Source organism: Diplotaxodon limnothrissa, linkage group LG23, assembly GCF_057381915.1.
Source record: "Diplotaxodon limnothrissa isolate DT_005_m linkage group LG23, D_limnothrissa_male_GT1.1, whole genome shotgun sequence".
NCBI lineage: Eukaryota > Metazoa > Chordata > Actinopteri > Cichliformes > Cichlidae > Diplotaxodon > Diplotaxodon limnothrissa.
Window position 1 is genome coordinate 18,854,990 of NC_140617.1, and position 72,089 is coordinate 18,927,078.

At 41.8% G+C, this 72,089-nt stretch overlaps 2 protein-coding genes and 1 pseudogene across 3 annotated transcripts; all 3 read right to left on the bottom strand.

The window, feature by feature from the left end:
• Positions 1-22,687: 22,687 nt before the first annotated feature.
• On the bottom strand, positions 22,688-29,608 carry LOC146607816 (uncharacterized). 2 transcript variants are annotated; one of them, XM_085348280.1, is made up of 10 exons: positions 28,701-29,608; positions 28,471-28,622; positions 27,683-27,797; positions 26,949-27,031; positions 26,704-26,865; positions 25,786-25,877; positions 25,564-25,709; positions 24,948-25,269; positions 22,956-23,049; positions 22,688-22,770 (listed from the first exon to the last, which is right to left on the bottom strand). In XM_085348280.1, the coding sequence occupies exons 3-10, from the start codon at positions 27,794-27,796 to the stop codon at positions 22,698-22,700; spliced, it is 1,086 nt and encodes a 361-aa protein (XP_085204406.1). In that variant the 5' UTR covers position 27,797; positions 28,471-28,622; positions 28,701-29,608; the 3' UTR covers positions 22,688-22,697. The 2 variants fall into 2 exon arrangements, with proteins under 2 accessions (XP_085204406.1, XP_085204407.1); XM_085348281.1 differs by lacking the exon at positions 28,471-28,622 and having other exon boundaries at positions 29,395-29,608.
• Positions 29,609-30,683: 1,075 nt separating this feature from the next.
• On the bottom strand, positions 30,684-32,685 carry LOC146607817 (uncharacterized; annotated as a pseudogene).
• Positions 32,686-37,460: 4,775 nt separating this feature from the next.
• LOC146607818 (uncharacterized) lies at positions 37,461-39,035 on the bottom strand. The gene is made up of 2 exons (XM_085348003.1): positions 37,705-39,035; positions 37,461-37,590 (listed from the first exon to the last, which is right to left on the bottom strand). The coding sequence occupies exons 1-2, from the start codon at positions 39,033-39,035 to the stop codon at positions 37,461-37,463; spliced, it is 1,461 nt and encodes a 486-aa protein (XP_085204129.1).
• Between the last annotated feature and the right edge of the window lie 33,054 nt (positions 39,036-72,089).

Below are 72,089 nucleotides of genomic sequence, written 5' to 3' on the forward strand. Positions count from 1 at the left end.
ATTTGAAATTTAAAATGAGCCGGTGCCAACTGCCAAAGGTTAAGTATCTTCATGCAACATATGACTTTTTTGGTCAGTTTATTTAAATGGATATTGTTCAAATTTCATCTTAAATGACCGATCTTATTCAAGTTCAAGTTTATGTTGTTTTCTGACTGGTGGTGCTGCAGCTAAACTGGATCAACATGAAATTTCTCTTTGGATAAATTCTTAAAGTCTGTATTTTATTCACTGACTAAAAATAATCTCACACGTTTCTTTTTAAACAGTTTTTTAATGTTTTCCTGTCCTGTCTGGCAGGTTTGCAATCAGAATTATCATCTGAATACACAGTGGTGTATAACACATTTAGCTTTTCCTATAAATTCTTTATACGATCCTCTTGTTCAGGTGTTTCTTTCATCTTTTTATTGATTTCTATTCATGTTACTTAAGTTCTTATTTTACATGTGGTAAACAGTATGACAGTGTGTGAGGCTGGGAGGGAGGCCCCAGGTGGGGTGCCCACAGCCAAGTCCTGAGAGTCCCAGAGGAACCAGGCAGCTGTTAAAGTGTTTTAAAAGTGGATTCGTTCTGACTGAAAACATGCTGCATTGTCATTGTGCCATCTGAAATAGCCTGCAGGCTGCCATCTCTATAACGGCTGCAGAAGTTACACAGAGTTATAAAAAGAAAAAAAGCATAAAGTCTTTTCAAACTTATACCATAACCTGATAAAAATGAAACACTGACAAAATTCAAATACAGCACTGAGCCGTGAAAGCATCTGAAGTATTGAGATTATTTTCATATCACTAAGTCAAGCAAAGAAAAAGCTTCTAGTGTGCCTAGTGGAGTGGTTTGGTTTAAACTAGATTAAAACAACAATGGCCTTAAAAATGATATATTTTAAAATAAAATAATTAAACATACTAAGCAAAAATGCATTTACATACATTCTGGATTGTGTTTCCGGAATGCAGTAGCTAGCAAGCTGATTAGAGACAGTAACAGCCAAGCAGAATATTTGTATCCAAGTCTGTGATTGGTTGGTTTTGTGGCACACTTATAATGGTGTACAGAGAGTTGAGAGTGCATGAAGCAGAGATATTGTGAGTGCGAACAACACACTGAGAGCAGGTCCGCAGATGTCTGTGAGCACACAGAGCAGAGATCTGATCAAGAGCAAATGCCAACAACTGAGCGAGAGGGGCTGTTACTGTGTGTGCTTATGGTTAATAGCAAACACTGAAATACATTTCTTGCACACAACAATGAGTTTTGTTTGCTCAAATTAAACTTTGCTTCGCTCAAAATCATTTTCTCCTCAAAATGCAATATTTGTGCTTGCAAATTGTTTTTTATATGCGCTCAGAATAGAGGCACAAAAATAACATCATACTGAGTGTGACAGAAACATCTCAGAATACACAGTACATTGCAGTTTGTTGTGAGTGGAGCTGCATGGCAGCAGACCAGTCAGGGTGCCCATGCTGACCCCTATCAACTGTTATATTTTGGACAAAACAGGAAAAAGTAGATAAAAAGTCAAAAAAAAAAAGTTTCAAAAGAATGAAAGAGAAGAGCACAAAACAAACACAAGAAATTGTTTCTATGGGTAATATAAGCCACTGGTGCAGGCACATTTCCTACTGATGGACATTTATTCTGTTTATGTGTTAACTTATGTTCAATCAGTGATTTTAAAAAAAGCTAATTGTGTTTGTGTTCAGATATCCCATCTTTAACTGTGAGCGTTGCTGCAAAGCCTATCACAGTGTAAACAGAGCAAGAGCAACCTCTGTGTGATAGTTTGTTTTTATTTGATTATTAATGAAAATAAAGAGCAGAGCTGGATTCAAGTTCAAGGTGAGACTGTTTTGCCTTAGATAATTTAGCTCGGTCCAGCAGGTGGCAGCATTGCAACACAGATGCACATATTCATGCGCACAAGACAGAAAATTATTTTTCAAATTTTAATGCGGTGCACAAAACTGACAACCTTTGAAACTTGGAGACATTTGAATTGAGTCTTGGGCTCTGTGAGTTCACGCTAGTAGGTAAAAATATGGTAACTTAACCTGATTAAAATCTAAAAATCTAAAACTAACCTTATATTAAGTTCATTTTTAGGACATGACAAAATGCGGATCAAACTGCTGACATGAATTCTGGTCTATCAAATCCTGTCTCTAAAAGCAGACATGATTTGATGCTTTCTCTTTAAACAACAGATCTTTGTCTGATGTTAAACTGTGAAAATTGTATATAGTTTCTTACAGTTCAATAAAAATGTGTGAATTACATAATGCAGAATGCAAACAGCATTTCTAAATGCTGAATGTAAAAACTAAATAAGAACACATTCAAACAGACTGAGAGAGATACTCCCATACGGTTTATGACAAAATTTGATCCGATTTGATTGATGGCCCTAATCATGACCTTTTGACCTCCCCCCTCCCCCCCGGAAGTGTGTAATTTGATCCCCTAAGCGTGACGAATTGCATCCGGAGAAGGGAGGGGGAACCCCCCGGTGCATCCGGAGAAGGGAGGGGGGAAACCTCCGGAAGCGCGGCACCTGTTGTTGGGAAAAAAAGAAAAACGTTTTTAGAGGGAGGGAGGGTCTGCGGTATGGGAGGAGAATAAAAAAGCAGAGAGGAGGAGTCCGTCACAATTTCTAAGGCACAGACGCAAGATGGATTTCCTTCTGCAGCCCAGCAGCGCTCCTGTGTACTTGGACGGCGAAGAAATCTGCTCTCCCAAAGAAGGCTTTGAATATGACATATTCAAATACAGCATATTTACTATGGAAGGCCTCGATCCGGAGCTTATGACCCTACCGGAAATACTCCGGAAGTGTCTAGTCATTTTCAGACCTGATGCGTCATGTTCCCTAAGCATGAGGGGAGGGGTATGGTTGCTGGGGGGAGATCAGAGAGGGTTCCTGAAGAACAGCGGTGATGCAGCAGATGACTCTGTGCTGTATAGAGAGACAGAGCGGCAGTTAGTTTTCCGCAAACTCATAGTTTGAATTCTGTTTCGATATTATGACAATTTTCTCTGTATTTCTTTTTTTTACAATAGCGGATGTAATTTTACTGTCTTAAGCTGCACCGGCGCTTGTAATGGGAATAAAGAGTGAATTCCTGTAGAGAACCGTTTCTTTCAATAGTATTTTATTTTCCTATAATACAGACGCAGTAAAAAAAACCTTTAAGATACACCATAGCTTGTGATGAAAAGAAGAACTTTCTATCCACTTGTAACCTACAGGCTGCCTATGTGTAAAAATGAATAAATATCCCTTAGTGAATACTACTTTTCCCTTTGAGAGTCCTTTTTACAAGAGACTGAAAAACAAACCATAATTGCCGTGACAGGCGATCTTGTTTCACACACACACACACACACACACACACACACCCCGCGGGTCAAGGAGGAGTGAGACAGCAGATATCAGTTTTTTCTCAATGCTTATAACCTATAACGCGCCCCCCAAAAAATATTATTATTATTAAAACATCTATATGAGGTAGCTTTTGCACAGCCTGCTCCTTGGTAGAGTTTTTTTCTTCATTACTTTTACAATGGGTTTTCTCAATAGACAGAAAATTATGACGCTGAGGAGTCAACAGCCGATATTATCATTGCTTGTAACCCGGTAAATAATTTCGTACATCTCCCCATAAAATAAGCCTTAGTGGAAAAAAGCTCATATTCGAATAAGTTTATTCCCCTCTGTGGGAAAGAGTTTTTTTCCTCAGAGTCAACCATGAGACGAGTTTTGTCAACAGGAGACGAGCAAGAACAAGGGCAGACAACTGTTGCCCATAAAGTAAAACAAATATCCACCTCTAAGTCGTATTTTACCGTTGCAGAATGTGGAAAACAGACAGCCCTCACGAGAAGGCGCCCAAAAAAAAAAAAAGGAAATTGGACACCCCAACTTTCCCCCCTCCCGACTGCGCACACACACACACACACACACACACACACACACACACACACACACACACACACACACACACACACACACAAAACAGAGACCCGAAGGATGAGAAAAAACAAAAAACCCTCTCTAACTGACAAAAGTACACCACTGGTAGTAAACAACATCACCCACTTAGGCAGAAATGACTTATACGCATAACACAAACTGAAAACCGGTCCATGAAAATTGTCTCTGTGCCAGAGTGTTTAAGGGTTTTCGCTCAAAGTTTTAATGGGATTTTTGAAAAGGATTTCCTTTGATCTTTTTTGATACTATTTATTTGTAAATTTTCATCGTCCTGTTGAAAGGTCCAGATCATCTTCATCTTTTAGTCAAGTTATCCTGAGCTCTCTGAATAGATTAATTGAATCGTTTAGTCATTGACTGCACACTGACCATTTCCTCATCATGCTTTACAGTTAATATATGAGACCCATTTTATTGAAAGTTACCTATGGTCTGGTGAATATATCTCCTTTTCACTCATCTGCACAGATAATTTGACTAAACTGGATTTTAATTTAGGGACGTCATGAGCTTTCCTCTATCACTTCTCATAAACAACATCCGGTGAACTAGTAAAACTGACTGTTCTGCATGAATACTTTTATTTTAGGTAAACTCATAAAGCGGCCTTTTAATATTTAGCCTACATGCACTTGAAATTCACTTCACATATCTCCATGCATACTGTACATTAATATAATACTGTGTACAGTGCAATCTACGTGAAAAATCGTGCTCATTGTTTTTTTACACCCATCATCACTCTAATGCTGCTTGTGCTCGGTCACGGTCAGCACGTGCCAGTGTTGTGCCACAAACTCCCGCCTGTCTCCTCTCGTCTTTGTACCTTCAAGACATTTCGCTGTGAAGGACTGTTTACGTCTCAGCGCTATTGTGAATGCCGACGAGACATTTCCGGCGTTTCTTACTTCAAGTTAAAAGCTTTGAAATGGTGATTCAGCTTGATGCTTTTATTGTGAAGGAACTATCGGAGATGCACATAGGTGTGTTTACAGAACTTCTTTTTTTTTTTTTTTCTTTTGTCCTCAGCGCGGGTGAAAAAACTCGGGCTGCACGTAACCGAAGCTGCTCACTGCAAAGGTCGGTGCTGGTAACCAGAACACGGAGGGCCCCCTCCACCGACTCATACAACTTTTTTTTTTGTCGTGTAGTCGTCGCCACAAACCCCAAAAAAAACATCTACAGCTTATACAAATTTAAATTACATACATACATTTAAATCCTACACTCCTCTTGCAGGATTGAGTAAATAGTTCGTACGTGCATGCGTGCATGGATGTTTTATGGTATTTGTGTTCTTGTGTGTGAGGCTGCGTGTGCATGTGTGTGATGTGGACTCAGTAGGATTTCTTTTGTGGTTTTTTGTATGTCTGGCTGGAGTCGTGCAGGGAACAGACAGGGTTGAAGAAGAGGTGGAGCAAGAAATGTTCTAGACAGTATTGCTAAGAGCAACGTGTTCTTTCTTCTGAAAATCTTTTTAGGATCTCAGGATGGCCTGTGCACACGGACAGCTGTTTTCAACTGTGATGAACCCTGTCACTCCATTATCCCACTGTGCAAGACTAGTTTCTTGCACGTTAACTGCTGTAAACATGCACGTTTCAGTCAGCACAGGAGAACTACATTTAAAGCACGATGTCAGCATCATCGGGAACATTATGAATCTCACAATCTTCAGAGACTAAAGATTGCTCAGTATCCCTGGTACCAAGTACCAAATATGTACCAAGTTCTGTCACTCTGATGGTTGATTGAGCAGAAGGGCTGGAAGATGCCATTTTCATGGAGAATTTCAAGCCCAACAGATGGGAATTACCGTTCTTTTCCAAAGTTACAGCTGCTAGAGACGCAGTGGCCAACTCTACGGTTTTTGAAAATAGCTGCCACACCTACCCGCACCCTTTAAGATCAACCCACTTCCAGACCACGCCCTCTTCTGTTATTTAAAAAGAAGACCGCCGTCTCATTCCTTCAAACCTTTTTTTTTTTTTTTTTTTTTAGCTCAAAAACAGAGAGAAGTATGGCCTCTACAGCCCTGCGCCACCCTGCGGAGGAGGAGGAAAGTTCTGCGGACGAGGGCACAATATTACCTGACACGTCCGGTTACTATCGACCCTTGGAAAAGCAGCAGCAAGCGGACGAGCTTGACGGTTGGGCATCTTCTTTGTTCATCGATACCGTGAAAACTGCTGTGTATCATCTTGTCAACCTCGTAATCAACAAGTACCTCACTGACACATGCAACGGTTGTATGTCCGATCAACCCCACCAGAAACAGCATGAGTGTTCGCGAGTGTTGGAGGATGACTTTTACGCTGAAAATTATTACAGCATCAGAAAAAGACTCCTCACCCCTCGTTTCATTCCATCCATTCAACGGCTGCTGATTGCTCGCCACGTCAAAATGGACGACGTCAAAGTCTGCATGGTGGCGGAAACTCTCTTGCACGAACTGAAATCGGAAAGGAAAGTCTTTGACGCCATCGCCGAGGCATACCACAATCTGGTAGGGTTGGACATGGTGAAAATCAGACAGCTACGGTTGGTCGCAGAGTTTTACAAAGGGGGCTGCTAATTTTTTCTCTGAAAGACTGATTTTTTCATTCTTAGAACGTGTAACCAGCATTTTACCAAACCATGTATTCTACATATAGTGCATTTTTTAAAAAAAAATGTACCCACGTAATCGGTGATGAATTGTGAAGTTACAATTCTTTTCTGAAAAAGCATTTTTATTTTTGTATATAAATAAATGTTGATGTTGTGCTATGGGATTGTATGTTTCAATTTTAATTATAATGTGCCAAATCACTACAACAGGCGGCTCAAGGCGATGCCATCCAGAGTAAGGATCTTGTTAGCCACAGTGTTTCTAAGATTTTTACGCCCCGTTACAATAACCTCAGTTCTATCTGAACTTAGAAGCAGAAAATTAAAGCTCATTATGTGTCTAAGACATCCCGGCAGTTTAACCAATAAAAGTGGGTATCATATGCATAGCAGTGAAAATGTATGCTATGCCTTCTAAAGCGCGTATAACGTAAACAAAACTGGTCTTTGCACAGAAGCCTGTGGAGCTTCATAATTAACCTCAGTGTGTGAAGAGGACTCTCCATTTAATAATAGCTGTAATAAAATGTTATGGCCAACGGTGTTAAACGCTGCACTTGGGTCTAGCAGGGAAGATTTCAACTTTTCAATATGAATGAAGGCTGAAAACTGATTAGATTAATGTCTGATGATCTTTTCTGTGCTTCTTCAAGTTTGTAACACCAAACATATTAAAGGATGATATAAGGTTCACAGGAAGAGTTTAATTAGACACACATTTACTATTTTCTTTATACTCTTTCTTTCTTGACATGTTTAATATGCTTACTATCAGAGGAGAAAATGACCCTTGTGTAGTTTAAAAACTTTTTATTTAATCAAACTGTAATGTTGTTGAACTCTGACGGACGTGTCTTTTAATCTTGTCAACAAATCCTTAATCATCTAAATCTGCCATTTATCATCTTGTAAAATGTTCCCTCTGCTTCTGTTGCACATCTCCCCCCGACACTCTCTGCTTCACCTGTCCTGTGCAGGTGGTCCAACCCCTGCCTGCCTCTTTAAACCGGGGTGTTTAAATCTCTTTACCTCTGTTGTGAACTTCACACAAAGTTTGTGGTAACAAAATCAAACTGACGAGGATCTCGTTTGAAAAAAAAACCAAAAACACACACAGTCACGAGACAAAGTAAAAACAGACTGCTCAAAGCAAAAGCAGAGCCCTCACAGCTGGTAGTACAAAACACAGCGACAACATGCGTATTAGATACCCTCAGTGCCAAAAGCATAAATATGAAAAAGGTGGGATCACCAAGAATATCCTAAAAATGGCGTTGAGGTGGGTGTTACAGTGAAAAAACAAAAAGCAGCCAAATTTTCATCTGAAAATGTTGAATTTTAGTAAAAACAATGCTCTGTAGTTTGATACTGTCGTTACAGACAAAGCAGATTCTCCTTATCAGCTGGAAACATTAAAGCCGTAAAATGACTTTTTCGAACGGATAAAAACTATTGAACAGCAGCAATGATGAGCCTGTACCAGAATTTGAATGTACATGTGTTGAAGGTGCGGGTCTTGTTGAATTATTAAACATACTTTCTTTAATTTTTCGAGCCACAAAAACAACAACTTTTAATTTCTTCTGCTCGAGTCTCGGCCTCGGGTAGCTCTACTTATCATTGCTCAGTCAGTTGTCTGTTTGCGCTACTTTTTCAAGGAGCAGCGGATTATTGGTAAGGGTGACTTTATGTGTTTAGCTACTTAAGTGGAAGTACTGTGGATAGTTTTACCTTACATACATAGGGCTGACAGTACAGCTTCTGAGGTAACTGTTTACAAAATGTTATAATCTATCCAGATTCTAAGTTGTAAGCAGAAATCTTATGCACAGCCAGAAACATGTTTCCCCCACTTTCACAATGCTGAGGTGACAAATCCACAACCCCCCCAACAAATGGTTTGTTACACGCGGGTGTGAAGGGCAAGCTTTACTTACACAGCCTCACACACAGTAGATTTTTAAAGTTTTTGGGTACAGGGGTTTAGCCACAGATGCAACATCCACTTTTGATAAAGATCACGCCACCTGTTTATTTCTTAAGAAATTAAGCATCTTTATTAAGCTCTTATTTATAAATGTCTACACAATAATAGACACCGTGTGCTCTGTGACATTATAGTCTTCTACTTCTGCTTCCATCGGTTTGCATTTTAAACTCCCGGCCTTTCAGTTTGTTATGAACGACTTTATATCACAAAATGTTAGAAATATAAAGTGAACCATGCGACTTTTTTTTTTTTTCTGTTTGATGGAAGGACTTCAGACACCAGTTATTTAAACAATTCTAAATGACAGTGTGGTGGCCATAGCACTTTATGTGGGCCAAATGTGTTAAGGATAATGTTTATCAATGTAAAATTGCAAAGAACTTGTGGATAGATTATAACATTTTGTAAACAGTTACCTCAGAAGCTGTACTGTCAGCCCTATGTATGTAAGGTAAAACTATCCACAGTACTTCCACTTAAGTAGCTAAACACATAAAGTCACCCTTACCAATAATCCGCTGCTCCTTGAAAAAGTAGCGCAAACAGACAACTGACTGAGCAATGATAAGTAGAGCTACCCGAGGCCGAGACTCGAGCAGAAGAAATTAAAAGTTGTTGTTTTTGTGGCTCGAAAAATTAAAGAAAGTATGTTTAATAATTCAACAAGACCCGCACCTTCAACACATGTACATTCAAATTCTGGTACAGGCTCATCATTGCTGCTGTTCAATAGTTTTTATCCGTTCGAAAAAGTCATTTTACGGCTTTAATGTTTCCAGCTGATAAGGAGAATCTGCTTTGTCTGTAACGACAGTATCAAACTACAGAGCATTGTTTTTACTAAAATTCAACATTTTCAGATGAAAATTTGGCTGCTTTTTGTTTTTTCACTGTAACACCCACCTCAACGCCATTTTTAGGATATTCTTGGTGATCCCACCTTTTTCATATTTATGCTTTTGGCACTGAGGGTATCTAATACGCATGTTGTCGCTGTGTTTTGTACTACCAGCTGTGAGGGCTCTGCTTTTGCTTTGAGCAGTCTGTTTTTACTTTGTCTCGTGACTGTGTGTGTTTTTGGTTTTTTTTTCAAACGAGATCCTCGTCAGTTTGATTTTGTTACCACAAACTTTGTGTGAAGTTCACAACAGAGGTAAAGAGATTTAAACACCCCGGTTTAAAGAGGCAGGCAGGGGTTGGACCACCTGCACAGGACAGGTGAAGCAGAGAGTGTCCGGGGAGATGTGCAACAGAAGCAGAGGGAACATTTTACTAGATGATAAATGGCAGATTTAGGTGATTAAGGATTTGTTGACAAGATTAAAAGACACGTCCGTCAGAGTTCAACAACATTACAGTTTGATTAAATAAAAAGTTTTTAAACTACACAAGGGTCATTTTCTCCTCTGATAGTAAGCATATTAAACATGTCAAGAAAGAAAGAGTATAAAGAAAATAGTAAATGTGTGTCTAATTAAACTCTTCCTGTGAACCTTATATCATCCTTTAATATGTTTGGTGTTACAAACTTGAAGAAGCACAGAAAAGATCATCAGACAATCTAATCAGTTTTCAGCCTTCATTCATATTGAAAAGTTGAAATCTTCCCTGCTAGACCCAAGTGCAGCGTTTAACACCGTTGGCCATAACATTTTATTACAGCTATTATTAAATGGAGAGTCCTCTTCACACACTGAGGTTAATTATGAAGCTCCACAGGCTTCTGTGCAAAGACCAGTTTTGTTTACGTTATACGCGCTTTAGAAGGCATAGCATACATTTTCACTGCTATGCATATGATACCCGCTTTTATTGGTTAAACTGCCGGGATGTCTTAGACACATAATGAGCTTTAATTTTCTGCTTCTAAGTTCAGATAGAACTGAGGTTATTGTAACGGGGCGTAAAAATCTTAGAAACACTGTGGCTAACAAGATCCTTACTCTGGATGGCATCGCCTTGAGCCGCCTGTTGTAGTGATTTGGCACATTATAATTAAAATTGAAACATACAATCCCATAGCACAACATCAACATTTATTTATATACAAAAATAAAAATGCTTTTTCAGAAAAGAATTGTAACTTCACAATTCATCACCGATTACGTGGGTACATTTTTTTTTAAAAATGCACTATATGTAGAATACATGGTTTGGTAAAATGCTGGTTACACGTTCTAAGAATGAAAAAATCAGTCTTTCAGAGAAAAAATTAGCAGCCCCCTTTGTAAAACTCTGCGACCAACCGTAGCTGTCTGATTTTCACCATGTCCAACCCTACCAGATTGTGGTATGCCTCGGCGATGGCGTCAAAGACTTTCCTTTCCGATTTCAGTTCGTGCAAGAGAGTTTCCGCCACCATGCAGACTTTGACGTCGTCCATTTTGACGTGGCGAGCAATCAGCAGCCGTTGAATGGATGGAATGAAACGAGGGGTGAGGAGTCTTTTTCTGATGCTGTAATAATTTTCAGCGTAAAAGTCATCCTCCAACACTCGCGAACACTCATGCTGTTTCTGGTGGGGTTGATCGGACATACAACCGTTGCATGTGTCAGTGAGGTACTTGTTGATTACGAGGTTGACAAGATGATACACAGCAGTTTTCACGGTATCGATGAACAAAGAAGATGCCCAACCGTCAAGCTCGTCCGCTTGCTGCTGCTTTTCCAAGGGTCGATAGTAACCGGACGTGTCAGGTAATATTGTGCCCTCGTCCGCAGAACTTTCCTCCTCCTCCGCAGGGTGGCGCAGGGCTGTAGAGGCCATACTTCTCTCTGTTTTTGAGCTAAAAAAAAAAAAAAAAAAAAAGGTTTGAAGGAATGAGACGGCGGTCTTCTTTTTAAATAACAGAAGAGGGCGTGGTCTGGAAGTGGGTTGATCTTAAAGGGTGCGGGTAGGTGTGGCAGCTATTTTCAAAAACCGTAGAGTTGGCCACTGCGTCTCTAGCAGCTGTAACTTTGGAAAAGAACGGTAATTCCCATCTGTTGGGCTTGAAATTCTCCATGAAAATGGCATCTTCCAGCCCTTCTGCTCAATCAACCATCAGAGTGACAGAACTTGGTACATATTTGGTACTTGGTACCAGGGATACTGAGCAATCTTTAGTCTCTGAAGATTGTGAGATTCATAATGTTCCCGATGATGCTGACATCGTGCTTTAAATGTAGTTCTCCTGTGCTGACTGAAACGTGCATGTTTACAGCAGTTAACGTGCAAGAAACTAGTCTTGCACAGTGGGATAATGGAGTGACAGGGTTCATCACAGTTGAAAACAGCTGTCCGTGTGCACAGGCCATCCTGAGATCCTAAAAAGATTTTCAGAAGAAAGAACACGTTGCTCTTAGCAATACTGTCTAGAACATTTCTTGCTCCACCTCTTCTTCAACCCTGTCTGTTCCCTGCACGACTCCAGCCAGACATACAAAAAACCACAAAAGAAATCCTACTGAGTCCACATCACACACATGCACACGCAGCCTCACACACAAGAACACAAATACCATAAAACATCCATGCACGCATGCACGTACGAACTATTTACTCAATCCTGCAAGAGGAGTGTAGGATTTAAATGTATGTATGTAATTTAAATTTGTATAAGCTGTAGATGTTTTTTTTGGGGTTTGTGGCGACGACTACACGACAAAAAAAAAAGTTGTATGAGTCGGTGGAGGGGGCCCTCCGTGTTCTGGTTACCAGCACCGACCTTTGCAGTGAGCAGCTTCGGTTACGTGCAGCCCGAGTTTTTTCACCCGCGCTGAGGACAAAAGAAAAAAAAAAAAAAAGAAGTTCTGTAAACACACCTATGTGCATCTCCGATAGTTCCTTCACAATAAAAGCATCAAGCTGAATCACCATTTCAAAGCTTTTAACTTGAAGTAAGAAACGCCGGAAATGTCTCGTCGGCATTCACAATAGCGCTGAGACGTAAACAGTCCTTCACAGCGAAATGTCTTGAAGGTACAAAGACGAGAGGAGACAGGCGGGAGTTTGTGGCACAACACTGGCACGTGCTGACCGTGACCGAGCACAAGCAGCATTAGAGTGATGATGGGTGTAAAAAAACAATGAGCACGATTTTTCACGTAGATTGCACTGTACACAGTATTATATTAATGTACAGTATGCATGGAGATATGTGAAGTGAATTTCAAGTGCATGTAGGCTAAATATTAAAAGGCCGCTTTATGAGTTTACCTAAAATAAAAGTATTCATGCAGAACAGTCAGTTTTACTAGTTCACCGGATGTTGTTTATGAGAAGTGATAGAGGAAAGCTCATGACGTCCCTAAATTAAAATCCAGTTTAGTCAAATTATCTGTGCAGATGAGTGAAAAGGAGATATATTCACCAGACCATAGGTAACTTTCAATAAAATGGGTCTCATATATTAACTGTAAAGCATGATGAGGAAATGGTCAGTGTGCAGTCAATGACTAAACGATTCAATTAATCTATTCAGAGAGCTCAGGATAACTTGACTAAAAGATGAAGATGATCTGGACCTTTCAACAGGACGATGAAAATTTACAAATAAATAGTATCAAAAAAGATCAAAGGAAATCCTTTTCAAAAATCCCATTAAAACTTTGAGCGAAAACCCTTAAACACTCTGGCACAGAGACAATTTTCATGGACCGGTTTTCAGTTTGTGTTATGCGTATAAGTCATTTCTGCCTAAGTGGGTGATGTTGTTTACTACCAGTGGTGTACTTTTGTCAGTTAGAGAGGGTTTTTTGTTTTTTCTCATCCTTCGGGTCTCTGTTTTGTGTGTGTGTGTGTGTGTGTGTGTGTGTGTGCGCAGTCGGGAGGGGGGAAAGTTGGGGTGTCCAATTTCCTTTTTTTTTTTGGGCGCCTTCTCGTGAGGGCTGTCTGTTTTCCACATTCTGCAACGGTAAAATACGACTTAGAGGTGGATATTTGTTTTACTTTATGGGCAACAGTTGTCTGCCCTTGTTCTTGCTCGTCTCCTGTTGACAAAACTCGTCTCATGGTTGACTCTGAGGAAAAAACCTCTTTCCCACAGAGGGGAATAAACTTATTCGAATATGAGCTTTTTTCCACTAAGGCTTATTTTATGGGGAGATGTACGAAATTATTTACCGGGTTACAAGCAATGATAATATCGGCTGTTGACTCCTCAGCGTCATAATTTTCTGTCTATTGAGAAAACCCATTGTAAAAGTAATGAAGAAAAAAACTCTACCAAGGAGCAGGCTGTGCAAAAGCTACCTCATATAGATGTTTTAATAATAATAATATTTTTTGGGGGGCGCGTTATAGGTTATAAGCATTGAGAAAAAACTGATATCTGCTGTCTCACTCCTCCTTGACCCGCGGTGTGTGTGTGTGTGTGTGTGTGTGTGTGTGTGTGAAACAAGATTGCCTGTCACGGCAATTATGGTTTGTTTTTCAGTCTCTTGTAAAAAGGACTCTCAAAGGGAAAAGTAGTATTCACTAAGGGATATTTATTCATTTTTACACATAGGCAGCCTGTAGGTTACAAGTGGATAGAAAGTTCTTCTTTTCATCACAAGCTATGGTGTATCTTAAAGGTTTTTTTTACTGCGTCTGTATTATAGGAAAATAAAATACTATTAGAAAGAAACGGTTCTCTACAGGAAGTCACTCTTTTTTCCCATTACAAGCGCCGGTGCAGCTTAAGACAGTAAAATTACATCCGCTATTGTAAAAAAAGAAAAAAAAAAAGAAAAAAAGAAATACAGAGAAAATTGTCATAATATCGAAACAGAATTCAAACTATGAGTTTGCGGAAAACTAACTGCCGCTCTGTCTCTCTATACAGCACAGAGTCAACTGCTGCTGCATCACCGCTGTGCTTCAGGAACCCTCTCTGATTTCCCCCCAGCAACCATACCCCTCCCCTCATGCTTAGGGAACATGACGCATCAGGTCTGAAAATGACTAGACACTTCCGGAGTATTTCCGGTAGGGTCATAAGGTCCGGATCGAGGCCTTCCATAGTAAATATGCTGTATTTGAATATGTCATATTCAAAGCCTTCTTTGGGAGAGCAGATTTCTTCGCCGTCCAAGTACACAGGAGCGCTGCTGGGCTGCAGAAGGAAATCCATCTTGCGTCTGTGCCTTAGAAATTGTGACGGACTCCTCCTCTCTGCTTTTTTATTCTCCTCCCATACCGCAGACCCTCCCTCCCTCTAAAAACGTTTTTCTTTTTTTCCCAACAACAGGTGCCGCGCTTCCGGAGGTTTCCCCCCTCCCTTCTCCGGATGCACCGGGGGGTTCCCCCTCCCTTCTCCGGATGCAATTCGACACGCTTAGGGACAGGTGGCGCGCTTCCGGGGTTTCCCCCTCCCTTCTCCGGATGCAATTCGTCACGCTTAGGGGATCAAATTACACACTTCCGGGGGGGAGGGGGGAGGTCAAAAGGTCATGATTAGGGCCATCAATCAAATCGGATCAAATTTTGTCATAAGCTGTATGGGAGTATCTCTCTAGACTGATCCCAGTATAGCACAAGGACCTTTACAAGACTGTTTCTACTAGCATGTGGATGTTGCCCAGAACATTTAATGCAACAACATAGTTGGTTGCGCCAACAAACACAAGTGTACATATTCTCTAGATAAAGTGATAAACATAAAAGGGCCTAATGAGAAAAGAAACTGATTACCACTCACAGAAGACTGCATCCGGTGTACAGGGAGTGCAGAATTATTAGGCAAATGAGTATTTTGTCCACATCATCCTCTGCATGCATGTTGTCTTACTCCAAGCTGTATAGGCTCGAAAGCCTACTACCAATTAAGCATATTAGGTGATGTGCATCTCTGTAATGAGAAGGGGTGTGGTCTAATGACATCAACACCCTATATCAGGTGTGCATAATTATTAGGCAACGTCCTTTCCTTTGGCAAAATGGGTCAAAAGAAGGACTTGACAGGCTCAGAAAAGTCAAAAATAGTGAGATATCTTGCAGAGGGATGCAGCAGTCTCAAAATTGCAAAGCTTCTGAAGCGTGATCATCGAACAATCAAGCGTTTCATTCAAAATAGTCAACAGGGTCGCAAGAAGCGTGTGGAAAAACCAAGGCGCAAAATAACTGCCCATGAACTGAGAAAAGTCAAGCGTGCAGCTGCCAAGATGCCACTTGCCACCAGTTTGGCCATATTTCAGAGCTGCAACATCACTGGAGTGCCCAAAAGCACAAGGTGTGCAATACTCAGAGACATGGCCAAGGTAAGAAAGGCTGAAAGACGACCACCACTGAACAAGACACACAAGCTGAAACGTCAAGACTGGGCCAAGAAATATTTCAAGACTGGTTTTTCTAAGGTTTTATGGACTGAAGAAATGAGAGTGAGTCTTGATGGGCCAGATGGATGGGCCCGTGGCTGGATTGGTAAAGGGCAGAGAGCTCTAGACGCCAGCAAGGTGGAGGTGGAGTACTGGTTTGGGCTGGTATCATCAAAGATGAGCTTGTGGGGCCTTTTCGGGTTGAGGATGGAGTCAAGCTCAACTCCCAGTCCTACTGCCAGTTTCTGGAAGACACCTTCTTCAAGCAGTGGTAGAGGAAGAAGTCTGCATCCTTCAAGAAAAACATGATTTTCATGCAGGACAATGCTCCATCACACGCGACCAAGTACTCCACAGCGTGGCTGGCAAGAAAGGGTATAAAAGAAGAAAAACTAATGACATGGCCTCCTTGTTCACCTGATCTGAACCCCATTGAGAACCTGTGGTCCATCATCAAGTGTGAGATTTACAAGGAGGGAAAACAGTACACCTCTCTGAACAGTGTCTGGGAGGCTGTGGTTGCTGCTGCACGCAATGCTGATGGTGAACAGATCAAAACACTGACAGAATCCATGGATGGCAGGCTTTTGAGTGTCCTTGCAAAGAAAGGTGGCTATATTGGTCGCTGATTTGTTTTTGAATGTCAGAAATGTATATTTGTGAATGTGGAGATGTTATATTGGTTTCACTGGTAAAAATAAATTATTGAAATGGGTATATATTTGTTTTTTGTTAAGTTGCCTAATAATTATGCACAGTAATAGTCACCTGCACACACAGATATCCCCCTAAAATAGCTAAAACTAAAAACAAACTAAAAACTACTTCCAAAAACATTCAGCTTTGATATTAATGAGGTTTTTGGGTTCATTGAGAACATGGTTGTTGTTCAATAATAAAATTATTCCTCAAAAATACAACTTGCCTAATAATTCTGCACTCCCTGTATGTTGAGCGTCCTTAACTTGCTTGTTGTGTCACGGCTGCCGAGGCGAGCCGTGTGGATTTAGAAGGAGGACCCAAGATGCAGGCAGTGGATGAGATACCGGTGGTTTTATTTACAGAGGTGTAGTGGCAAACAACCAGTGGGGCATAACAAACAACTAAAGACACCTAAACTGGGAGAACTAAAATAACAGACCTGGGAGCATATGACAACGGATGATGAATAGCAGAGAGACGCAGACGAGGAACAGGACTCCGTGGAACACAGGGTAACAGACTGACACAGAGTTACACAGACTGACACGGAGGAACACAGACGAACCGGCAACAGGCAGGAGAACACACAGGGCTTAAATACACACACCAGTAATCAGGGGATGAGAGACAGGAGGGCAACACAGCTGGGAGGAATCTGGGCTGACGGGACAGGGGAAACGTAAACTGATCACACTCACATACGACGCGGACCTTCACAATAAAACAGGAAACTCAGATACATGGAACCAGACAAGACATTGAACTAAACAGACAGATTCAGATGCAGACTCAGAGGCAGATCGAAAATATAACACACAGAACTCAAACAATAATAATCATCAACATCATAAAATAGAAAATGATAACTAAAAGCGCTGGGTCACCGACCCAGGACCATGACAGTACCCCCCCCCCCCCCCCCCCCACAAGGGCGGGCTCCAGACCGCCCAACAGAAGCACAAAAAACAGCCAAAAACAGAAAACAACCCAACCAGGGTGGGCGGCGGGGGACCAGGAAGGAGGGACAGAGCCCAGAAAGACCCAGAAGGTCAAGTTCAGGGGGCCGACCCGGAGGCCGACAGCGCAGGAGGCCAAAACAGTTCAGTTCCGGGGGCCGACCGTGTGGACGGCAACTGCGACGACGGGCAAACAGTTCCGGGGGCCGGCCACGCGGAAGGCAGTGGCGGCGACAGAGCAGATCCGGGGGCCGGCCACGCGGAAGGCAGTGGCGGCGTTCAGGAGGGTGTTCAGGAGGGCGTCCACGGTGGCGGAGATGCCCAACAAGCGGCCTGGCAGATGACCGACGATGTGGAGGCGGTAGTAGGGGACCTGAAGGCTGCGTGGCCCCTGCAGCCCCAGGCGAAGCGGAGGCTGGACCAGACGAGGCGGAAGCTGAAGCGGAGGCTGGACCAGACGAGGCGGACGCTGAAGCGGAGGCTGAAGCCGGGCCAGGCGAAGCAGCCGATGAGGAGGCTGAAGCCGGGCCAGGCGACGCTGCTGATGAGGAGGCTGGCCCAGACGAGGATGAAGACACAGGGGCTGGACCAGACGAGGAGGATGAAGCAGAGGCTGGACCAGACGAGGGGGATGAGGCAGAGGCTGGACCAGACGAGGGGGATGAGGCAGAGGCTGGACCAGACGAGGGGGATGAGGCAGAGGCTGGACCAGACGAGGGGGATGAGGCAGAGGCTGGACCAGACGAGGGGGATGAGGCAGAGGCTGGACCAGACGAGGGGGATGAGGCAGAGGCTGGACCAGACGAGGGGGATGAGGCAGAGGCTGGACCAGACGAGGGGGGTGAGGCAGAGGCTGGACCAGACGAGGGGGGTGAGGCAGAGGCTGGACCAGACGAGGGGGATGAGGCAGAGGCTGGACCAGACGAGGGGGATGAGGCAGAGGCTGGACCAGACGGGGATGCAGAGGCTGGACCAGACGGGGATGCAGAGGCTGGACCAGACGAGGCTGAAGCAGAAGCGGAGGCCGGACCAGGCAAAGCAGCTGATGAGGATGCTGAAGCCGGACCAGGCAAAGCAGCTGATGAGGATGCTGAAGCTGGACCAGGCAAAGCAGCTGATGAGGATGCTGAAGAGGAGGCCGCTGCAGGTGATGCGGAGGCTGGACCAGGCGAGGATGAAGACACGGAGGCTGGACCAGGCGAGGATGAAGCAGTGGCTGGACCAGGTGAAGCGGATGAAGCCGAAGCATGCGCTGGACCAGGCGACGCTGAGGATGCTGAATCCGGACCAGGCGACGGCGTGGAGGATGCAGCAGAGGCCGGGCCAGGCAACGGCGTGGAGGATGCAGACGGAGGCGCTGCAGCAGATGGCGGCATGGATGAAACTGCTGCTGCAAGCGTGGATGAGGCTGCTGGTGGAGCAGCTGGTGGCTGGATGGGCTCCTCGGGCCCCCCAGCTGACGAGAAAGGAGGCTGGACGGGCTCCTCGGGCCCCCCAGCTGACGAGGCAGATGGCTGGACGGGCTCCTCGGGCCCCCCAGCAAAAACAGTCTCAGAACCAGTGGGCACTGGAGCCCCTGGCACACACAGAACAGAACCAGCAGGTGCGGAGACTTCTGGCAGGAACGCAACAGAACCAGCAGGTGCGGAGACCTCTGGCAGGAACGCAACAGGACCAGCAGGCACACGGGCCTCTGGCAGGGACAGAACAGGACCAGCAGGCACACGGGCCTCTGGCAGGGACAGAACAGGACCAGCAGGCACACGGGCCTCTGGCAAACACATAGCGGCCTGCAGCTGCGCAGAGCATTGACCCTGCTCAGACAGCGACAGCTCTGTGCAGTCCTCAGCTGGCTTCTTAAACTCCAGGGGTCCAGAGTCTGATGGGGGCTGAAACCCAGCCTCTGGGGAGGCCCTGGAGTGCATCTCAGTCTCAGAACTGGCCAGCCTTTGAGGAATGTTGACATTGTTCTTGGGTTTGTCTCTCTGCTTAGAGTACGGAGTTGTTGAACTGTCCGTTATGGGTTGGACTGACATGGCTTGCTGTACAGGAGGAGTAGGTGAAGGTGATGGCTGAACAGGTGGTGGAGCAACTGACACAGGATGCAGGGCTGGTGACTGCTGAACAGGAGGCTGAACTGAGGATAAAGCTAATGATTCTTCTGCTAACCGGGCTACTGACTGGGCCATGGATTGTAACAGGGTTTGTAATAAGTCTGGCTGTGACTGTAATTGAGCTATGGATTGTGAGGCTGAATGTGGCGGAGGTGGCGACTGGGCTTCCGGCCGGGCGGCTAACTGAGCTTCCGGCCGGGCGGCTAACTGAGCTACCTGCTGGGCAGCTGGCTCAACAAACACAGCCCCGGAATAAACAGTCATTCGAGCTGGCGAAACAGACGGAGTGTCTTTTCCACTCACCACAGCCGGCAGTTCCGAAGTCCTACTCTCCGGCTGTGGGGCGACGCGCCGACGGCGCGATCGTCGCTTCCTCCCGGGCAAAACCTCGGGCGGGCCGGGCAAAACCTCGGGCGGGCCGGGCAAAACCTCCGGCGGGCCGGGCAAAACCTCCGGCGGGCCGGGCAAAATCTTCACCGCCAGGCCGGGCAAAATCTTCACCGCCAGGCCGGGCAAAATCTTCACCGCCAGGCTGGGTTGGGAAGCGGTAGCGGCTGGAGGGCGAAGGTGCAGCTCATGAAGGAGGAAGTCCCGTGCCAGCGGGTGAAGCGAGTCTAGCAGCCAGGAGTGTGCAGAGAGTAGCTGCTGTAGCCTGGCTTCTACAGCGCGGTGGAACTCTTCTTCCTCCTGCTCGAGCCACAGGTTTACCAACCTTGCGACCGTGTCGGTTACCTCCTCCCGAAACTCCTGGGTAGGTGCGAATGCTGCTGGGTCCATGTTGGCCGGTTCGTACTGTCACGGCTGCCGAGGCGAGCCGTGTGGATTTAGAAGGAGGACCCAAGATGCAGGCAGTGGATGAGATACCGGTGGTTTTATTTACAGAGGTGTAGTGGCAAACAACCAGTGGGGCATAACAAACAACTAAAGACACCTAAACTGGGAGAACTAAAATAACAGACCTGGGAGCATATGACAACGGATGATGAATAGCAGAGAGACGCAGACGAGGAACAGGACTCCGTGGAACACAGGGTAACAGACTGACACAGAGTTACACAGACTGACACGGAGGAACACAGACGAACCGGCAACAGGTAGGAGAACACACAGGGCTTAAATACACACACCAGTAATCAGGGGATGAGAGACAGGAGGGCAACACAGCTGGGAGGAATCTGGGCTGACAGGACAGGGGAAACGTAAACTGATCACACTCACATACGACGCGGACCTTCACAATAAAACAGGAAACTCAGATACATGGAACCAGACAAGACATTGAACTAAACAGACAGATTCAGATGCAGACTCAGAGGCAGATCGAAAATATAACACACAGAACTCAAACAATAATCATCATCATCATCATAAACTAGAAAATGATAACTAAAAGCGCTGGGTCACCGACCCAGGACCATGACATGTTGGGTTTGCTAATAGTAGTTTCAGTGCAACAAGAAGCCATTCTTTAGGAAGCATAAAGGTCACTCTTCGAAGATGTCAATTTTCATGTTTTGGGCCGAGAAGGCAGACGGTTTGAAAGAGGAGTGAAAGAGGCCATCTATGTCCACTGTGAACGACCATCTGTGAAAACAGTGGGTGGCTTACGACAACAACTGACTGCCATCTATAATCCAGTGTTGAGATCCCTTCCCAGGTGCGTCAACCCTTACTCACATGTTGCATTTGGTGGCCTTAATAGTTCACATGTTAAGGTGTGGCCAGGTCATACAGTGGTTTCACCTGAAACCTCTGGTGGTAATGACACCTTTTTCAAACCTTGGCTCATGTGATGAGTCACGTGATTGATAGTATGTCAGTCATCCGCTTAAGAGCCAACTCCAACTCAGGCTTAAATACCTGGGATTCTCCACCATTTGGTTTTAGAACTGAGGACGAGAGGTGAAATGTCTTCAAGGAACTTAAAGAACTCTAGTCACATCCTTTCCAAGCTCCTTAGTATGCATATTAATGGCATTAAAGAAAACCAACAAGTTAAACGTATGCATTAACTTTCTTTATTGCAATAACATGTATAATGTATAAAAATGCATGCAGGTCTGTACTGCAATAGTTTGTACAACATTCACAGCTAATTACATCTTTGTTCTCAAATGCATACGTTTTCAGATGGAACAATATTTAAACAAATGTAACACTGATACAACATTTATGTGGATTGTTTTGTGTCAAAGAAGAGAAAATTGACCTGAACTTCAGTGTTTTCTCACAGCCAGTTCTTGATTTATGAGACAAAGACCCAATTCTACTGCAAGATTTTCTGCCATGCTTACCAAATGAATGGAGTTTCAGTTCACTTATCTCAGAGTCTGGTTCTTGATGTTGTCAATCAGCATTGCGACTGGGGGCAAAATTATTTCAGAGCTTGCACCACCTCACATCTCCTTTAGGATACGGCCCATACTACTTCGAACACGACATTAAACTTGTAAAATTGTGAAATCATAATTTTTGATGTCTTTATATCAATTTCTAGACAACAAATCTACCGTAGAATTTTTCAGACTTAATCTGTACAGTCCCTACAGACACACTGTTACTGTTAATCAGTAATGATTATCTAAGGAGTGAGATATGATGGAACAACTACTGTACCTCACATGAGCAGACCAGAAGAGTTTGTGTTCATACTACGGAGAGATGAGTCGTTGGAGTGTATAAAGAGTCTGCACTGGGTCTTGTCAGCGAGTGTTACCCTAAAGTGTAAATTCCATGACCCCAACAGTTGGTTTATTACTAGTGCTGTCAGTGTTAATCTCGTTAAAATGACGAGATGAACGCACAGGGCGATCCGCGTTAACTCGCTAATGGAGATTTGCCGCGTTAATGCAGTTATGGCTTAACGTCATTTTAACGAGATTAACGTGGATTACACATTCCTCATCGCTGTCGTTTTGGTCACCCACTGCTGTGCTTGGCTCTCGATTGTCCTCAGGGATAGACGAAATTAGGACAGTAATTGTACGTTTATTAACTTGTGTTCTTAAGAATTATCTTCTTGATAACACACATACATTGTATTCTTTTTAAATTTGCCCATGTCTTCTGGCGTGCAAGGGGCTGACTTTCCCCTGCAGGATCATCTTCTCCAGAATTGTCCTGATCACACGCAAAAATAAGAGAAGAAAGGAAACCATGGCAACTATGTTAATCCCTAAACCCAAAAGTGTTCACAGCAGAAAACAAGAGGAATACCGTCTGGACATCACAGGTTCTGTATAGCATGATGGTTATTAAAACCATACTCATATGAATATGATGTGTAAATTGATTTATTCTTGTACCTCCATGCCACAGTGACAAAATTCTTCACCCCAGTGGACCGGTGATCATTTTCTCCTCTCATTTTAATAAATTGAGCCGTTTGGTCTTTGTTCCCTAAAACATATCACAAAAAGGTTCATTTGAAAAAATCTAAATTAGGTGTGTGTGAGCAGCAATACGTGAAAAACTGCGGGACCCACCATACAAGCTAGTTTACGGGCAATTTTTAAAAAGATTATTTTAATTAAAAAATAACCATAAGCAAATGCCCAAAGCCTAACAACACAGCCGCTATAAAAATATAACTTTTGTACCATCAGATTTTCATATACTTACATTTAAAGGTGTATCCCTCTCCCGCATTACAATGGGGCAAAAAAGTATTTAGTCAGCCACCGATTGTGCAAGTTCCCCCACTTAAAATGATGACAGAGGTCAGTAATTTGCACCAGAGGTACACTTCAACTGTGAGAGACAGAATGTGAAAAAAAAATCCATGAATCCACATGGTAGGATTTGTAAAGAATTTATTCGTAAATCAGGGTGGAAAATAAGTATTTGGTCAATAACAAAAATACAACTCAATACTTTGCAACATAACCTTTGTTGGCAATAACAGAGGTCAAACGTTTACTATAGGTCTTTACCAGGTTTGCACACACAGTAGCTGGTATTTTGGCCCATTCCTCCATGCAGATCTTCTCGAGAGCAGTGATGTTTTGGGGCTGTCGCCGAGCAACACGGACTTTCAACTCCCGCCACAGATTTTCTATGGGGTTGAGGTCTGGAGACTGGCTAGGCCACTCCAGGACTTTCAAATGCTTCTTACGGAGCCACTCCTTTGTTGCCCGGGCGGTGTGTTTTGGATCATTGTCATGTTGGAAGACCCAGCCTCGTTTCATCTTCAAAGTTCTCACTGATGGAAGGAGGTTTTGGCTCAAAATCTCACGATACATGGCCCCATTCATTCTGTCCTTAACACGGATCAGTCGTCCTGTCCCCTTGGCAGAAAAACAGCCCCATAGCATGATGTTTCCACCCCCATGCTTCACAGTAGGTATGGTGTTCTTGGGATGCAACTCAGTATTCTTCGTCCTCCAAACACGACGAGTTGAGTTTATACCAAAAAGTTCTACTTTGGTTTCATCTGACCACATGACATTCTCCCAATCCTCTGCTGTATCATCCATGTGCTCTCTGGCAAACTTCAGACGGGCCTGGACATGCACTGGCTTCAGCAGCGGAACACGTCTGGCACTGCGGGATTGGATTCCCTGCCGTTGTAGTGTGTTACTGATGGTGACCTTTGTTACTTTGGTCCCAGCTCTCTGCAGGTCATTCACCAGGTCCCCCCGTGTGGTTCTGGGATCTTTGCTCACCGTTCCCATGATCATTTTGACCCCACGGGATGAGATCTTGCGTGGAGCCCCAGATCGAGGAAGATTATCAGTGGTCTTGTATGTCTTCCATTTTCTGATGATTGCTCCCACAGTTGATTTTTTCACACCAAGCTGCTTGCCTATTGTAGATTCACTCTTCCCAGTCTGGTGCAGGTCTACAATACTTTTCCTGGTGTCCTTCGAAAGCTCTTTGGTCTTGGCCATGGCGGAGTTTGGAGTCTGACTGTTTGAGGCTGTGGACAGGTGTCTTTTATACAGATGATGAGTTCAAACAGGTGCCATTCATACAGGTAACGAGTGGGGGACAGAAAAGCTTCTTACAGAAGACGTTACAGGTCTGTGAGAGCCAGAGATTTTCCTTGTTTGAGGTGACCAAATACTTATTTTCCACCCTAATTTACGAATAAATTCTTTACAAATCCTACCATGTGAATTCATGGATTTTTTTTTCACATTCTGTCTCTCACAGTTGAAGTGTACCTCTGGTGCAAATTACTGACCTCTGTCATCATTTTAAGTGGGGGAACTTGCACAATCGGTGGCTGACTAAATACTTTTTTGCCCCACTGTATACTTAGACTCCATCACATAATTGGTGGAAATCAAACTCACTCGGCTCAGTTGGTTGGCTCAGCTTCGGTTTGGGTGTCCTCAGTTGACGGTGGAGGACAGCTGACCTGTTGTTCTTAGTCTTCTCTTTGAACTGCCTCCACCTCTCTCTCTCCTTCTCCCTGTCGTTGACCTTCAGGTTGCTGGTGAAGGCAAGTCGCACCCTCCTTACTGGCGTCGTCGACGACGATAAGACCATGGAGATGGTCTTATCGTGACCCTCAGGCCTTTGTGGGCCTGAGGGTGAAGTTTGATTCAATCTGGAGATAGAAGAGTTCTTTGTCTGTTGTTTCAAAGGAGATTTGGGAGGAGTTCCTGTGTCGCTCTGAAACAATCAGACCGAAGGTGAAGATCCAGTTTGTAACAGGAAATTTAAAGTTTACAAAACATTCACAATAAAACCTTTTTTATTCTCTGCAACTTTTTCCTGCATCTCAGGTGTACCTGTTTAATCCTAAACAATTTTATTGTGAAAATACTGCCTACTCTGCAAACCTTATTTTTCTGAAAAACCTTTGATGATTTTATTGCGAAAATATTGCAACTCCCCTCACTTAAGTTTCATGACTTTACTTTTTGTGACTTTCACTGTGAAAGTGCAGCAACCTTTGACCTTTACCTTCTCAGAAGTGTCTCCATTAGACTCAACTCTCCTCCACCTTTTGTCTCCCAGTGTAGAAGAACTCAAACTCCCAAGATGCTCGTCACCTCTGAACTCAGCCAGAGAGTCCACAGAGTCCACTGAGATCCTTTTATTGACCAAAGCTGCAGAAGAAATGACGATCAATCACGTTGATCAATAAATCTCAGACAGTCCTCTCTCTACCTGTGAAAAGCTAACCTGACAGCTCTTTCTTCTTCTGAGGTGGAGACAGGTGCTCTAAAGCCACCTCAGGATGCAGCAGCCGGTCAGACGCTCTCTTAGGACGCCATCTGGTGGAGAAAACAGAGACACTCAGTGAGATTATTTAAATTATCTCGCAGCCTGCGTCACTAATGAAAGACTTAAAAGTATATCAGAAACTTCTTTTTTACAATTATAGTTAATAACAAAATAATTTCAATGAAATATCATTGAATTAAAGTATAAAAAAATCTAAAGCCTGTCAATACGTGTAAAGAAATATTGAAACATTTAATAGTAAGTAGCATGAAACAAATCTACAAAAATTTTAGAGAAAATAAAAAGTAACTTTCCAACTAATAATAAGGACATGATTAATAATATTCTAATAATATTTATTGTAATATTATAACTATTAAAAAAATAACTAAAAATCTTTAGAAATGATCCCTAAACACATTAGGTTGTAAATAAATAAATAAGAAATATTTAAGTAGAAACCTAAAAATATTATTAAAATATTGCACCACAAAGGACATATTAAAATATAAACTCTGTAAAACCGCTGAATTAAATGTCACTAAAACAACAAAACAGTGGGTGAAACTAAATTTATGAAAGATATTTGAAATGTGACAAAATACTACCAATTTTTAAAAAAAATTAAGTAGAAAATAAATCATGCTTATAATTCAAATGAATGACATGTACAAACAAATAAGTCAACATTAGTAAATCTAAACATTAAGGTTATGATTAGAGATGCAGAGGAGCCTAAAACTTGTATTAAAACCCCCCAAAAAACAAACAATAAAATTAGTTTAAAAAAGATTTTGGTATGAAGTCTATGATTTTAAGCGGATGTTGGTGCAGCTTCAGCTCGTTAAATTATTGAGTGCAAAAAGAAAAACTCACCTGTTTGACAAACAGCTTGACGTCACTTCTCTCTGCCCTGCTTGTGATTGGCAGCTCCAGCTGCCTGCTGCTCTTTGATTGGCGTCTGAAGCTCCGCCCCCGATGGGGCTCTTGAGTACCTGCTGTGTCTTGAAGTTTCCTAAGAGCTGCTTACACGGTGTCCTGCAAGGAAATGACCTGGTTACTTTTAACATTTCATGGAAAGTGTAATAAACTATTTAGACTGCAGAGGGTGCTGCACTCACCTCTGTCTGGCTGACAAAGCGCCCACAGGATTCCCAGAATGCATCCTGTCAGTTCCACCTCTGCCAGACTGATTCCCGTAAAACTGCACACAAAACAAACAAACACAACCGCTTGATTAACTCAAACATACCACCTTTAAAAAGGTCCAACACTTTATAGATACCACCTTAAATGAGCCTTTCCTTAAATAACTGAATGGGTCGGACACTTTAAAACAACAACTTATATCACCTTAAGTAAAATCAATCTTACTCAAAACAGCCTTAACATAAATCATCACCACACATCAAGAATATGGGCTGGTACCACCTTAAAAAAAGGAGTGGTGTCTCATGAGTTGCCTCCTGTTCAGCGGGGAAGGTGACTGAGTGGAAGGAGTGGAAGTATCCTGATATGCACTCTGCACACTCTATATAAGGGCAACTCCTTCCAATCAGTCACCTTAAAAGCAGAATTTTCAATTATTCCACCTTAAGAACCTATATCACCTTAAATATCAAAGGTTTCACTGGAGGCAGTACCACCTTAATAGTACTCAAAACTGTAGATTAGCTTTCCATATGACTAATCAACTAAACATGAGAAAGTTTACAGACACCATCTTTAAATATCCCAAACAATTAACCTGTTAGATCATTAATACCACCTTAAACAGTTAATCAGAGGATTAAAGGAATGTAATATCACTTCACGGGGACAAACGGATGACACGAGGAAGATTTAGGAATACCACCTTTAGTCGAGGGGTGGAGGTCTGGAGGCGGGACAGAGGTGACTGCATGTCTAGGGGACTGGAGTCAGAGCCATGAGGATGTTTCTTCTTGGGAATCTTGAAGGAAGATGCCATCCTGTAATGACACGAATACCTCAGACCATACAAAACAAAACAATCAGGCAAAAGTACAGGAGCCGCCTCATAGAGCTGTTGTATCCAGAGAATTGGATGTACAGGGGACGCTATGCCAAATTCCATTAAAAAACTGAACAAGTTATGCAGAATTTCATCAAACTCAGTGTATAAAAAAAAATTAAATAAATAACAGTAGATTTAAAGCAATTTTGTCACATGACTGTCCTGCATCTTTAAAAAAAAACAATATCAACTTAAAGAATCCTACAGTAATTAAAAACTAACTTTTTCTATAAATATGGATAAGGACTGCTCCACCACGCATAAAGGATTTCAGGAAATTTGAAGCGTAGTTATTATGTGTATTAATCTGTAGTCTGAGCCCTCAAATAAATCAGACAAAACTAATCTGTTCAGAATAATATAGCTGCTTATAAAAAATAAAAATAAAAAAAGTCTTACATGCATTTCTGAATGGCCACATATTGGGCTTCTGGGGCTGGGAACTCTAACCACCAACGTTCAGATCAAATCAAAAAACATCCCGGAAATTATGCCTGCCAGTGAATTTTAAACATATGCGTGTCACGGTCTGGCTGGCAGATCGTGGGGAGATGGGGAAATAGGACCCAAACGCTGGACTTAATGGAATGAACAGTGGGTTTATTTACAGTGAGGTAATGGTACACCACACATTGAATCTCCAAAAGTGCTCCCTCGACTCCCGTGACGTGTCTTCTCCCAAGTGCTGGTATCCCGTGCTCTCTGCCCCTGTGCCTTCACACACCCCGTGTGTCTTGCAGTTCTGTGTTCCGCTGTCCTCCTGGGGAAAAACACAGACACAGCCGTTATGGCACCAACTCCGGCAGGCATCCACTTTAACAACACTAGAAACACTGACATGGAGTCTAACTCAACGATCCTGCGCCGGAGGAAGCTCCATCGCTCTGTTAAGTAGCTCCCCCGACGATCCTGATCAGAAGCAGGTGTGTGGTAAGCTAGGCGTGACCAGCAGCTGGCAGGGCCACACCCATCAGGCCTGCAGGTGGCTGTCCTTCATCCTCCAGCCTCACACACATACACACACCAGCATTGAACACAAGAACACAGTGCAGCAAACATACATCCAATACACTAATAACAATAAAGGTCCACACTGTTCACGAACCCCGAGTCCCCGGAACCGGGTCCGTGACAATGCGAGTAAACACGATATAAATCTACTGTAAAAGCGATGCTGAGCAGACCAAAGTCCATTTGAAAATTTCGGGGTTTTAACCTCACCATCGTTCCCTGCCACAAAACACAACTCTGTGTTTTCACAAACACTGGGACATTTGATGTTTTATACGTACAGGTTTAAATAAAAAGGTAAATGACCGTTATATATATTATCACCAGAATTTGTGGCAGTTCTCCCTCAGATCTTCCTTTAACTATAGAAATAAATATATTTGCCCCATCTATCACAGCTGGTGGGTTATTTTTGCGCCGAATTTCTAAAAACAAGTTAATGATTTGTAAGGTGTTCACTGCAGAAAGCTACCACAACTGTGGACCCGTTAAATAATTAAAAACTGAATAAATTTACCAACCCGAAGTCCGCCGGGGGAGCCAGCTAAGCGGCTAAGTAACCGGGGCTAGCCGGTGAGCTAAGCTAGCTGCTGGCGGACTCTACGCCGTTAAATGTCGCTGAATTATCTGGACGCCTCATGGGGCGGCAGGCGGAGAAGCTGGAGGAGTCCCACCGTCCAGTTAAGCTTAACCAACTAATTCAAAAACATCTTTTTCTCTTTGGGCTGGACACTCAGCAGGATAACTGCTAAATAACAACAACCACAGCGTAGCGACGTCACTCTGCGTGACTACGCCACGTGGTTTCCTGTTCCCTCAATAAAAAACAACTATGCAAACAGCAAATAAATTGATATTTATTTTATATTTTATAATTATTTTACTTCATTCTGTTATATATCGTCCCTTAATATTAATGTTTGTAAATATTTGCATTATGTTTTTACCATTTTAACTGCTATAACATTAAAAACGTAATAAATAGTTCCTCTTTTAACAGTTGTATTTTGATGTTGTACATTTTTGAAGAACTCTTACTTTTTCTCAACAAGAAATTAATTACACTAAACACAAATCAATCAAGAGAAGTCAAAGTGATCGAACATGTTTTCTTCTTTCATTGGCTGAGACATTGCTCTAAATGGTGAGGTGATTCACATGGTTCCTGAAGTCCTGCTCAGATGGCCTCTTTAGTTTAGTCATCTTTAAAAAGCCTTCAGAGTAACAGAACAGATTAAAAGTGCCTCCATCTTCACATCTGATCATCTTTTAAGCTTTCAATTCCATGACAAGAAGGTGAAAGTATCTAATACCACCTTAACAGCCAATCAGGCTACAAAAGTCACTTTCATTAAGGTCAACTGATGAGTAATACCACCTTTTATGAGGCTGACAGACAGAGGAAACTTGTTTAAATAAAGTTTTATTTTGAAACATAAAGATGCATTTCACTGAATTTCTTCCACGCATGAGGGATTGATCACTGTGATTGATCAATGGTTCGCATGACTGGGTGATTCACAGGCTGGTGGTTCTTTGGTTTGACCTTTAACCCCAGCACAGCTGGATGTTTAGAGCGTGTGTGTGTACGCAGGTGAACAGGTGTGTTTCAGTCCTCGGGAGGAGCACTAAGACCAGATTGAACTGGATCATTCTAGAAGTTGTTTGTGTCAAATCAGCAGAGTGCGACTAACACTCTCACCTCCTGTCCAGGGTCTGCTCACATGTTCCTCGACATGCTAAAGCTGAGGCCACACTTCCTCTTCCTGTCACATGATAAGTCTGTCAGTTTTTAGCTCTGTGATGTGGTTCAGCTTGTCTGATCGACGGTGGTGGCAACGTCATCCGAGTGTCCCTCTGCTTCACCATTCCCACAATCCTCTGGGCTTCCTGTGGCGCAGGCCCTGGGCACCGTAATCTCCTTATAGTAGCCCTCCCTGTGCAGCTGGCGGCGGACCGTTCTGGCTGACACGCTGTGGCTCCGCCCAGCGTTCACGCTCTCCGTCACCTGAGCCAGCGTGGCGCTGCGGTTCTTCTTCACAAACTGCACCAGTGCCCGTGCGTCGTGCTCGCCTAATGAGCGCTGCCGCCCGCAGTTCCCCACGCGGCTCACCGATGATTTCCCCTGCGTCTTGTACGCCGCTGTCACTTTTGTCACTGTTCCTATGGAGACGCTGGTAAGCTGGGCGGCCTTGGTGACTGAAACTCCCGCCATCCGAGCCCCAACAATGACGCCACGCTCAAAGTCGCTCAGATCCCGACCTCGGACCATTAGGGCACCTACAAAAGGAATCACATCAGACCCGGTCAGGGGTCATGGGGAACACCTGAGAGAACACATGCACCGTCACCCTGTTCAGACCCACCTCTGAGAATCTGCTCCAGGTCTTCTTTTGGCTGTGTGACCGTAGATTTTACGGCAGAAGTGATAGAGCAGCTCTGAGGAGAAACAGAATATGATTCAAACCTAGCAAGCGTTATGTAAAACAAAACACTAAAAGGGATTACTAATACCACCTTAAAATGCCTTAGGATCATCAGCAACAACCCTTCATAACCCTACACTGACAGTTCAGTAATACCACTTTAAACCACCAAAATCCTAAGGGACAGAAGCTGGAAATAAGTTAAAAACCACCGTAAATCAGTCACAGGTGCTACAACTTTTACAAAAATGAAAAGCTGAGTAATTCCACCTTAAAGAGGTACCTAACTGGATAAAGTTAAAGTGAAGCCGACAGAGGGACACTTCACTGAAGAGGGCTTCAGGTGAGGAGTAGAGAAAGGGGGAGGAGACCCCGTCCTCACAGACGAGAAGTAACTCCACACTAACGAGCTTACCTGGAGGCCAGCCTGCCGCCCTCTGACCTCTCTGCTCGGACTGCAGTCCTCTGTGTCCCGTTCTGTAACACACTGGAAGTTATCCAGACCTTTAACTCATCTCTGGCCCGCTCATCTCGCTCCTCCTCTCGGGTCCAGCTCCTTCTTTAGCTCCGTGTTCCAAACACAGCTTCCACTCGGAGACGGTGTTAGCGCCGTCCCACTCCGCCTTCAGCAGAACCGCTTTTCCTGCCCCAAAATGGCGGCCGAACTTTTGTTTTCTTCCTACTGGGCTTGTTCTGGTTGACCCACTGCACATGCGCATTCGTGTTTTCCAAACTGGGTCCGCCCACCACTTCCCGCTCTTTTATTTTTTAATGTTTTAAACTTTATTGATATCAAACATATAAAAAAAATTACGAATCCCCTTTATAAAATATTTAATAAATATATAATTAATACACAAATGTTAGTAAATAATATCTATTATTACTAACATTATATATATATTTATATATTGTAAATAATTGACATGATTTTATGGATAATTAAAGATTACAGAGACAGTAAAGAACAATTATACACTCAGTAATAACCAAAGGTAAATACAACATTCATGTAATCTATCATGAATTTTTTCTACTGAGTTATTTTTCCAGATAAATAATCCTGGAGCATGAAGATGAAGACTTATATGTGCATCAGGATAACATATACCTGATACACATAAAAAGCAACTAAAACCTGCTCTAAATTCAATCTACATCACAGTTTCAGCTCATATAAAATCTGTGTAATAACATTAAACAGTCCTGTCCTGGATTGTCCGCTGAAGTCCATCGAGCAGGTTGGGGAGGAGAGGATGTCTAAGCTAACATCCATCATGGACAACACCTCCCACCCCCTGCATGAGACTGTACTAGCACTGAGCAGCTCGTTCAGCTGTAGACTTTTACACTCACAGTGTAAGAAGGAGCGCTACCGCAGGTCATTCTTACCAGCAGTTGTCAGACTCTATAACACAGTTTAACATCCTTTTGGTTATCTTACTAATCAGCTTGTTTGTTCACTGCACATTTTATACATATCTCTGTACAATTTTTCTATACATATTTCTGTACATTGTTACCTGTATATACGAACTTCAGTTGCTTATGTATATAGGACTACGTTGTGTCTTCCTTTTATATTTTATATTCCCCTTGCTATAAGAGCCGTGTGACACCCAAATTTCCCATCCGTGGGATAATAAAGGTTTTTTTTTTTCTATTCTATTCTCCATTTCTTCAGAAAAGACTGACTGTGTGAAACAAATGCGGCAACTCAGAGCAGACACACAGCAGCATCATATTAAACAGTCATTCAGCATCATTTAAAGCATAAACACACAAAACATACACTGGTGTAAGCCCTTTCCCTTTTATCGTGGCAAAAAAGGCCAAATAAAGACAGAGAGAGAAAATTTGTGTGTCCACCAGGGGATCCACAGTTTCACTCTCAGGTCACCATCACTGATCCACCACCATGAACATCATCACAAACATATCTGACTGTGGCTGTATCCCAATTCAAGGTCTGCAGCCTTAAAGGCCGCATTTTAAGGCCAATTACGTCACAGCGACGCGACGAAGGCTGTCCCAATTCGAAGGCTGCTCGAAATGCGGCCCTCAAATGCGTCCTTCATTTCCCTGAATTTTAAGGACGTGGCGGTGTAGACTTCATGGCCCAATATATCCCAGAATGCATAGCGCGGCGGTGGGTGTGGATAATTTTGCCGAAAAAAACGGCAGATGAGGGGCGCCCGAAGAGTAAACTTTAAGTAAGTAATGAATATTATGTCACCTATTTATGTGCAAATGTTTAATAACGAAGAACATTAAAACATTACTGTTGGCCACATGTCGGCAAAGTTATGTGACATTAGTGACGTTTGTACTAGCTTGGTTTTACAGCCTTTACTTTAAAATATACGCCGTTCAATAGCTGACCTTAATCTTACAGAGAATGATCAAAACTCATGTAGAAACAAACAAACAAATGAACAAATTATTTTCTCTTTCATTTCTGTCAAACAAAGCTGTATGAAACGTTTCCAGCTGTCAGTATCATGGTTGCTAGGCAACCTGGGCAGCGCAACGGAGGCTAGACCATCCCATTTCACAAGCCTCGCACTTCCGGCCTTAGCGGTCTTTAAGTACGCGGCCCTTGAGGATCGTTGAGACTGCGTACTTTAAGGCTGCAGACCCTGAATTGGGATACAGCCTGTGTCCTTCCTTGCTCCTTCTGCTGGTGGTCGTTGGCTGTGTCCCAATTAAGAGACCGCACGCTAGAAGTACGCGCACTACGCATACTACGTATGAGAAATGCGGAAGTGAGAGGCTTGTGAAATGGGACGGTCTAGCCTTCGTCGCGCTGTTCAGGTTGCCTAGCAACCATGATACTAACCGTGAGAAACGTTTCATACAGCATTGTGTGACAGAAATGAAGGAGAAAAAAATGTTTTTTTGGTCATTCAATTTTGTCATGACATCACTTTGATTAGTTGAGTATCTGAGGCTGAGACCACGGGACTGTAAAAACATGATTGTTGGGCTTCATTTCTGTACTGAACAATCATTTCAAGATTAGTTAGTAAATACCAATTAGCTAATGTTGTTCACGAGACTAAATTCATCTCACTGTGGTAATGTAAATATAATATGGCCAATATTATATGTATTGTCAGATTATTATGATACACACACACACACACACACACACACACACACACACACATATATATATATATATATTTTTTTTTTACAGGATATATTACAGCAGTGAGCTTGAACTGTATATAGTAACCATTGTCCTTAATGTAAATATGTAAGAAAAATTGTGTATGTTTCTGTTCTGTGTACTGTGTACTGTGTGCTGTTACAACCAAATTTCCCCTTGTGGGACAATTAAAGGATTATTCTATTCTATTCTAACTCTGGGTCAAATATTCAAGTTGCAGTTATTTATATTTCCTATCACCTTAAATCTTCACTCAAAGACAAGTACCTTTGACAGTGTATATACAGATGTGTTATACATAAGAGACAAATATTGTTCTTTTAATATGTTGGCATTATTACATTCAGCTCAATGCTTACATATATGTGTAAAAAGAAAATGTACTAGCTGTGATAATTGCTTCTGATAGAATGAAGAGTAGACTGATATATTAAATATTCCTTTATTGGGTGAGAAAATTAGACCATGTCATAACTGCTTTAAGTCATACAGAATAGATATCAGAGCCTTAAACAGGCTGACTTCTGCTAAATGGGTCAAACTGGGCAGAAAGTATACAAACACATAACATCCTTATAGAATATGATGTAACACTATAGATCAACTTACCTCAAAATATATAAAGCATTTAAACAATTACAGCAATACGATGCAACAAACACAGCAGTACTACTAATCCAAAATACTCAAAGCTTCATAGAACTGAAACAAACATTTATTTTTAGGTCCATTCTGCTGCTGATACATACTTTAGGTTTCTGAATGTTAAACTTGTTGCTGCCTTTCATAGTGTGTAACTTGAAGACCTTGAGTACTTTCCCCCACACTGAAAACACTGGAATGATAAAATTATTTGAGCATTACCTAATAAGACCGATTCAGGACAGACAATTAGTGATTCTAAACTTTTCTAGCAGTCCTTCACAAACAGGGAACAGTCTGTCTATTCTCTCCATCTGTCAGCTGCTGCTGGCTCTTCCTCCTCCTCTTCCTCACACACTGCTGAGTTTGTCCTGGTGGATCATCAGGGGTGCAAAGCCTCACAGATGATGTGCAGCAGTGGGTCCCTCAGTCTGTCCTCACTCTGGACACTTGCAGTTGTCACACATGGAAATCAAATGTGTGATAAGCTGCAGGATTCAAACACAAGTGTAACTTATAAATACATGTTCATACTTTTATTACACAATCAGAGAGAAAGAAACAGAGAGAGAGTGCAGGACAGACAGACAGGTCACAGTCTCAGGTGTATACACTGCTACAAAACAGCACAAGAGAAGGAAGATTTAGTGTTTGTGTTATTACGAGTGCTAAACAAGAGAGTTCCCAGATGGTACAGTGGACACATGTGTGACTCCTGTGATTAAAGCATCTTTCTTTCAGCTTAACGAGTGAACCGTCAGCTTGTTCAAACACACGTTAAAGTCCGTTTGGCTCGACACCACCGAACAGAGGCAGCAATATAACATAGCTTACATTAACAGTGCAGTGAATCCTGCTTGTGCCGTGATATTCAGGACTGCAAACTGAGCAGCATCACTGACTTTCAGCTTGTTGTGTTTGTGGATATATGACTGACTTTAATTATCCATAAAATCATCACATTCTCTGTAAGATTAAGGTCGACTATATATATATTTTGAAGCAGAGGCTTTAAAACCAAGTTAACACTGAAAGTACAAACATCACTAATGTCACATAACTTTGCCGACATGTGGCCAACAGTAATGTTTTAATGTTCTTCATTTTTAACCATTTGCAATGTTGGGGAAATGTGGAAATCGATGGCGCATTTGGAGTATGCATTTGAAGTACACTTCGAATTGGGACAGCTGTCGGCGCGTGGCGGTGACGTAATCGCACTCAAAATGCGTACTTCAAGCATGCGGTCTCTTAATTGGGACACAGCCACTGTGTACCTTTTACTCCTCAGAGGTCAGAGGTCACATCAAACTAAACCGCCAGGTGAGCTTTACTCGTGCTTCATGTGCAACTTTAAGGTGTGCTTTGACCCCGCCCACCTCCAAATGCTGTGCCAGTGTTTCTGATCAGTGTCTAGATGATGGTCTACATTTCCTCTCCTCATCCTGTGGATTTATTTACTTTATTATTTATTTTATTATTGATTGATTGATTTTATTATTATTAATAACATTTATAATAATAAATACTATTTTATCATCTATAACTATGGCTTTGAAATAATTTCAAAGCGGTTCGGTTGAACACTCAATGACATCTGAGTGTTCATGGCTCCTGTTGGGGGAAAACTCTGTAAAAAACCCAGGAGAAATAAAGACACAATGAGACAAGGTTACTTTTTATGCTTTAACGTGAACACGGGTGAGCTGCTGAGAACAACTCACACCATGAACAGAGTCTTGGCACTTTTTATAGGAGAGACAGTGAGAACAGGATAAGAAAATAATAAACAGATAAAATAAACAACTCCATATGTGGCGCTAGTCTCGTCAGCAGAGAGCTGGGAGAAAGCTGTGAGAGATAAAACAATCTAAAACAATATGTCCCAAAACAATATGTCTGCTGGGAAAGTCTAAAAGGATAATTCTAAACTAATCTAACCATAGACAAAGGGCATCTTTGTACATTTAAAAGAAGGTAAAGAAACATAGAATCATTTTTCCTGTAACATATTCCCTCCTGTTTTAACTTATTTTAAATGTGCAAAACAGTTGTCTGAAAAGGTTACTGATTAGTTACGCTTAGCAATTTTTTAATTGTCAAAATGTCAGCATAGCAGAAATGTAAATCATGTGGTCTAAAGAATGAAACAAATAAAAGAATAAAAGAATTAAGGAAAATACAATAAAAGAAAGTATAAAGGTAATAATGAAGAAAAATAATAAAACTAAAACTACAAAAAATAAAAGAAAATAAAAGAATAAGAAAACCTTATGTTGTACCTGTATAAACTACTAATGTGTTAATCAGTGCATGATCACTTGACAAGTCATTTTTAATCACCACGTCATTTATTAGCAGCTATTACAAGTTCCTCTAACAGAATTGCAATGGGATGCTGTTCTTCTTGAGGCACGGCAACATAAGCAGTCATTGTAGTTGTTATCATCTTTGAAATCATTACTCTTAGACATGGCAACACACACAACACTAATATGAGCACTGCTATCATGATGAGACCTAGAAGGACAAACGGTTTTGCTACAGCAGCCAGCCATGAACCGCCGAACAGCCAGTCCAGCCAGCCTTGTGCTGTAGCTGCTCCAGGTGTGTGGTCAGTGAGATATTGTTGCAGAACGGTCAAATTCTGCAAAGCTTCATAAATGTCTCCTCCAGCTTCGTATCCATCAGGGATAAAAGTGCAACATGTCTCCCCGATCAGCTTGCAAACTCCTCCTTGTGATGCTGTTAGCAGGTCTAGTGTCAGTCTGTTCTGCAGCACCATCGTTCTGATGGCCTTCTGTTCTCCTGCTAAGGCCGTTCCCAGGGTCTTAGTTAAGTTGATGTGTCGTAGCAGAGCATATCGGTTGATTTCCACGTGATCCCGCACCTCGGCAACTCCAATGCCGGGGACCAAGCTCTGTAAGAATTTCACTCCTCCTCCCCAGATGCGAAACTCTCCCGGCACTCCAGTGTCCACTGTAATGCCGAAAGAATTGGGTGAGGCGATGTCCACTTCACGTCTCTGTCGGCTGCTTGGGTGATGTGCAACACTTTGCATGAAGAAGACGTGATCTGATAATTGCACCAGGGCGCACAGACCCCCCCAACCTTCAGGGAGTGACAGATAAGCCTTATTGCCACATAGGAAGTACCAGTCAGCCAAAACTCTGGTTCCTCTACTGCTGGGTGCCGTCCGTGCACATCCTGTCTGGTACTGAGTCTTTGTTTGTAGTGGCATTCGGTAGCTGTAGTCGGAGCGACAGTTGAGGCTCATCAGCGTCGCGTTACTGGCACAGGTTGTGTTGGTTGAACAGGCCATACACTTCCTCTCATTCCTCGGTGGGCAGAAAGTGTATATGTATTTACATAGGTGAGTAGGCAGCTCCCCCACTGCCCGCGATCCATTGTTCATCACACATACTGGCAGTTGTGATGCGTTCAGTTTGTTCAGTAGAATTACATCAGGCAGTGGGTCTGAGACTTGGGGCCAGGTCAGTAGGTAGGTCTGTCCGGAACAGTTCACATTTGTGGGTGATGATGACCTCCAGGTTGCTTTTGCTGGGATGCTGTAGTTGGCCTTGGACCAAAGAGTACCGTAGCCTGGATGTGTTGCCAGGCCCAACAGGCACCAACTGCGATCTTCAGGTATGCTGTACGGCCACAGGCCAGACGTCTGTGAGGATAGGGGCATATGGGTACATGCATAGCAGTCAGTTTTATTATTCAAGTGAGCTGTAGTGTTCATAAACTGCCACCAGAAGTTAGTGGCATAGCCATGGGGAAACTTGGTGTACTTTCCTTTGTCATACAGTGTCTGCCTTTTCTTCATATAGCATGACTTGTTGTCCCTCACGGAAGCAAAGATGAGGAGCCCGGCCAGGGTCAGGGCCGCTGCAGTTATTAGGAGCCACCACCTCATGACAACAGGACACACCCTCCTGTCGTGAGTAGACCCCCCGGCCAGAAAGGCTGTTCCCTCCACCGGGCGAGATCACAACAATTGGGCGAGCCTGTGTCGACTGAGTTTAGATGGCTTCACTTACTCGCCTGCAGTGACTCTGATGGATCCAGGATGGTCGTTCCGCAATTTTGCAAGCGGTGGGCGTGGTGAGGAGAACCTGATGTGGTCCCTCCCACCTGGGTGCGCTCCAGTTTTTCCTTTGGAGCACCTTGATCAGAACCCAGTCACCGGGCTGTAATCTGCAAGACACTTGATAGACATCATTACATTCTTCGTTATTTACAATCATCTCTTTATTTTCCTACAACTTAGACATACATTTTGCTACTGAAATTGTATCTGCCTTTTTCACTGGGTAGATTTCTGGCCACTTTGAGAATACATCTATAACCACTAGGGCATATTTTTACCCTTGGCATTCATTTAGCTCAATAAGGTCCATGTGGATTGTTTTGACACGTCATGCACGTTCTGACAAATTGTTTTGCTGATGTTTCAAAATTTACAGTGTAGAATTTACAGTGTAGAAATGAGAGTTGACAATACTGGTCAAATACGGTTGACAAATACGGCCGTTTTGTGGAGGGATTTTGGCAACACTGGCTTGCCATAACGCATCATTAAGTTGTTTGTCAGAACTGCACCATGTTTTAGCCATTTTGCCTGCTCGGCTGTGCTTGCTGCTTTTTGTTCATTTTGCAACACATCCAGTGGAATCTGATGTGTGTTAACTGCCATCAATGTGATGTTTGTCATTTGTGCCGCCTGTTTTGCTGCTCTGTCAGCAAAGTTGTTGCCTGTAGTAATGAGTCAGTAGGCGTTGTAAGAGGTTGGCATACTGAACCGGTTTTCCGGTTGATGTAATCATTCCTCTGTTTTGCCAAATTTTTTGCAAAATGATGCACAGCAGAGAAAACATACTGGCTGTCTGTATGTATATTTATTAGTTTGTCTTTGTGTATTTCACATGCGCGAATCACAGCTATCAGCTCAGCGCTCTGTGCAAAATATGAAGAAGAAAGTGGTTTTGCTCCTATTATCCTACTATCTGTGGTTACCGCGTAACCTACACAATTTCGGCCTGTGCTGTAAGGTCAAATGCTGTTCTCCTAGCTTCCACACTTGCTGATCATAAGGTGGATCTGGGCCTGGAGTTTGTTTAAATCTCAGAATGTTGTGATACTCGGTTGGTTTCTGGAAAGTGGATGTGGCGGGTGTGTGTTGATGGGCCACATTGTGTAGTGCTTTTAGCTCTGGTGGGGTGTCATTTAGCATGCACTCAGCAGTTAATTGTTGTACAGTTGTGTGGCCTGCAGCTGACTGTACAACTAATTTGTCCTTTGAAAACTGTAAGTTCGTAAGTGGCTGCCTCAAAACTGTTTTGCATTATTTCTCTGTGGCCTACTCCTACAATCTCGTGTGAAGTGACCTTCCTCTCCACGGTTCTAGCAGGCGTTGTCTCTATGTTATCTGCTGTTTCTGCGTGGCTGTCTGCAGCCTTGGTGTTTGTGACTTTGCTCGCCTCTCTGTCCCTGATAGCCACCTGCGGATTAGTGTTTTAGTCTATTGTCAACATGTCAGCCTTATTTTTAAGTTACAGAATGCTTCTTTTTTTTGTCTTGGTTTGGGAGAATAGATGCAACACTACATTTTCACTTAAGGCAGTTTTAAATAATTTCTAGTTTTTCAAACAAATCATGGATCTCACACATGTCAAACTTTGAAGTTAGGGTTGTTTCCCATTTATACATATATATATATATATATATATATTTAAACTTTGCATTGCTCACAGCTCATAGCTCACAGCTCTAAACCTAGGCATTTTTCAATCATATGCCTAATCACTATGCGTCATTGTGATTCTCAAGTATTGTCACAAGTTCGTTTAAATTCGTTTCCAAAACCAACAAAATAATCAAACAAAAACAAAAAACATACACGTGTCAGGACACAAAAGAAAAAAGAAAAAAATGCTGCCACCCGAACAAGGCAGAAGTCTGCATATGTTGGCTTTTAATAGCATGCAGCTTCTGCTCTAAAAGAAACAAATAAATAAAAATAAAAGAAAATGTGTAACATGCTCATCAGCTTAGCAGTGTCTACATATTTAATTCAGCTTCTCAATCCTGTAGTTTTAGCTGTTGTCTACAGGGTTTTGCTTATTGGTTGTTATTATAGGTGTGCTCTATATCTCAGCAATGTGTCATTCTAGGATGATAGGTTTCAAGCTGGTCAAGTGCCTCTATGCACTTCATTAGTTTAGTTATTCTCTGTGTTGTCTTCATCTCACATGTCATTACACTGAGTTTCAGCAAACCTTAAGCTTGATGCAGACTACTGTTTAACAGTTATCCACCTCACATCATAACCGATTTAGGTGCCTCTTCATATTAATATTATGTCATTGTTAATATTATCCTCTTTGTCTTATATAACAGCAATAGCATATTATAATATTTTATCAGTGTGTACCACTATACTACTACTGAGCCAATTTGTTAGTTAGGATCATCTTATTCAGCAAACAGATAATTTAGAATTCATCCAATCTGCGGTCACATTTGTTCTCTCTGTTGCATGGCGGACCAGGCAGTTCTATTATATTATTTATATTTTATTTTGTATCCATCAAGGGCTTCAGATGACCTGCAGTATCATCCTTTTCCCAAGGTGGAGACAGTTACCTTTTCACACACTGTCCTTGGCTGAACAATGACACAGCCTTAATATACTTTATTTATGTTATTAAAATATTTTCGTGTGAATTATTTGCTTTATATCCATTTTATACATTGTGGGCATGGTCATCATGCCAACTGTGTTTCATTGTTAATATCACTTTACAGGTTGTTATCCTTGCTATTATTAATTTCAAATACTCTAAAGATAATTTCTACTGTAATTTTCCCTTTGTTTATCTTTATTTCGTACTTTTTATATTTATATCTACTCAGTGGGGTCTGTTTTCAACCCTTTTAAACTACCTCAAACTACTGTGATCTCTAGTTTTCACTTAATAAGGGATTATTATGTTCTTCCTGATATGGGTGTTGCTGCAGATGCGGCTGCAGGAATGAGTGTTGGTTTACTAAAAGGATTGTGGGCACTGCACAGTGTCTCGTCTTCTGGTTTTACTAAACTGGCAGTTGAGTTCTATTCTTCTGACTGTTTATATTTTGTTTTCTTAAATTTCTCAATTTACAGACACTGTTTTTGTCCGGCGTCTGGACTTTTCTTTTCTCACCACTGCTCGTCAGCAGGAGTGAGTTTCAATTTCACTTGCTTGATTACCCATCTTATTTATGTATTTACTTATTTTTGTTTAAGTAATATATACACGATACAGCTGCTATCACCTTCGCTGGTATTAGAGACGAGAGTGATTGCTCACACGCCCTTCGACTTTCGGACTAGTTCCGAAAGCGGTGTGAACTTTATGAGACGGAACTCGACCGTTCTCTCAAACCACCAGCACTTCAGTGAACAGCAGTGAAAGAAAAACACAGTAGGAGCAGCTCAGTCTCTTATTGGACCGTGAAAATTCAGCTTGCTCCGTTAATTAAAACAATACACACACACACACATTCACATTCACATTCACAGCTTCGACGCGCGCGCGCGACCGGAACCCTTATGATAAGGGGAGCTCCCAGAGCTACTTACTCCCTAGACCCAGTCTAGACCCAGCTGGGGGAGCTACCCAGAGCTCCAAAGCTACCAGTTGACGAGCTTCCAAAGCTACCAGTCGACGAGCTCCCAGAGCTACCAGTCGACGAGCTATGCTACCAGTCGACGAGCTACTTCCGCTATTTTAAATTCCCTGAATTTAAAATGCGCTTTTACGCAAGATTGTGTCAGTGTGTCTGTATCTACCTGGTCAGTGTCGCCGGGTCTGGTCCACCTCGATCGGGCCCCACCACCGTGGGTCGCTTTCTAAGACGTTGGCCAAGACCCGAATTTAAACGCTCTTGGTCTTTTATCACACACCTGGTGTGTGAGCTGTCGACAGGCGAACAACGTGGACTGGTCACGGAGATGGGACATGATGGAGGCGCTCCGGCTCCGAAGGACCAAGAAATGTTGGGGGAAAACTCTGTAAAAAACCCAGGAGAAATAAAGACACAATGAGACAAGGTTACTTTTTATGCTTTAACGTGAACACGGGTGAGCTGCTGAGAACAACTCACACCATGAACAGAGGCTTGGCACTTTTTATAGGAGAGACAGTGAGAACAGGATAAGAAAATAATAAACAGATAAAATAAACAACTCCATATGTGGCGCTAGTCTCGTCAGCAGAGAGCTGGGAGAAAGCTGTGAGAGATAAAACAATCTAAAACAATATGTCTGCTGGGAAAGTCTAAAAGGATAATTCTAAACTAATCTAACCATAGACAAAGGGCATCTTTGTACATTTAAAAGAAGGTAAAGAAACATAGAATCATTTTTCCTGTAACAGCTCCTCAGACCAGAGCCATGGACGTTTGTCCCTTCTCCATCCAGAATGTCAGCATGGACAACTGGCACAGATGCTGCATGTGCCTGGTGAGGCTCAATTAATATTACAGTAAAAACACTAATTTCTACCTGTTCTGCTCAGATTCTCTGAATATCATTAAGTGCACCTGCAGCATGTAAACAAAAAGACATGTTGATTTCAAATAAAGTAAAATGAGAGGTTTGTTGTCTTTTACTGGTGGTCTCTTAAAACACATGGGGGTTAAATCGGTCTTTAGTCTCATTTTTTCTGTCAAACACCATCTGCAGTAGCAAAGCTGTAAATAAGCTTGCTTGTTATGTTGCATTTCTGGTCTCTGGTAGCAACTAAAGCTTCAGAAACAGCTGTTTTTGGAGCATACTACAACATCACGATCAACCTCAAAGACATCACAGACGAAGCCTTCAGAGCTGCTGTACGCGGTGTCCATGAGCTTCTTTATGCATGTTGTTGATGTGCTCTGCTCGTGAATAACTAGTCTTTGTTTCTGCTGCAGACTCATAGGAGAGCGTCAGAGATGCAACATGTCTTACAAAGAAAAACAGAAGTCTAAACACTGACAAAATCTTCAGAATAAAGGGGTGACTTGAAGTGGTAAGGTTTTTTATTTTGTTCACTTCTTTAATTTCACAGTTACAGAGCAGCTGAAAAATAAAGCTCCCGAGGTTTAAAATAGGAGATTAAAAAAAGTAATTAATTATAGTTACTAGTTACTTCTTCAAAAAAGTAACTGAGTTAGTCACTGAGTTACAATATTCTAAAAGTAATTAATTACTTAAAAAAACAACAACAACAAAATAAAAACGTTTAACCCTCTGGGGTCCAGGGTATAATTGGCCATTTTCAACTACTTTTGATTTTCCCTCCACATTTTACCTTTAAAAACTATTTACTTTGCCTTGTTTGGTATCATTCTTTTCAGCACAACCTCACATGTCTGAATTTACAGTTATGTTTTCATTTTTTACATACTGTATTAACACAATTGATCTAAAATTAGACAAAAAACAAAATCAGAGTAGAAAAAGTGATATTTTTACTGTAACAACCACAAACATGTTTAATGAATCATATTTCATAACTTTAATTGCAAATATAAATTGTCAATTTTAAAATCCTATGCACAAGTTTTGCAAACAAAGTTATTTGCACCCATTACCTTTTACCTTGAATTTCTAAATAACCATTTCAAACTATTTACAGAACAATCAGCTGTTCTGCATTCAATAAGATGCCACACAAATTATTTGTGCCACTCCAAAAAAAATAATTTCTGTCCACTATAAAGGAGAACATCACAGCCTGATACCTGCAGGTCTGACAGCAGCAGGTGTATCACTCCTGTTTCTACCTGCAGACGCCTCATTTTTCTGACACACAACACAAAACTATCCACAACACTAAACACTAACTACACAAGACAATACATTAACTATACACTCCAAACAGGCTAAATGTCACAAATCTCTCACATCTCAAAACTCTCTCTCTCTCTCTTTCTGCACTCTCTCTCTCTCTCTCTCTCTCACTCCTAAACCTTCCCCTGTTTTGTTTTGGGTTTTTTTGGTCATAAGCAGAGAGCGCTTGCTAGCTCTGACCTTAGACAGTAAACGTGACAAAACTATTGAGGAAAAAACTCAGCGTATATATTGTTTATCAAGACTCTGGTTTTACGTGGCCTGTCAACACAATTTAAAAACTGGTATATATCACCTTGTTGCTTTGTCTTTAAGTGGTCATGTGATTGGCTTACCACGACTACTTTATTCTTCCTCAGTCAAACAGCAGCACTCATGCGATTGTTTTGCCCCCTTAGCTCCAGGTGTTGTGCTAGACAGTGATCGTGATTGCCGTCCGCGGGAGCGCGTGCAGCTGCTTAAAGCTGTAGCGTCCAGATTACTTACGCAGTCAGCTTCTTCCGTGCAACTGATATAAGATGCGGTAAGCTGAACACAGCTTCAACCGTCTGTTTGTTGAAAAATAGTAACGGACCACATTTTCTTGTTAGTAACTGTAACAGCGTTGTAACAATAGGAATAGTAATTAGATTACTCGTTACTGAAAAAAGTAACGCCGTTACTTGTAACACCGTTACTTGTAACACCGTTATTCCCATCACTGGTGATCGCAGATTTGCCTTTAAGCCACAATTCAGCTTTTGCATAACATGTTTAAAACGTAGAAAAAGCTGAAGAGTAACAAGGGCTATATTATATTACACAGAGAAACAAAACAATGAGCAGATCCAGAATATATTTTCAGTGAATACAGTACTGTTCAACTGGGATAGGCTTCAGGTTCCATCATCATCAAATGTTAGAAATCATTTTCTCTTAAACTGAAACAATAAGTTATTTCAAACTCTTTCTCTGAAACGTCATCCACAGCAAAGCCAAGATGCACTGATAAAGTCTCCATCCCTTCAACAGCACAAGTCTAAACTATAAGGAGTGATTCATTCCTCTTTGAGGGTTCATGATAAACATTTAGAAGTTTACAAAGAATGATTTAGAACAGTTTAAAACATCAACTAATTCAATCCACGAATTTTGAAAACGTGTTCCTGAGTGAAAGAAATAGACATGTACAGACTGAACTATCTGTTCAACAGTCAGATTGTTTCTCTAACAGGAGGACACTCTTTACACTCAACTCAGCACAGACGCACTGAGAAACCAGGAAACCAGAGTCTAAATCCAGGATAAAGAGGATATACCAGTGAATCTGGTGTTGAAGGTGTGGAGGTGGATCAGAATGTCAGAGGATGATGCTCTAGAGCAGCGGTCCCCAACCCCCGGGCCTCGGACCGGTACCGGGCCGCGAGAGTTGAGGCTCAGGTGTGAAATGTATGGTTTTCAGGGTTTTTATCGGTTTTCAGCGTTATTTTGTTATCGTTTTTATCGTTAACTCGGTTTTCCTGGGTCTTTTCACATGTGTTATGAATAAATCTTTTTTTCGGTACCGGCAATAGTTTTATTTTGTTATATTTATCCGCGACACCTTAAAGGCCGGTCCGTGTGTCATGGTTGGCTGTGTGGCAGGCAGGCAAGCAGGAGTGGTGGATCCAAAATGCTGGACTCAGACACAGAAGTTCAACTTAAAGCGCAGCTTTATTGCTGGGAAAACCTCTTACTAAACTACACTCACCAAAGGACAAACAAAAACGCTGGTGGACTAAAACACTGAAGCAGAAATACTGAACTGGAGCTAGAGCTGGAAACAAAACACTGGTAACACGGAGGCAAAACACACACAGCTTGTTGAGGGTACGACGCAACACTGACTCAGAGAAACACAGGGACTAAATACACTGGGAAGTAACGAGGAGAATGAGACACAGAAGGAGAGCACAGCTGGGGGAAATTAGACAAGCAAAGCAGGACACATTCACATAAGACACGGACCTACAAAGTAAAACAGGAAGGCTCACACAGAGACGCGAACTTGACACAGTGGAGACAGCAACTAGGAAACACAGAGACATAAACCATAAGGCAGAGGACTCTAAGAACCGAGAGGCACAGAGGGGAACTCAAACATGCAGACACAGACTTACACAGAACAGAGGGGACATAGAGAAACATGAAGGGCAAGGGATCGAAACTAGAAACCATAGAATAACTCACACCAAGTACAATAATACAAAAATCACAAAGAACTAAAACGCTGGGTCAGGAGACCCAGGACCCTGACACCGTGAAAATATTGTTGGGCATAAACCGGTCCGTGGCGCAAAAAAAGTTGGGTACCGCTGCTTTACATGATCCAGCCCTGATTAAACTCTTAGAATGACTCAATCTGTGTCACACAAACGTCTTTATTTTAAATCACTGTTGGCCAAATGTTTCTGATCCCACAAATCAGCTGTTAGACTTCAGGTTTTGATGATTTTATAAAAGTTTAAACTTCTCTGCATTTATCCAGAAAACAGTTGACTGAAGATCAGACACATTACTGTGGTAACTGTGATACTAGCAATAGTCTGGATACTTCTTTTACTTTTCTATGCTTTAAAACAATAACAGCTCAAAATAAAAAAAAGCCCATCACAATCTTTACTCAAAACAGGAAGTAAGATATGAAATAAGTCAAAGGAACTAAAAATGATGAACATTCAAAAAGGTTTTTACCAAGAATCTTATTTAATCAACCTGTTTATCATCAGGTCTGTAAACCTGCTGTGGCACCAAGAGGGAATTAATCAGGAATCTCAGGAATCTCAGTTAAGAAGGTAAAGCTGGCAATGCATGGTCACCACGGAGACCGGCATCACTTAGAAATACTGGTCAGAAATATTTGGATCAATAAGAGCAGAAAGGCTCTGCAGTCAGCTCATTAACAGGAAACTGGAGAGAACCAGAAAAGGTGGATTTGACTTATGAACACAGAAATGTGTGAAAAGAATTTATTCACAAACACTGAGTCAGGAACAACATTTGGACACGACCAATACCTCTCTGCAGCAGCAGCACCTGGTCCTCTGTGAAAACTTAGACCAGTATCCAATGACTGGGCACGCTTTAAGGCCACATTCCTATTTTCAGTTTCAGGAAGATCTGGTCTCAGAAACATCCTGACAGAAAAAAAGAAAAACACGTTCATTCATGTATTTGTAAAATAATAATAATAATAATTTTAAAATGTAAATATTTTAATAAAAGTGAGGGAATAAGGGGAGGAAACCCAAAATAAATAAGTCACACACATGATGGACCATATTAAATCAGAAATAACAAACGATCCATTTATTAAACTATTTCACTGACAACAATTTATCCTTTTGTAGACAATATGAGTATAACCTCCGAACACTAACCTCCTCTGCATGGATCCTGCACTCTGTCACATGTGTCCAGAGAATAGCTGACTGAAGATCAGACACATTACTGTGATAACTCTGACACTAACAGTAATCTGGATACTTCTTTAGTTTTGTATGCTTTAAATTTCTTTATAAATCAGTGCTCTGACTGGTCACCGTGGAGACCAGCATCACTGTGAAATGCTGAGAAACCCCCACACAGTCAGAAATGTGTCCATGACAACATCATTATCTGGATCAGTAGCACAATCAGGTTTTACAGAGTGGGAAAAATAAATCTTGCAGGAATTTTGTTTTCTTTGACTAATTTAATGTATTTTGACATTAGATCCATGTATCAGTGTAAATGGAGTAAATATGGTCACTTAAGATGATGTCATTTGAAATGTTTCTTGTTTGTAGTGTTGCTTTTCCTAAACTAACCTGATAATTGTGTCATGATTTTTCTCATAATATAATTAGGTTTTCTTTATTTTTTGCACTGCTTTTCTTAGCTGGGCTTAGAAAGATTGAGTTTTTCTACCTGTTAGAAACTTAAAAATCCACACAGCCATGGCTCAGTGCTATCCTATCTGATTGCAGTGCGTTCATAAGAAGTGTGATCTGTAACCAGAAGTGTTTCAGTTAAAACTGTGAGTCTGCCTCTGTCTCTCTCTCTCTCTCTCTCACTCTTCTCTCTCCCCAGGACACAGCTGGTGTTCATTGGCCTCGTTTACCACCTGGGCCCAGTCAGCAATCACCTCTCTGAGGTCATATTTCTCTGGTGTTTCTTGATTGTGTTTTAGGTGTCGAAAGAGGTCCTATTGTGTGATTGGGCCTCAACAGCAGCAGCGGAACTTGCTAGTGACAGGGTGGGCTCGTGGGCCCCCGGAAGTGCCTCCTCGTGGTGTGGAATTTTTTTGTTTGGTTGCTGTGTTCTTTGTTGCGACCTTTTCCCTTTTCTAGAGTTATTGGTAAAACAGCGTTGCTGGTTCTTTATGTTTAGATTATCTATAATAAAAACTATTTTATTTACTAAACACCACTGTCTGTTTTCCTTTCATTACATTCTGGACCACTCCTTGGGGTGGTAGAGGTTCGTCCTGAGTTCCTGAAGACTCTGGATATTGGCGGGGTGTCTTGGTTGACACACCTCTACAATGTTGCTTGGAGATCAGGGTGGTACCTCTGGATTGGCAGACTAGGGTGGTGGTTCCCATCTTTAAGAAGGGGGACCAGGGTGTGTACTCTATAGGGGGATCACACTCCTCAGCCTTCCTGGGAAGGTCTATGTCAGGGTGCTGGAAAGTAGAGTCCGTCTATTAGTCAAACCTAGGATACAGGAGGAAGAATGTGGTTTTTGTCCTGGTCGTGGAACATTGGACCAGATTTTTACCCTCTCGAGGATACTTGGGGGTGCATGTGAGTGTGACCAACCATTGTTTTGTGGACTTGGTGAAAGCATTCGACCGTGTCCCTCAGAGAGTCCAGTGGGGGGGGGGGTGCTTCGGTGTGTATGGTGTGCTCCTCTTCTCGTGCCATTGTATTGGAAGTGACCCGTGACCGCTAGCCAAAACTGACATCTATATTAATCGCATTGCATGCGCAAACAGACTCAAGAAAAAAGGGAATGTATACGCACTTAACATGTTTATTGAACATTTGTGTTAACAAATAACCCTCTAAACATTTATCCACATTAATTTGGCCCTGTTACTCCTCTTTCAGCCAGTTGCTAAGACAAACTAACTTGTTGACCTTGTCCGAGAGGACAGCTGACTGCGTCTTATTTACAATGTTGCCTGCAACTGAGAGCAGTCTACAGTTGTGACTTTTCCTTCAATTTCCCACTCATGTGCCACTGTTTAAAAAATGTTTTGCACTTGCCTTTAAAATATCCACCTGTGCCAGGTTTGACAGTGAGGGGTACTGTCATTAAACAGGTCTCTGAGAGAAAAGTGACAATATGTTAAACTGGAATAGTCAAATAAATCAAATATTATTGAAAATGGGCAGGAGTATGACAATTATAAAGCACTGTAGAAAATGTTTTTCTAACAGAGTGATGAAAACACTTTTTGAATCATTAATTTTGTTACATTTAGATTATTATTCAATAACTTGGTCAAACACAACTGAAATAAATTTGTATCAGTTGCAAATTGTTCAAAACAAAGCAGCTAGTTTAGTACTAAACTGCTCATGGGAATCTGGGAATAAACTAAACATCACTGAGAAACACTGATCAGAAATATTTAGATCAATAAGAACAGAAAGGCTCTGCATCAAAGCAGTGTTCATGTTCACTGTTTGTCCACATCCATCCAGCAACAACTGAAACACCTGAGTGGAAGTTCCTCCCTACACTGTGTTTGAAGGAAAGCACAAAGGAGACACCTGCTGGAGCAGCTGGAGTCCTACAGACACTCAGCCTCTTCACTACAGAAACACCTCCTACAACATCCGTTCTTTACACTCTGACTGCTGTGTTTGTGGAAACACTCCAACACACACCACTTCACATATGAACATAGAAATGTGTGTGAAAAAGAGCTGAGCTGACATTACAACACGTTCTCACTCCCAACTCGTCAAACGTGTGACGCATGGTCAGGCTCCCTCTGCTGCACTTATGGACGCGCAGGGTACCCCCCTCGCGTCGGGAATTGACGTGAAGGGTCCTCCGATTGAAGAGATTGCCTCTTAAGAGCCTGTTGTCCGTATATTTATATATTTCCGAAATCACATTGTAGTGACGTATACTGAACACAATAAATTATATAATGTAAACAACTACCTGAAAAACAGGTAGAACGATACTTTTGTATGGTTTATTGCATTTATGGGGGGAGTGATGTATGCTGGGTAATGGCACAGCTAGCTACTGGGTGACTTTATTCACCCAGTCAGTGTCAGTGCGCCCCAGGGCAGCTGTGGCTACAATGTAGCTTGCCATCGCCAGTGTGTGAATGTGTGTGTGAATCTGTGGATGACTGAATGTAGTGTAAAGCGCTTTGGGGTCCTATGGACTAGAAAAGCGCTATACAAATACAGGCCATTTACCTTTTTTTTTTTTTTTTTTTACCCGCTTCGGCTGTTATCAGTCCATACAATGGGCGTTATTAGCACAAATCAGTCCCATAGATATGGGCCATCTCCTGCTAGATTGTTCAGAAGGTTGTTCTCATCCATCCAGATGGAGGATCACTAACAGGAGCGTGGAAGACTCCAGAATCCACTCTGGCTGGAATCCGGTGGATATGCAGTGTGTACAGGTAAGACCATTTAAACGGACAGCATTTATAGAATGACTGTTAAAAGTCAGCGAGTGTCAGTAATGTTAATGTGGTTATGTTAGTAATACACCGAGTGCTAATATAACAGCTTTAAGATGCATTTGTAGATATTATTACGTGTTTTACCGTCTTTATGGTGCTAGCTTAAAGTTACGGTGTAAACGTTAGCTTATATTGGAGTAAAGCTGTTACTGGTTAAACGATGTTAGCACAGAAATATTAGCTTCTGTCATGACTGATAAAGTTACTAGTTAATAACGTTTCCAGTAAAGTGTTTAATCGCAGCCACAGACTGACAGCAAATATCTCGATTAGCTTCAGTGCATCTATAATAAATATGTGCAAGTTTCAGTGCTTCGTTTAAACTGTATGATACTTATACTGACCCAGGGTCAGTGTAAAATACAATCCTAGCTGTGTGAACAAAGCCTGGCTCCTTTAATCCTGCATGACAAACCTCAGGATGCAGGTTATTATTACTCTTTCCTGCTGGCACACCTGTCACACCTGAGAGTCAGCTAGAAACTTACAGTGACGTGGACATCATGCAAAGACTGCCAGACTCTGTAATACTGCAAATGATCAGTGACTCAGGTTATCACTAAACTTTAAACGGCACCTCTGTGTCTCTGTGTGCTGAACATCTAGGATTGAGTCAGGCTGCATTGACTGTGGGACTTTAATGTGTTAAAAGCAGGTTGAAGACGGCTCAGAAACATTTGAAGATTGAAATTTAGCATTATGGCTGCTGGTGGTTTGTAAAGCCTCTACTCAGCTGTATTTTTGTTACTAATTTATGTGTTGTTTAACACAGATTTCAGAAGAGCAAATATGCTTAATAGTTTAACTAGATTTCATTTGTCAGTGTGGGACTGCTGAGTCACTGGAAGAACTCATTTCATTCATTCTCCACATGATGTTCATTTACAGAAATGTTTCACAGGAACTGATTTCTCCCAAAGGTTGAACTAGTGTGTTTCCATAGATTACCTCTGTATGAATGTACTTTTAAATGAAGGCAAGTGTTTGTCCTTTTTTGTTCCTCAGGTACAGTACGTGATATCAAGGGCAGGCAGTCAACACTGGGGGTAGACAGGAAGCAGACGTACTTCCAAGAGGGAGCTGCAGTGAGGTCAGAGGTCAGAATCTGAAACAGCTCAGGTTTATATTTTAGAGGTTATAAAAAATCAAAATGTATTTATAAAGGAACCTTTAAATAATAGTCATAATTATGATTATTATAAGAAATATCAAACATTTAAGTGGATTTTCTGTTACACATATTGTGTTAGCCCTGCGATAAACTGGCAGCCTGTCTTTGTCCTGTATCAGCTGGGATAGGCTTCATCCTCCCGCGACCCTGAATTGGATACATTGTATTCCAATTATGTAATCTGATCATTTACAAACTCAAGGTATCTAATCAAAATGTAAGTAATAATTATAAAATGGGAAAGCAGAAATAAGTGTGACATAAATGTAAATGTGTTAGCTGACATAGAGGACAGCTACATGCAGTCTGAAAAACCTTTGTTGTCAAGTTTGCAGGTCTATCAGCACGAGACATTCTTACATAGAAGAGACTGTTAAAGTCTCTAACTCAGTGAAGCATTATTGGTCCCGTCTGTTTGGATAAATATAGTAAGTTGATGTATGTGCATTTATTGACACATTTCTTAAGTGCTTATCCAGTTCAGGATCACAGTGGAGCTGCAGCTGGATATGTTCACTAAATAAACCTTACAAAAGTCAACAATAAACCTGCATCCCTGTATGTTGTTGTCCACAGGATGAGAAAATCAAACTGGAAGACTGTGGAACATGTTAATAAATGTTTGTGTGTTTATGCCTGTGTCTTTCACAGGAGGCGCTGGAAGGTTTCCCTAATAGTTCCTGGTGAATCAAAGCAGAACCATAAAGGTTGCTGGACTGCATGATGGCCTTACCCCTGAGCAGCCATCCTGTTAAAGGAGGAACCAGTTAGAAGCTGTTTTCAAAGTAGCTGAGCAGATTTCATCTCAAGTAAGCGATTAACTGTTTGTTCATCTGTTCCGCCACTTAAAGAGCATTTAAGGACGTCTTTTGAGTGTCCAGCTGAATTAATTCTACTGGCTCTCATGGTCATTTGTTATTATAGACATATTTTTCATCTTCATCCAGCTATTTAGTAAATTCTATCTATTTAGTAATATCCGTCAGCTATAAAATGTAATATAAATATAAAAATATCTAAATATCTCCTGTCCTTTATGTTTTAATGATGTAAGTCTGTTATCATGTTACATTAGCATTCCTCACATATCAATGAGATGCTGTACAGTACAATCCTACTGACGCAGCAGAAGGATAACGACGGCTATTCAACATCGTTACACGACACATTCGAGCTGCATGATGCAGACAAAGTGACTAAATCATCTTTTTTGTGGTTTATTGTCTTCAAACCAGCAGACAAAGCCGATAGCAGAAGATGTCAGAGAAGAACTTCAGGCCGTGGACTGAAAAGGTCTTTTTTTCTTGTTATCAAAAGACATTTGGAGTGGCAGCTTCTACAACTGGTTGTGCTAAAGTAAAGCTTACAGTCTAAGAAATCAGTGTTGATATTCAGCACAAAGGGAAAAGCTCACTTGTTTGAATTTATTTACAATCATAGTTTTATAAATTCTGACTGTAAACAGCTTTTACAGCTTTGATATTGTTTGACACTCGATATCAGGTTTAATTTAAAGGTTTCTGTGTACCAATGAGCCATTTACACTGATCAGTGTCAGTTTAACTGTAACACATTCATTATTTAGATTCAACAAAGAAATAACTGAATGTAAAAATGGCAGCCCTCAGGCAGGTTTATAGAGATATATCCATGCATTATGAAATTTATGTATCCCAGATAATTGTTATTCATCTAGTCATGGCAGACCTACCTCTTCCTCCCAAGTTAACTGCAACCCAAAAGAACTAGTGGGGCTATTTACACACTCACAACCAGTGTGGGGTAAAAAGAGCCACCAAAAAGCTGTCAGCCACAGATGTGCTAGAAGAGTTAGAAACTCTACTTATGGAGAAACTTTCTAAGTCTAACAGGGGACAGGAACTCCTGCCCAAATAACATGATATAACCCCACATACAGCCCAGCCATAAAGTGAACCAAGTCATTTAGTTAAAGACAGCATGGGACCAAATGCATGTAACCAGCCTGCACCAACCTGGCATTTCTTCCTCCTGAATTAAATGAATGAATGGATGAAAGTTAAATGACTACAAACCTAAAGCCACTAGTTCCCACACTGGAGCTCCCTGACACTGTGTGTTAACCGTATTTAGCTTGTGTCAACAGTTGTAACAGGCTAAGCCACCTGAGACACTGCATTGAATGATTGTTCCTGTCTTAATGGTTTCAGCTCAGATGTTCTGCTTTTTCCTTTCAGTAGATCAAAGCAGCTCCTTCTGCTTCCAATTTAGAAGAAGAAGAAGAAGGCGAAGGCTTCAGCGAAGTGGCGTTCATGGTCTCAGTGAACAGTCATGGTCACACACTGCATGTGGTTTTAAAAGCAACATGTCTGTTCACCACAACAATGGAGATGTGTAATATTAGTGCAGCTACGGTTTGTTTTTGAACATCAGTTCTGTTTTCTACTTTGATCACTTAGACCAAAAAAGTGTTGTTTTCAGATTCTTTCTTTTACATCTATAAACCACCTGTTCATTTTTTATTACAATTAGTTTCACATGAATGTTAGTGTTTCCTTTATGATCTTTTAATGCTTACACTACACTGTACACGTCTACATTAGAGACATTTCTGTTACCTGTTTCTGTTGACTCAGAGTTGTGAAATGTTCTTTTATTTGATACACAATATGAAGTTCATAATTTTCTTACAAATAAAACTCTAATGACAAACATGAACAGCTGTGCTTATTTCTGAGACATGAGTTTTTGAATGTGTTCATATTTAGACGGTGTGCATCTGTATGCTGAAACTGTGATGGTGAACCTGAGGTGATGGTCAACAGAAGGCAAATATATATCAATATAAAACAATATTGAAGTAATGTCTTTACCCTCTGCAGCGTGTGGACGCTGTGCACGCAATCACCTTATTCACTGTAGTAAACGTGCACCGCTAGCTCACGTGACTGACTGTCTCCATGGTTACATCGTATATTATTAGCTATGCAAACAGCTTCCAAAGATGCCGCCATAGCTCTCTGCAGCTGTAACACTTAAACACTTTGCAAATCATTTCACGTGTTTGATAGTTATGAAGACAGAATATGTTTTTAAGGTCATGCTAGGCGGTTGCTATGGTGGTTGCTGTGGACTTGGGTGGACCGCGTCCGATTCCTGTTATTAGCTGTCCGCCGTAGGAAGGCTGCGTTCCATTTACAAGTAGTGACAGTCTGCCGTAACTCGAACTCAAACCCCGCTTTGTTCTTTAACTATAGGCCTTTTATAGCCGTTCATGACACGCACACACACACATAAAGCACTTTGCCTCACCATAAATGCAACTTCACCTAACCTAACCTTAAAGTATCTGATATAGGATAGAAAAATGAAGCAACCAGAGATTTAATGATGAAGACTCTGGGTTCTGTAGTTCACGTTTTACAGTCCTGAATGACTCTTTGCATATGATTTATTGAAGAGGACTTTAGAATGCACTTTACATTTAGACTGTTGCTTACAGTTAGACTGTCAGGGTGTACATTACCTTGTACTCAAGCATCCCAGGACAGAGCCCTGCCCCACCATGAGCCTGGGTGGATACGTGGTTATTAATATGAAAGGACCAATACTGAATATGAATATTCCATGAAAATTGAATTATAATACAAATTAGTAATAAGGGTTTCTCTGCGCCCTTCTCCACCCCATACTCAGCTGCGGGCAGAGAGGGTGACAGGCGAGGATGGCACTGAAGAGAAGATGCTCGGTTTCTGGAGTCTCCTGGTCCTGTCAGTATTAGTAGGATGCATCTGCTGTGTCTTCTCGTGGATGCTCACCTATCTTGACTCGTTCCAGCCTGGTATGGATTTCCCAACACTGTGCTCAGTGGCCCACGTCAGAGACGTTTAATATTGATTACATATGTCTGAATTGCTAACCCTAACTCAAGAGACCACAATGCCCTGGACTGTCAGTATTATTACATGCTGTGAACATAAGTACCTTTGATCACAGTTTATGTTGTAAAAGAGAAGGAATATTGAAAAAAAGATCAACATTGTGATATTATTTCTTCCAAACTGACCAGAAACATGCTTGTCAGACTCTCACAGCAAAGGATCAGACTCACTGTGCATGACGGCTCAGGCCAATGATGTCTGTTAGATTGTCAGTTGTTTAGTGCTTCTGTACAGTTAGGGTCACGTCTCTATTTCAGAATAATTAATATGCGGAAAACACTAAAAGTTGATTGTCTTCCAATATTCTAGCATAATTAAAAAACTTTGACTTTGTAAGTACATATTATTAGTCCTAATGCCAGCATGATTCTTCATAACTCCTGCTTTGAAATACTGAACTTTAAAATTTACCTGATGAAAGATCATTTACAGTGGCACTCTGTCAGGATCATTCTGACTGTAAGATCACTGTATTAATCTGAATCCTTCTGAAATGTGCTGTGAATGAATCCTGATGCAACTCACTGTGGGAAAGCTGTTAATAAAATGAATCTGTGACACATGCAACACGTTCACAGAGGAAGAGGACACAAAGGGAGGACACGCAGAGGCTGTGTTGAAGTCAGAAATCCAAATCTTTATTAAAAAACAGGCGGCGGTAACAAACAGGAAGACAAGCAGTCCATCAAACAGTCTACAGGGTCAAACATACAGAGAATTCAAACAGCAGTAAAAAATAACTGGACACTGAAAAACATAAAGCAATGTGTGACGCAATAAAAGGAAGCAGCGCAGTATATTCACTGAATTATCATCAATTACAAAAGAGAAAAACGACGATTTCTAAGGATTATTTTCTTAAATGCAGTTAGAGTGTGGCTGGTAAAGATGAAAACATACAGAATGTAAACTGTGTGAGTTTGGTGAACTTTGTTAGTAACAAATGAGGTAAAAAACAAAACAGACAAAACACAGAAAGAGGCTCTCAGTATTTATTAATAATTAGAAAGAAACATTCTGGTCGTGGATTTTTACAGTCTTAGTTCCGCTCGCTGTCATCATTATAATCATCATGATCAATGGCGAGGTCCTGAGGTGGGTGGGGCTGTCTCTGGTGATGTCACCATGAAGGAACAGCATCTGGCACGCGTTGCTGAAACATCCCAGTACACTGGTGTAGTTTCCTCTCCAGCTGTTTGACATGTGACACTTGAACATTAAGGGGAAGAAGAAGAAACAGTGTTAGGTCAGGTGACCACATGGTTTCTAAAGTAACTGACAGGAAGTAACCAGGCCGTTAGAAATGGATGGCATGTGTTTAGAGTTACTGGAGTTGGGTAACTCTACTTACCAAAAGCAGCAGCACACAGATGAAGGATCAGATGCTGAATGTTGCAGGAACATGCTCATGTGTGGTGGTCATTCAGTGCTGCAGGTTAGACAGTCCAAGACTGATATGCTGCCCATCTGAGTTTGAAAACACACATGCAAAGATTTATTTTGTATTACAGTCAAAGTTGGATGTTCATTTTTGTCCTTTAAAAACGTTTGTGTATTTGAAAGCACTAACATTTAAGGATGACTTGGATCGTCTCCTTTAAAGGGGAGACAAGTGTATCCACTGATCCACGTCACTTTACCTGGATGATGACTCCTCCCCCCTCACTCAGAAACACTCCTAATATAACCAAGCAAATAAATAATATTGAAGATTTACTTACATCATTACAAAAACAGCAAAAACATCTCCCTTTGATTCTATTTCTCCATTCCTGCTCCAACACCAGGCAACAAATATCTCAATAAATCACAGTAAAATGTAAAGCACATGTTTTCTCTGCTTTGTCTAACCTCTGCAGAGCCTCTGTCAAGAAAACATATCTGTAAGCATAAAACAAATATACATTTCATAACACGTCACTGGACAAACCTCGGTCAGTTGATTTCCTCTGTGCAGTGCAGACGAGCTTCAGTCAGCGAGTCAAGGTGGTGAGTGTCCTTTGTGACTCTGCTGGTTCTTCTGAGGAAACACCACCGTCTCTCCACACCGTCACCATCTGTGAGCACAAACTGCTGCTCTGCTCTGCCAGCATGTAGGAATCACATATCACACACAGGGGTGAAGAAACATTAGAGCTCAACTTTGGATACTTTAGATCTAAACAGATCAAAGTAGCTCTTAGTTTCAGCAATCAGACAAACAATGATACCAAACTGATTCTGTATGAATACAATATGGTATTTTCAATACAGCTGTCAAATTAATTTATTAAAACTAATACAGATATATGTATATATTTTTTGATAAATTAGTTTGCTAAATTATAAGAATATATTTTTATTTTTTTTTCATTTAACAATTGCAACTGAAAGAAATTAAATATTGAACAAAAATATATTGTCACATTCTGAGCATGCTCAGCACGCTGACAGACTTGAAGTTGCTACAGATTTTAAGAAGTGATAATTATAGGGAAGAAACTTCTCTTTTTCATCCATTTAATCAAACATTCGATGCCTCAGCTGTCTCAGTCCTATAGCGTTCTGCAACTACAACTAACCTGAGGCTTGGATTTGGCTGCAGGTACCCCTGTACATCCTTCTCAGCACCACACATGTGGGTACCATTTAATCCCACTTCTTCCTGAGCTTTGCTTCATCACAAGACCAAAGGTGGCATCCCGTGTCAGAGTCTTATCATCATCCAGAAGAAACATTTGAAGAAACATCATGGAGAAGAAACATTTACGCGCCTCCTGGTTTTGCTTTCTGATCCTGCGAAAAGACTGAGGACAACAAAGCCCAGAGAACACGAGATACACAACATCCAACATTCAGACTCAACAGCCTCCATTAATGAAGAGCACCAGGTTGGTTCAGTTATAGTAGATATGAGCATACTTCACATTACTGGGTATGAATAATAATGAGGAGGTAAACTTTAAAGATGCAGAGCATGATGTCCCATCATCAGACTGTAAACAAACATCCACCAGGCTTCTTTGTTGGCAAAATTGATGATTCTCCTATCAGGGATGAGTAGAGTGTGTTAACCTGTGGTATAAGCAGCAGTCACTGAAATATTACTGTTTCAGATAAGAAATCTAGCACATAAAAGCCAGGGTGGGAGGGATCTCTGCAAACTGACTTAACTCTGCAAGTGTGAAGCTCAACAAAAATCTGCCTCTCCAGTCACAGACAAACAAAAACTCCAGCTGGGAGATAGAAAACGCTGTCTGGGTCTTGCTGGATGTTGCTGGGCAGAGTCCCACATTAACAGAGTGCTTCTTGGTCCCACTGACCCATGTGGACAGCGACTGTGGAGAACTGTTCTGGAAAACAGAGAAGAGAATTAAAATAACAAAAAGCCAAACAGGATTTCCACAAAGACTCTCTTGGAATCAGCAATCAAAAAATCACTGGTTCATATTAAATATGAACAGGTTCCTTAAATGTACACAGTTCAGATCTGTTTTAATTTAATTTCCTTCACACAGCACATTCGTCCAGGCTGACAGGTAAACATAGAATTAATCTCAGGTAACATGACTCATAGTAGAGTTTCAGTAAGAAAGATTGCAGGCTCTAATATTATTACCACACAATCCAAGGACACACCAACAGCTCAGATTTGTAGAACTATTTAAACAAATGTCTTCTGAATATTAAATTCAGGTTCACAGTGGGAGGGGGGGGGGGGGGGTGTCGTGGAATTTTTAAAATAAAGTCTGCAACACAGAAAGAGCTGTGATCAAGCTATTTATTACTGCGCCAACACACATCAAACATCACAGTTCAGTCATGTCAGCACTGCCACAGAAGTTGTGCTCCTCCTCCTTTATGCATTCCAAGGAAGAGGAAGTTAAACTGATCACACCACACTTCACGTGTCTCGCTATGAAACCTAACGCATCAATGGTTGTGCTGTTTTGTGCCCTTGGCCTTATCAGCACCTGTAAAGGGAGTTGTTTTCTCAAACTGCTGACGCTGAAGTAAGTTCATCTAGTTTTAGAAACTTTCACTGAAAAGTAACAGTGTCACAACTAAGCATATGCATAAGCACTTAAATACTTTAAATGAGAATAACAGAACATTTCTATTACAGAGGCTAGAGCCTGTCCCAGTAGTCATAGGTAGAGCACACCTGGACAGGTCACCAGTCTGTCAGAGGACTAACACAGAGACAGACATCAGAGTAACAAATCTATTTAAAATTAATGTAAGTTTGCTGCAGCTGTATGTATGAACATGTGTTTCTGTGCTCACAGTCCACCTCTCAGGAACCTGCAGTTCACTTTTAGTCAACTTTAAACAGACCTCACAAAAGGCTGATGTGGCTGGATCAGTAGTCTGATTTAAGTACGATACCTTTGGCCAGGGATTAATCTGGTGCATCGCTTCATTGCAGTCTTATGTATTTTCCCCACACCTGAATAAAAAATACTGATATATACAAATAACAGCTTCAGCTGATGCAGCCTGACTCAATCCTAAATGTTCAGCACACAGAGACACAGAGGTGCCGTTTAAAGTTTAGTGATAACTTGAGTCACTGATCATTTGCAGTAATACAGAGTCTGGCAGTCTTTGCATGATGTCCACGTCACTGTAAGTTTCTAGCTGACTCTCAGGTGTGACAGGTGTGCCAGCAGGAAAGAGTAATAATAACCTGCATCCTGAGGTCTGTCATGCAGGATTAAAGGAGCCAGGCTTTGTTCACACAGCTAGGATTGTATTTTACACTGACCCTGGGTCAGTATAAGTATCATACAGTTTAAACGAAGCACTGAAACTTGCACATATTTATTATAGATGCACTGAAGCTAATCGAGATATTTGCTGTCAATCTGTGGCTGCGATTAAACACTTTACTGGAAACGTTATTAACTAGTAACTTTATCAGTCATGACAGAAGCTAATATTTCTGTGCTAACATCGTTTAAACAGTAACAGCTTTACTCCAATATAAGCTAACGTTTACACCGTAACTTTAAGCTAGCACCATAAAGACGGTAAAACACGTAATAATATCTACAAATGCATCTTAAAGCTGTTATATTAGCACTCTGTGTATTACTAACATAACCACATTAACATTACTGACACTCGCTGACTTTTAATAGTCATTCTATAAATGCTGTCCGTTTAAACGGTCTTACCAGTAAACACTGTATATCCACCGGATTGCAGCCAGAGTGGATTCTGGAGTCTTCCACGCTCCTGTTAGTGATCCTCCATCTGGATGGATGAGAACAACCTTCTGAACAATCTAGCAGGAGATGGCCCATATCTATGGGACTGATTTGTGCTAATAACGCCCATTGTATGGACTGATAACAGCCGAAGCGGGTGAATAAAGTCACCCAGTAGCTAGCTGTGCCATTACCCAGCATACATCACTCACTCCATAAATGCAATAAACCATACAAAAGTATCGTTCTACCTGTTTTTCAGGTAGTTGTTTACATTATATAATTTATTGTGTTCAGTATACGTCACTACAATGTGATTTCGGAAATATATAAATATACGGACAACAGGCTCTTAAGAGGCAATCTCTTCAATCGGAGGACCCTGCACGTCAATTCCCGACGCGAGGGGGGTACCCTGCGCGTCCATAAGTGCAGCAGAGGAAGCCTGACCATGCGTCACACGTTTGACGAGTTGGGAGTGAGAACGTGTTGGATACTGATATCATAAATTTGGATATCTGCCAGTACTGATATGAATCCGATATAGTGTATTTTATAATCACTGAAACTGGGTTTTTTTAATGTCTTGCTACATTTTTTATAATTTCATACTCAAGTTTTCAAAAACACTAAAGCTATTCTGTTATACCTGTATGCAAAAAAGACTGCACTCAAAATATTTCATAGTTCAGCAATACTGATCAATCTAAAAAACTTAAACCTATACCTGTCACGGTTCTGGGTCAGTTTCGACCCAGTATTTTGAGTTTTGATTGATTAGTTTATTTTTGAATGTTTGTTGTGGTTTTGGGCGCTATGAGTATTATTATTATAATCATTATTATTATTAGAATTCTATGTTTCTGTTTATTCATGTTTAAGGATTTGTTCTCGGTTGTATCTCACGTTTAGTTTAGTTCAGGCTCTGTGTGTCATTCTGTCTCTCAGTGTCAGGTCTGCGTCTTGGTGTAGTGTTCTCGTTTCCTGTTTTATTGTGAAGGTCTGCGTCTCATGTGAGTGTGTTCTGTTTTACCTCTGTCTCGTCTTGTTGATTATTCCCAGCTGTGTCCACCACCTGTGTGTAATTCCCCTGTGTTTCTCTGTGTGTATTTAAGTCGTGTCCTCTGTCATTGTAGCTGCTGGTCCATCTGTGTTTCCACCCTGCTTCATCTGTGTGTTTCCCTGCTGTCAACCGCCATCTGTTTCTGCTCGGTCTCGTTCAGGTTCGTGTTCTGTAGTCAGTTTGTTCCCAGTATAATTTAGTCTTTGTTCGTTTTGCCTTTTGTCCATTTTTATTTTGTGTTTAATAAACCACCATCACACCTTTACAAGTGCCTGCGTTTGGATCCTCCTTTATTTTCCACACGGCTCATCTCACTCGCCGTGACAATACCATCCTCCCTATTCTGGTATTTTAAAGGGTACTTAGCGGAAATATTAAACAACCTAACTAATAGGGTTGCCAACTCCCAGCAAAAAAAATAGGGAACCACCCCTCACGCTCTATCTCATGATGCTTAATCAACATAATTGACTTTATTTTAACGCATGTGTAATACAAATGCACAGAAATCAATTATTTTTCTACAAAAATGAAATAGATTCAACATATTTCATTAACAGAATTGCAGTACTATAGCTTACTAGCTTAAACTCCCAGAGAGCAGCCATTTGGCTTTTCTACCTATAAAACCCGGAGAGCAGCCAAATGGCTGGTAGGCTTTTAGCTAAGCTTTAGCTTCAGCCAAGTGGAAGCTAAATTGGCTAGTCATTCATATGTATATTAGGTTGTTACCTGGGAATTCTGGAGGGAGGGGAGTGGGGGTGTGTGATTGAGGGCGTGGGGGAGCTGCTAAAAGCTGTGCACTTCCTTTTGTGTTTCATCTTGATGCATTCTCAATCATCCAGGGAAATCTCCAAAAGTCACCAACTTGGAGTGTTTCAGTTTGCCATGTTAGGGAGAAATCAACACACATGGGTGTATGTCCTTTGTTGCTGAGATTTATTGATAAAAACAGTACAAAAAACCAACCATTTGTACACATATTTACAAATGGCCTGCTGAGTGGTGCATGGAGCATGTTCATTGGTTCATGGACCTCCCTGAACTAATGCCATTTATTGCAATTGTCATCTTGCGGGGGGTTAACAGGGTTCCATCTCTAAATGACTGCTGGTCAGCAAACCTGGGAAACCCACAGATAATTGGAACTATGGCACGAAACCGCTTCCAAGACATCATGCAACACCTACGCTTTGATGACAAGTCCACCCGCAGTGATCGAGCAAAGACTGATAGGTTCGCTGCAATTTCCAGTGTGTGGGGATCATTTGTCACCAACTGCATCACGTGCTACAACCCTGGTCTACATATCACCGTTGATGAACAGCTTTTCCCATCAAAGACTCGGTGCTGTTTCCTGCAGTATATTGCAAGTAAACCTGACAAGTTTGGGATCAAGTTTTGGGTGGCTTGCGACCTAAAATCCAAGTACATTTGCAATGTCTTCCCATATCTTGGCAAGGACCCCAATCGTCCCACTGGGGAGAGACTTTCTGAAAATGTAGTAATGAGGCTGATGGAACCATTCCTAGACAAGGGCAGAAATGTTACCACGGACAATTTTTTTCACATCGCTTTCACTTGCGCAAAAACTTCTTAGACGGAAAACCACCATCCTCGGCACAGTCAACAAGATTCGCAGGGAAATTCCTCAATCCACTAGACAGACAGATCGCAATGAATTCACCACTCAGGTATGTTGCAGGTCTTTTGTGGTTCTATGTTTATGTGTTTCATTGTGTGTAAAAGGGTTATGGAAATAACAATTTATCTTATTTCTTAGGTGTTTTCAACCTCTGCTGCCACGCTGACGGCGTATGCGGCCGAACGGAAGAAGACAGTCTATATTCTTAGCAGCATGCACAGCGTGGTTCAGACTGATAACACTACCAAAAGGAAGCCAAACACTGTCACCCTTTACAACAAAACAAAGTGTGGCGTGGATGTGATGGACCAGATGGTTCGGGAGTACACTGTCCGCAGAGGAACACGGCGCTGGCCAGTTGCCGTGTTTTATAACATGATTGACATGGCAGCACTGAATGCACATGTGCTGTATCAAGCATGCACCGGGACGAAGGAAAGACGGGTGGACTTCCTGGTGGAGCTTGCAAGAGAGTTGGCTCACTCTCATGTAGCTGGGAAGAAGGCAAGAAAAGAACAGTTGCTTTGGACACAACCCTCCACACCTAGCCCTGGAAAAAGAGCCATGTGTCAGGTCAAACACAAATGCAAGAACAATCATGCCACTGTGCGATGTGTTCACTGCAACAGATACACATGTGGTAAATGCAGACTACAGATACCATGGCAGTGCCAGGATTGTGAGTGATTGCTGAAAATGTTGAAATGTACTCACTCACTTTTTATTATTATTTGTAAATATGTGTACAAATGGTTGGTTTTTTGTACTGTTTTTATCAATAAATCTCAGCAACAAAGGACATACACCCATGTGTGTTGATTTCTCCCTAACATGGCAAACTGAAACACTCCAAGTTGGTGACTTTTGGAGATTTATTTCCCTGGATGATTGAGAATGCATCAAGATGAAACACAAAAGGAAGTGCACAGCTTTTAGCAGCTCCCCCACGCCCTCAATCACACACCCCCACTCCCCTCCCCCCAGAATTCCCAGGTAACAACCTAATATACATATGAATGACTAGCCAATTTAGCTTCCACTTGGCTGAAGCTAAAGCTTAGCTAAAAGCCTGCCAGCCATTTGGCTGCTCTCCGGGTTTTATAGGTAGAAAGGTAGAAGCCTGGCTTTGCAGGTGCTAGGATATATATTAGACTTATTGGTTACTATATACAGTGACAAGGGATTTCTTTAAATCACCCTGTAATTCTTCAGCTAAGACACCTGAGTTAGAAAACACAAACACTGCAGTCGTCTTTACACGCGTGGGCAGTGACGCACACTCTGCGATCTGCGTCTCATCACTGCCTGCGTTCTTTATTTATACATGTCTTGTGCGTGTGTGTGTGTGTGTGTGTACAAATAGCTTCTTATTCTAAGAACTCTGAGCTGAGGTTCCCCTTTTTCTAATTCTGTATGTGTGTTCATTCGCGCTGTCTTCTCTGCATCTTTCCCCTTTTCCTCTGGTAGAGTCGGACTCATCCAGAGGAAACGTTCCTGTTTACCCTCAACTTTCTCAAGATGTTTTTCAATGTCCGCTCTCTGTTAAACAAGTCTTTTATTATTAATGATTTAATCTTAGATAATAAACTTGACTGTTTATTTTTAACTGAAACATGGCTGGGTTCGGATGCACCAGTTGTTCTCACTGAGGCCTCCCCACCAAATTTTAATTTCTCTTTTTCTATTAGAAGTGGTAAGAGAGGTGGTGGGACTGCATCTTTAGCCAACAACACACTCACCTCCAAACAAATTTTATTTGATCATTTTACCACTTTTGAATTCCACGCTATTGTTTTCAGCAGCCCTCCAGTTTTATCTGTCACAATTTATAGACCACCTAAAGACAGTGCTGCTTTTATCAAGGAATTCTCAGAATTTTTAACAAACATACATTCAAAATATAATATGATAATTTTAACCGGTGATTTTAACCTGCACATAGATAATCCTTCTGACCCTGCATCAAAAGAATTCTTAAACATTCTTCACTGTTTGGATTTTACCCAGCACATCACGCAGCCGACTCACAACAGAGGACACACTCTGGACCTGGTCATCACCCATGGGCTGTCCACCAGCATGTCCTCTGTTGTTGACTTGGCTGTCTCTGACCACTACTATGTGTTTTTTAACATCACCGGTTTTATTCAGCGGGAGACCTCGGTGCGAACTGTGAGGAGGCGCTATCTAACCTCTGAAGTGGCTGCAAATTTTACCAGGGTTTAGACGAATGCCCCCCTGTGATTTTACCTGCACCCTGCGATTTGATTTTTAATCATTTCAACAGCAAACTGAAGAAAAGCCTTGACTCCGTTGCTCCACTCACCACCAAAAAGATTAACGTAAAATACATATCACCCTGGAGAAACGAAGAAGTCAAAAAACTCAAAAGAAATTGCAGGGCAGCAGAAAGGAGATGGAGGAGAAATAAAAATACTATCAACCATGAAATATTTTGCGAGCAACTTAAAGTGTACAATAATACATTAAGGAATTCAAGAAATTCATACTTCGCCAAAATAATCAGTAATAACAAAAATAATCCCAAGGTCCTCTTTTCCACCATAGATCACTTATTTAACCCTGATTTTAACAGCTCCCAAAGAACCCCCACAGACTCACTCTGTGAGCAGTTTGCAGACCACTTCAGGGGAAAAATCAGCGCCATCAGATCTGATATTTTATCTAATCGCGATATGTTTGTAAACACATCTGAGGGCTCGATTGTACCTGAGGAGACACTGGACAGCTTTGTCCTGGTTAATGCTGAGAACCTTCAGAAAGTTTTCTCCACAGTGAGACCCACCACATGTCTTTTAGATCCAATCCCTTCTTCACTCTTTAAAACACTTTATGGATTTTTTGAGGCTGAGCTTTTATACATGATGAATTGCTCTCTTCAGTTGGGTGTCTTCCCTGCTGCCTTTAAAACGGCGGTGGTGAGGCCCCTTCTGAAGAAGAGCAATTTGGATTGTAATGATTTTAATAACTACAGACCTGTATCCAACTTACCATTTTTAAGTAAAATCTTAGAAAAACTTGTTTTTACTCAGATTAATGACTTTTTGAATGATAGACAGATCCTGGAGATATTCCAGTCTGGATTTAGGGGGAAACCACAGCACAGAGACGGCTCTCCTAAAGGTTTTAAATGATCTTAGATGTAACTGGGACTCCCAAAAGCTCTCAGTCCTGGTGCTACTGGATCTAAGCGCAGCCTTTGATACAGTAGACCACGCTATTCTTTTAAACAGACTGAAACACATGGTGGGCCTCTCTGGTGCTGTACACAACTGGTTCACTTCCTATCTCTCAGACAGAACTTTTATGGTGAGTATGGATACATGCTCCTCTAAAATCCATAAAATGACATGTGGTGTGCCTCAAGGGTCGGTTTTAGGCCCTGTACTTTTTAATTTGTATATGCTCCCTCTCGGCAGTGTCATCAGGAGGCATGGAGTGAACTTCCACAGTTACGCTGATGACACGCAGCTGTACATCTCTGTGTCTCCTGATGACACCAGACCAATGGATGCCCTTTTTAACTGTATTTTAGATATAAGATCTTGGATGGCAGAAAACTTTTTACAGCTTAACCAGGACAAAACTGAAGTTTTAATCGTCGGTCCCGAGGCTCAGAGAGAGAAACTCTTGTCTAAATTACAGGCATTTTCACTATGTCCTTCGCTACAAGTGAAAAACCTGGGTGTTATTTTTGACTCTGAGCTTGGTTTTATCCCACATATTAAACATGTAACCAAAATTGGATTTTATCATCTAAAAAATATAGCCAGAGTCCGCCCTATTCTCTCTCGGGCCAACACGGAGATGCTGATGCATGCTTTTATTACCAGTCGCATTGATTACTGTAATGCCCTGCTCTCTGGTCTTCCTAAGAAGAATATTTCAACTTTACAACTTTTGCAAAACTCGGCAGCTCGTGTGCTGACGAAGACCAGAGGGCGGGCCCACATTACACCGGTTTTAGAATCGCTGCATTGGCTCCCCGTGTGTTTCAGGATCGATTTTAAAGTTCTTTTATTGGTTTTTAAATGTCTTAATGGTCTTGGGCCTTCTTATCTCTCAGATCTGCTTTTACCATACGAACCCTCGCGGACCCTGAGGTCCTCTGGTGCTGGCCTTTTAATTGTCCCTAAAGTCAGGACACATACTCACGGAGAGGCAGCTTTTCAGTGGTATGGTCCTCGTCTGTGGAACAGCCTGCCGGAGGAGCTCAGGGCCGCAGAGAACGTACATGTTTTTAAGAACAGGCTCAAGACCCACCTTTTTAATTTAGCTTTTACTTAGCGTTTATTTATTTTATGCTTATTTATTCTATCCTGTTATTTTATTATTAATTTAGGCTTTACCTAATATTTATTGATTTTATTCTTATCCATTTTTTTAATCTTCTTACTCTATTTATATTTATATTTATATTGTATCCGGTTCTTATTTATTTTATCATTTTACCCTGTATATAGCCTATTGTGGCATATCTCCAGTGTTTCCTCGGAGGGGGCTCTCTGCACCGGGGCTGTGATCGACTGTGGCTGCTGGGTCTCTGGGGGTCCTCTCAGCCTGGCTGGGGGGCTCCTTTGCCTCCCTCCTGCTGTGTGCCCAGCCTGGAGGCTGCGGTCTGTGACCGGCTCTCGGTACAGACGGCTCCCTGTTATAGTTTCCTCACTTGGCTCATGTGAACCCAGCCCAATTTTTACTCTTTAAGTGTGCGTGTGTGTGGGGGGGAAGATGTGTGTATTCACATCATTTATGTTAATGAGAGTGTGGGGAGTGAGTTGGAGGGTGGGGTGGGCTGCTTTTAACTATGTAAAGCACTTTGTGCTACATTTTTTGTATGAAAAGTGCTTTATAAATAATGATTGATTGATTGATTGATTGATTGATTGATTCTGTTAGAGATTTTACACTAGTGTGACCTGATGCAGACTTAACTGTCAATGTGTCTTTTGAAAATTTCAGGTTTTTAGATTTTTTTTATTTAGCACTGTTTTGCATGCACCTGTGTCACATAACGTAGTCATGGTTTGGCCATTTACATGAATTTTTAGTATGGGTCTCTCTTCTAACAGTGTAACTAGTTCATACACGTTAAACACTTCTGTATCATCCTATTTTTCCTCACTTCCTTGCTCTCTGTCTAGTCAATCTTCATTTCTACCTTCTCTATTAATTCCTGATTTACAGTCTCTAGAAAAGTGTCCTTTCCTTCCACATTGCCAACAGGTGATTTCTCTTTCCCTTTCAAAATGTTCTGATCAGTTGTTTCCTCTGCCTTTGTAACCTACTCTGCCCCTTCCTCTCCTACGTCCTTGCATCTGTCCTCTAGGTTCTCCTGAAAATGCAATAAATCCTGTCTCGGGATCTACTGTGAAAGTGCCTACATTCTCACTTTTCTTGTTTATAACACGTAAGGCATGTTCTGCATATTGCAGTGCGTCGGGCAGTGATCCTATGTTCATAGTCACCCAGTTTTTTTCTACATGTCATTTCACTGGTGGTAGGAGGCCATTTAAAAAGGCATTCTTAAGTTGTTGTTGATATGGGGTCTCTGGACCCTCCTCATAAGTTAATCCTGAATGCTGTCTAAAAACTGGACGCAGGCGGTCCAGAAAATCAGAAGCTGTTTCCGTTTCTTTTTGTTTTACCTCTCCTATTTTTCCATAGTCAGCCCTTGGGGCCAACCGTACTCTAATTCTCTCATATAAATTTGCTAGGGCTTTAGGACTTCATTGTCATCTCAGCTACATACAGTCCAGTATATAGAGCAGGGGTCCCCAATCCCAGTCCAAGAGGGCCGGTGTCCCTGCAGGTTTTAGATGTGTCCTTGATCCATCACAGCTGATTTAAATGGATATATTACCTTCTCAACATGTCTTCAGTTCTCCAGAGGCCTGGTAATGAACTAATCATGTGATTCAGGTGTGTTGACCCAGGGTGAGATCTAAAACCTGCAGGGACACCGGCCCTCGTGGACTGGGATTGGGGACCCCTGATATAGAGAGGCGAGACGACAAAGCTCCAGTTACAGCAGTGCAAGCAAACAAAAAATATATGTAAGAAGAGTAAGAAAATAAATATACACTTTAGGACCAGGGGTAAAGGGATCAATAACAATTTAAAATTTACAGTTTGATGATTTAAAGTCTCACACACAAGCCGTCGAAAGGGGAGGGGGGGCTTGCTGCTTCCAAATAGAGCACATTTCATTTATAATGTTGCAAATCCAAGCCCATTATGTATTTATGATTTGAATCCTGGGTTGTGTGAAATCTCAGAAATGCACCCTAGACAAAGTGAATCTGTGAACTAAGGTGTAGGTATGTTAGATCATGTTGTGGTGATCCTTGGGTTGAGATGGGTGTTCATACTGGAGTGCAAAATTAAAACCAATGGAAGATGGACAAGAAAAGTTCAAAGCCATCAGGTCCTCAGTTTAGAAAAAGAGAAAAGAAGAGGAGGAGAAACGAGCAAAAGATGCAGGTAAGCAGATGTGTCATTGGATAATGGCAGGTCATCCTGAAACAATCGGAATCAGAATACTTTATTAATCCCTAAGGAAATTATGTGAGTTACAGAAGAAATGGTAAAAATAGCAACAGTAACAGACTAAACTCCAAACAATACATTATGTTACAGATTTTGATATTAATTAGTCATTGTCAGTTGTTGATTCGTACTGTTCTCATTGTATGACGAATTATGATGGCTGTTTGGTAGCCGTTTGCATACTATGCATACTCTCTCTTCATATGTGTGTGTGTGTGTACAACAATTTTATGTTAATGTACAATCCTTAATATGTTTTGTGTGTGTGTGGGGGGGGGCGCCAGAGGGAGTGTTCGCCCAGGGCGTCAAACTGGCTAGGACTGCCACTGCTTGCGGCGGGTTAAACCCAAACAGTGTTTTCTCACCCCCAGTCGTCTTTTGCTGGTTATTCAAGTTGTCTTGGCTGGATCCCAACGCCGTGGACCAGAAATGTTCACCGGCCTGAACACGAATTTACGGCCCAGGTCTTTCACCTGGTCTTTCCCCACGACGTCAGGAGTCAGACCTTGAATTGGGGTCACAGAAACGTGTCTGTTGTTTCCATCGCTAAGTTCGAAGGACCAATTTAAATGACAAGGGATTTCTTTAAATCACCCTGTAATTCTTCAGCTAAGACACCTGAGTTAGAAAACACAAACACTGCAGTCGTCATTACACACGTGGGCAGTGACGCACACTCTGCGATCTGCGTCTCATCACTGCCTGTGTTCTTTATTTATACATGTCTTATGTGTGTGTGTGCGTGTGTGTGTGTGTGTGTGTGTGTGTGTGTGTGTACAAATAGCTTCTTATTCTAAGAGCTCTGAGCTGAGGT

Excerpts from the sequence above, each read along its gene's own strand:
- LOC146607816 (XM_085348281.1), bottom strand. The coding sequence starts at position 27,796 with ATGGCATCTTCCTTCAAGATTCCCAAGAAGAAACATCCTCATGGCTCT. Across the intron at positions 26,866-26,948 it reads GCTTTGTCAGCCAGACAGAG|GACACCGTGTAAGCAGCTCT; the intron begins GTGAGTGCAGCA and ends ATTTCCTTGCAG. Across the intron at positions 25,270-25,563 it reads ATGGAGACACTTCTGAGAAG|AGCGACACAGGAACTCCTCC; the intron begins GTAAAGGTCAAA and ends TGATTGTTTCAG.
- LOC146607818 (XM_085348003.1), bottom strand. The coding sequence starts at position 39,035 with ATGAGGTGGTGGCTCCTAATAACTGCAGCGGCCCTGACCCTGGCCGGG. Across the intron at positions 37,591-37,704 it reads ACACCTGGAGCAGCTACAGC|GCCATGTCTAAGAGTAATGA; the intron begins ACAAGGCTGGCT and ends GTTGTGTGTGTT.